Raw genomic sequence first — 66,377 nt, 5'->3', positions numbered from 1 at the left:
CGCTGTTGGGTAGGGACTGTCTCTAGATGTTGCCAACTTGTACTTCCCAAGCGCTTAGTACAGTGCTCTGCACACAGTAAGCGCTCAATAAATACGATTGATTGATTAAGCGCTTACTATGTGCAAAGCACTGTTCCGAGGAGCCCCTACTCAATCCAGCAAGGAAGCAGGCTAGATTTCTAGACTGTGAGCCCACTGTTGGGTAGGGACCGTCTCTAGGTGTTGCCAACTTAGACTTCCCAAGCGCTTAGTACGGTGCTCTGCACACAGTAAGCGCTCAGTAAATACGATTGAATGAATGAATGAATGAATGAATAATTGAAAAGCAGGCGTAGGCAATCTGCTCCAGTTCCCAGGGGGGAGGTGGAAGCCGAGCCGTTGGTGGGGCTGGATCAATCAATCAATCATATTTATTGAGCGTTTACTGGGTGCAGAGCACTGCAGTAAGTGCTTGGGAAGTACAAGTAGACACAGGCCCTTCAATCAATCAATCAATTGTATTTATTGAGCGCTTACTGTGTGCAGAGCACTGTACCTTCCACCACAAGCTTATATAGTCTAGGGGAGTGAGAGGGATGCCAACTCTCCTTCTGATGCGGAAATCAATCAATCAATCGTATTTATTGAGCGCTTACTGTGTGCAGAGCCCTGGCCAGGGGCTGTCCCATTAGTGCCCACTGACGCGGCCCCCAAGACCCGGCACACGGGGTGAGCAGGGTGCCACCCTCCTGGCAGCCGTCCCGGGTGGCCAGAAGAGCGGAGTCCTCACAAACTGCACCTCGCTCCCACTGGAGGCGGCTCCTTCTGACAATCTGGAACTGACCCCAGGGGCTACTACAGAAGCAGCGTGGCTCCATGGAAAGAGCCCGGGCCCACATTGTCTTTGTCCAGAAACGCTCAGGGCATGTTACTCCCCTCCTCAAAAATCTCCAGTGGCTACCAATCAACCTGCGCATCAGGCAGAAACTCCTCACCCTGGGCTTCAAGGCTGTCCATCCCCTCGCCCCCTCCTACCTCACCTCCCTTCTCTCCTTCTCCAGCCCAGCCCGCACCCTCCGCTCCTCTGCCGCCGCTAATCTCCTCACCGTTAGGCCTCGTTCTCGCCTGTCCCGCCGTCGACCCCCGGCCCACGTCCTCCCCCGGGCCTGGAATGCCCCCAATCCCTCTGCCCATCCGCCAAGCTAGCTCTCTTCCTCCCTTCAAGGCCCTACTGAGAGCTCACCTCCTCCAGGAGGCCTTCCCACACTGAGCCCCTTCCTTCCTCTCCCCCTCGTCCCCCTCTCCATCCCCCCATCTTACCTCCCTCCCTTCCCCACAGCACCTGTATATATGTATGTACATATTTATTACTCTATTTTACTTGTACATATCTATTCTATTTATTTTATTTTGTTAGTATGTTTGGTTTTGTTCTCTGTCTCCCCCTTTTAGACTGTGAGCCCACTGTTGGGTAGGGACTGTCTCTACATGTTCCCAACTTGTACTTCCCAAGCGCTTAGTACAGTGCTCTGCACACAGTAAGCGCTCAATAAATACGATTGATTGATTGATTGATTAATCTCTCAGTTCCTCAGTTTCCTCATCTGTAAAATGGGGATAAGATATTTGTACTCCTTTTCTCTTAGAGTGTAGGATAATAATAATAATGTTGGCATTTGTTAAGCGCTTACTATGTGCAAAGCACTGTTCTAAGCGCTGGGGGGATACAAAGTGATCAGGTTGTCCCATGTGGGGTTCACAGTCTTAATCCCCATTTTACAGATGAGGTAACTGAGGCTCAGAGAAGTTAAGTGACCTTCCCAAGGTCACACAGCAGACATGGGGCGGAGTTGGGATTCAAACCCATGACCTCTGACTCCAAAGCCCATGCTCTTTCCACTGAGCCATGCTAGGATGGGGATTGTATTTCATCTGTTTATTTTGTATCTACCCTAGTGCTTAGCAACTAGTATGCACTTAATATTCATTCATTCAATCGAATTTATTGAGCGCTTACTGTGTGCAAAGCACTGTACTAAGCGCTTGGGAAGTACAAGTTGGCAACATATAGAGACGGTCCCTACCCAACAGTGGGCTCACAGTCTAGAAATACCAAACCTATCAATACCAATACCAAAACCTATCAATCAATACCTGTTCTCCCTCCTCCTTGGGCTCCGAGCCCTGTGTGGGACAGGAACTGTGTCCGGCCTGATTGACTTGTGTCTACCTTAATTGCTTAGAATAGTGCTTGACACATAGTAAGCACGGCCTCAGTTCCCTCATCTGTAAAATGGGGATGAAGACTGTGAACCCCCCGTGGGACAACCTGATCACCTTGTAACCTCCCCAGCGCTTAGAACAGTGCTTGGCACATAGTAAGCGCTTAATAAATGCCATCATTATCCAGCGCTTAGAACAGTGCTTTGCACATAGTAAGCGCTTAACAAATGCCATTATTATTATTATTATTATTAACCACACATACATTTCCCCTGAAAATGCTAGACATCTACCCTCTCGGTCTCTACACCTCATTTCTTTCTTCCAAAGTCCTCCTTCAGATGAACAGCTCTTCTTTCAGTTTGCCATTCAGGACAACATCAAACTCCTTGGGATGGAGGGATTTCCTTAAGTCATCTAGTACATCCCCCGTCTCCAGGGAGAAGTGCTCTAATTCCTGTCGAGGAAGAGATTTGTCTCTTTTGGGTTTTAAAAAACAGATGGGCAGGAGACTTTCTCCCCTGCCGCCCCGCCACACGCAGCTTCCCGAAAAACATGCTTCAGTGCCTCATTCGTTCATTCAATCAAATTTATTACGCACTTACTGTGTGCAGAGCACTGTGCTAAGCACTTGGGAAAGGACAATACAACCCTCCCAAGCCCTCTCCAAGACTGAGAACTCCCTGTGTGAGAAGGAGCTTGGAGATTCCCTCAGGACTGAGAGGAGCCACTTCCAACCCTCTTGACAGTGTGCTCCTTGAAGGCAGTGATTTTGTTTACCATGTCTATTGTTTTGTACTTTCCCCCAGTGCTTAGCGCTAAACCCTACACAAATCAAGCGCTCAGTCAATGATATATATCGACCACTTACTGTGTGCCGAGTATGTTTGGTTCTGTTCTCCGTTCCCCCCCCTTTTAGACTGTGAGCCCACTGTTGGGTAGGGACTGTCTCTATGTGATGCCAATTTGTACTTCCCAAGCGCTTAGTACAGTGCTCTGCACATAGTAAGCGCTCAATAAATACGATTGATTGATTGATTGATTGATTGCCGAGCACTCTACCAAGTGCTTGGGAGAGTACAATCTATCAGAGTTGACAGACATGCTCAATAAATACCACTGATTGACTGATGGTCAAGCAACTCCAGACCAGGCAAGGGACTCCCTGGAGAAACTTTGGGACCAGAGGGCATTCCCACTGGTTGAAAAGGCCATCCGGGGTCGAAACTCGGAGTCCTGATGGCATTCCTGAAACCTGGTCTGTCATCAGCTGGACACACAGAAAGCCTACCCTGGGATTGTGCTTCAGCCAAGATCAAGCGCAAGGGAGCCTCATTCAGTTATTTATTTTATTTGTACATATTTATTCTATTTATTTTGTTAATATGTTTTGTTCTCTGCCTCCCCCTTCTAGACTGTGAGCCCACTGTTGGGTAGGGACCGTCTCTATACGTTGCCAACTTGGACTTCCCAAGCGCTTAGTCCAGTGCTCTGCACACAGTAAGCGCTCAATAAATACGATTCAACGAATGAATTCAGTTCAACCGATCAATCAATGGTATCAATCAACCCTCTCAGAGAAGCAGCTTGGCTCAGTGGAAGGAGCGTGGGCTTGGGAGCCAGAAGTTGTGGGTTCAAATCCCGGCTCTGCCAATTGTCAGCTGTGTGACTGGGCCAGTCACTTAACTTCTCTGTGCTTCAGTTACCTCACCTGTAAAATGGGGATTGAGACTGTGAGCCCCACGTGGGACAACCTGATCACCTTGTATCCTCCCCAGTGCTTAGAACAGTGCTTGGCACATAGTAAGCACTTAACAAATGGCATCCTCATTATTATTATTTCCTGAGCACTAACTGTGTGCAGAGCACACAGCTAAGTGCTTCGTAAAGTACAGTTCAGATGGTAGACGTGATCCCTGCCCCAAGAAGCTTAAAGTCTAGAGGGGGAGACAAATTCCAGCCCCTTCACTCCACAGAAACCACCCTCTCAAAGTTCACCAATGATCTCCTCCTCGCCAAATCCAACCACCTCTACTCCATCCTAGTCTTCCGGACCTCTCAGCTGCCTTGGATACTGTCGACCATTCCCTTCTCCAGGAAACATTTTCCAACCTCGGCTTCACTGACACTCCTCTCCTGGTTCTCCTCCTATCTCTCTGGCCACTCATTTCAGTCTCTTTCACAGCCTCCTCCTCTGCCTCCCACTCCCCTAACTGTGGGGATCCCTCAAGATTCATTTCTGGATCACCTTTTCTCCATCTATACCCATTCCCTTGGAATACTTGTTCGCTTACACAGCATCAATCACCTCTTCCTCCCTTCAAGGCCCTGAGAGCTCACCTCCTCCAGGAGGCCTTCCCAGACTGAGCCCCTTCCTTCCTCTCCCCCTCGTCCCCCTCTCCATCCCCCCCATCTTACCTCCTTTCCTTCCCCACAGCACCTGTATATATGTATATACATATTTATTACTCTATTTTACTTGTACATAACTATTCTATTTTATTTTGTTAGTATGTTTGGTTTTGTTCTCTGTCTCCCCCTTTTAGACTGTGAGCCCACTGTTGGGTAGGGACTGTCTCTATATGTTGCCAACTTGTACTTCCCAAGCGCTTAGTACAGTGCTGTGCACACAGTAAGCACTCAATAAATATGATTGATTGATTGATTGATACCCAAATCTACATCTCCAGCCCCTCTTTCTCCCCTTCTCTGCAGTCTCGCATTTCCTCCTGCCTTCAAGATATCTCTACTTCGATGTCCTCCCTTCACCTCAAACTTGTTATGTATTTTCCCACCCAAACCCCGTCGTCCCACTCACTCTCCCCTCGCTGTTGACGGTACCACCATCCTTCCTGTCTCACGAGCCCCTAACTTTGGCATTGTCCTTGACTCCTCTCTCTCGTCCCACCCACATATTCAAGCCATCACTAAATCCTGTCAGTTCTACCTTCAAACATCCCCCAAATCCTCCCCTTCCTCTCCATCCAAACTGCTATCACATTACTGCACTTATCCTAACCCGCCTTCATTATTGTATCAGCCTCCTCGCTGACCTCCCTGCCTCCCGTCTCTCCCCACTCCAATCCATACTCGATTCTGCTGCCCGAATCATTTTCCTTCAAAAACGGTCAGACCATGTTTCCCCACTTCTCGAGAAACTCCAGTGGTTGACCGTCCAACTTCGCATCAGACAAAAACTCCTCACCATCGACTTTAAAGCACTTAAATTACCTCGCCCCCTCCAACCTCACCTTGCTCTTCTCCCACTACGACCCAGCCTGCAAACCCCATTCCTGATTGTATTAGATCTATCCCGCCATCTTGCACGGTGCTTAACGCACGGTAAATGCTTAATAAACACCATCATTAATCATTCCTGATTCCTGATTGTATTAGATCTATCCCGCCATCTTGCACGGTGCTTAACGCACGGTAAATGCTTAATAAACACCATCTCTAATCAATAGACGCAGTTACAGTCTATGCAATTTGAAACACTTTAAGAAAGGAATGGCTAAGTACTTACCAGAAGAAGGGGAGCGAAAATAGGTTTTGCTCTGCGTCGAGCTGGCGCTTTTTGAACGGTTTGAGATCCTGGATAATCTCGGTTCTCCCGGCTCCTGTAAGCTGCCCGGTGATCCCGTTTGGAGGCGGTGGGAGTACAGGCGGGGGACCCGTCCCCCCTAGAAACGAGCCCCCGTCCCCATCCTCCCTCTCTCCCCTCTTACCCAAGCAAAGTCCTGGATGATTTCTCCGCGACCCCGGCGCTCCCCAACTGGGGTTCACTCCCCTAAGATTGCCGCCCCCGCCAACCCTCCACGGCCCCAGAGACCAGGGAAGGCAGAGCCGGGCTATGGAGGAGGAAACGGTTTATTCACAGCGCTACCACTTTGTTCGGAGTTCACATTTGCCCGTACAAACATAAAAACCGAAAAAATAAAGCCACCTCTTGGGAGCGTGAAGTGTCTTTAATCGGGCAGGCGGAGCCGGGCCACCTGCCCCCTTGCTTTCCGAAGGAAACTGCCAAGGCACGGCGAGAGGGGAAGGACAGAGTCAGAGGGTGCCTGAGAAATGACTCCAGACGGGCAACGCGACACGCCAGACGCTGGGTGGGGGTCACCGGGGGACGGCGCTTGGGGTCCCGGGCCACGGGACGGGGCCGCCGACGGTGGGGAGACCACAAAAAACTCCACCAGGTGGTTTGTGATGTGACCTCGGGGGAGGGGGCGCGGCCAGCTGGGGCGGGACGCTGTCCCTGAAACAAGGAAGAGGCCGGAAACCGTGGGCCTAGTCACCCCCGCGAGCCGCTCGCTCACCTTGGCACTACCGCGCTGTGGTTTCCACCGGGAATAAAACACCTTCAAATGTTAAAACACAGCCTCGTCCCCGGCCCCCTCTCCCAAGGGGGAGGAAGGACCCCAGCAGCAAAGACGGGGTTTCCTCCACCCTACTCTCCAGGGAGTCGTCCCCAGGAGGGTGGCGGGAGGCACGTTTCCGCGGGAGGAGGGGGCCGGAGACGACGGCAGGGGCGAGTTGGGGCCGCGGCTGTCTGCAGGATGGGGTTGACGGGAGGGGACCCCGAGCCCACAGCTAGCTCGGGGACCCTCAACCGCCAACTCTCCGAACTCGGCCGCTCGCTCCCCTCGGCCGCTGGCTCCGGGAACCGTCTCCGCGAGAGAGAGCTAATGTTCTCTCGTTTGGGCCGGCGGCACGGCCCCCGGACCGGCCCGGCGCCCCTCGGAAACATAAAATCACGTCCCCTACCAACAGAGAACACGTATCGTACGTCGGCAGCCAGATACACAAGGACACGCTACACACGGGACGCCTTGAAGTGTCTCGGTGGGGGTGAGGGAGTGTCTAGAGGCTCCGTCCTTCCCTCCCCGTTCCAGGTTCCGCTGTAGCCGAACCGGGGCTCCCCTCTCGCCCGGTTAGGTGCCAGGCGATCACTCCCGTCCTGACTCGGCGGGTGCCGCCCGAATCGGGGGCGGGTGGGGGGAAGAGGAGGCTTCCGACTTCTGCCTCGGCCTGGACTCGGCAGCGAGTGGGCCTGCCTGGGCCTTTCCCTCCCCCGGCCGCTCCAGCTTCGGGGAAGGGTCTCGGAAGGGAGCGGGACGTCGGAATATACGGCCTTTCCACCCGCGACCAGATCGGGCTCGGGACCGCGGGGTGGCCAAGGCCGCATCGGGGTCTGGGAGTTGCCCTCTGGACCGTTTCCCTCTCGGCAGCGAATGACCCGGAACCCCTTCTCTCTGTCTCCTCTCCCGTCTCCACCCGGTCCGCGCTCCCAACCTCAAAGCGGCCTTCCCGCCCTTCCGGCCCAAGGGCCCGGCCGCGGACGGGGAGCGGTGGGCAGGAGGGCGGGCACCCCAAGGGGTTGTTGAGACGGAGGCTGATGGGAGCTTTTTTTTTTACAGCAGGTCGAGCTCCTGGCCCGGGGTGTCGGGACGATTGCCACAGTGATTGGATTGCCGTCGGCGATGCGGGGAGATGATGGGTCCCGGGCCGGGGACAACCCCTACCGGCGGTAATGGTTGGGGGCGTCCGCAAACATGTACTTCAGTCTGTACGCTTCCGCCAACAGGAGCCCGATCTCCTCGTTGCCCCAGTGTATCGTCGGGAGATTCTGCAACAGCATGAGGAGGCCCTGAAAAACATGGGTGAAGGGGCTTTCACGTGAAGGGCCAGGCCTTGGGGGGGGTGGTGAGGAGAGGTAGGGCTGGGGCGGGAGGAGCGGGGCAGCCCACGGACCCTTGGCTACAGCTTGGCCCCTTCCGAGCCTTTGCATGGGCCTTGTGCAAGAAGCCACCTCCTCCACCCTCCTCCCCACATTCATTCATTCAACTGCATTTGTTGAGCACTTACTGTGTGCAGAGCGCTGTACTAAGTGCTTGGGAGAGTACACTATAATAAATAGACACATCCCCTGCCCACGATGAGCTGAAACTGGCCCATTCCCTCCCTAATGCCCAGAATTACGGTGAGGCCCATGGGCCAGGCTGGAGAGGATCCTATCCTGTGGCTCTAAGCCACGTGACTCTCTGGTGGCCTGGAGGGGGGCCGGAGGGGCCGCGGCCCCTGAAAAGGAAGGAGCCGAGCCCGCTGAATCTCGAAACTGGCACCACTCGGGGGAAAGCGGGTTCTGGGCACCCGAGACGGGGATCCAACAGGCCCAAGCATGAGAGGAAACCAGAGGTCCCACTCCAGACTGCGGTTCCTAGCTCCCAGCTGCACATCATCATCATCAATCGTATTTATTGAGCGCTTACTATGTGCAGAGCACTGTACTAAGCGCTTGGGAAGTACAAATTGGCAACATATAGAGACAGTCCCTACCCAACAGTGGGCTCACAGTCTAAAAGAACCCACAGCTCGAAGACGTGCACCCTTCACGACCGGCATCGGGGTCTGTCCCGACGAAGCGGCCCCCTCACTGCACCCACCGGCCCGCTTCCCTCTTGGAAGTGGGGGGAAGGACAGGTGAGCTGGGAGAACGGCAGATGGGCTGAGATGTGAACGTGGGGACCGATTCCACTCTCCCTCCCCCAGGTCCCCAGCTCTCCCCACTCAATCAATCGTATTTATTGAGCGCTTACTGTGTGCAGAGCACTGGACTAAGCCCTTGGGAATCCAAGTTGGCAACATATAGAGACGGTCCCTACCCAACAGTGGGCTCACAGTCTAGAACTCCTCTCTTCAGCCCTGTCATTTTGCATTGCCCCCCAAGGGGGACGTGCGAGGGACAAAGGGAGGATCCTCAAATGTGCCATTTTGCTGCTGGCCCCCGGCTCTAGTCAAAGGCCGGTTGGAAAAAAGTCCAAACCGCTGACTAAAATAGGGATTCGGGATTACCTGTGGATTTTGATTATCTGTGTCAGCCCAACGCCCTCATGCCCCGGGCCCCTTGGAATTAGCCGAATATAACATGACACGTAAATCTGTGAAGCGTTCGATATTTTTCTGAGCCCCCTCCTTCCTCTCCCCCTCCTCATCCCCCCGGCCTTACCTCCTTCCCCTCCCCACAGCACCTGTATATATGTATATATGTTTGTACGGATTTATTACTGTATTTATTTTATTTGTACATATTTATTCTATTTATTTTATTTTGTTAATACGTTTTCTTTTGTTCTCTGTCTCCCCCTTCTAGACTGTGAGCCCGCTGTTGGGTAGGGACCGTCTCTATATGTTGCCAAGTTGTAATAATGATGATGGCATTTATTAAGCGTTTACTATGTGCAAAGCACTGTTCTAAGCACTGGGGAGGTTACAAGGTGATCTGGTTGTCTCACGGGGGGCTCAGTCTTAATCCCTATTTTACAGATGAGGGAACTGGGGCCCAGAGAAGTGAAGTGACTTGCCCAAAGTCACACAGCTGACAATTGGTGGAGCCGGGATTTGAATGCATGGCCTCTGACTCCAAAGCCGGGCTCTTTCCACTGAGCCACGCTGCTTCTCCTTGTACTTCCCAAGCGCTTAGTACAGGGCTCTGTCACACAGTAAGCGCTCAATAAATATGACTGAATGAATGAATGAATGAATGAATGAATGATATTGCCTTTCCGCCCGCCTCCTGGCCCTCAGGCCCTGGTGGCGCAGCGGGGTGGGTGTGCCAGGACCTCCGCGGTTGGCACCGAGTCGCGCCATCAGGGCCACGGCCGCCCGGGGCCAGCAGGCCCCTGCCTCTCACCTGAAAGTCCTCCTCGTCCAAGATCTCCTTCCGCCACTTGATTAAGAAGGCCGCACACACGTAGAGGTGGAAGTGGGAGAATCCTTCTGGCTCAGACTGCAAGAGATCAACCCCTCCTGAGCAAAGCCTGGGCTGGGCAGACGGGGTCCCCTGGCTACCTGACTTCAGACACTTCTGGAAGGGACAGGGAAGGGTCCAGCAGGAGATCCCCTTCCTTCCTCTCCCCCTCGTCCCCTTCTCCATCCCCCTCATCTTACCTCCTTCCCTTCCCCACAGCACCTGTATATACGTATATATGTTTGTACACATTTATTACTCTATTATTTATTTTACTTGTACATATCTATTCAATTTATTTTATTTTGTTAGCATGTTTGGTTTTGTTCTCTGTCTCCCCCTTTTAGACTGTGAGCCCACTGCTGGGTAGGGACTGTCTCTATATGTTGCCAACTTGTACTTCCCAAGCGCTTAGTACAGTGCTCTGCACACAGTAAGCGCTCAATATGATTGATTGATTGAGATTAATAATAATAATAATAATGATGGCATTTTTTAAGCGCTTACTATGTGCAAAGCACTGTTCTAAGCACTGGGGGAGATACAAGGTGATTAGGTTGTCCCACTTGGGGCTCACAGTCTTAATCCCCATTTTACAGGTGACATAAGTGAGCCTCAGAGAAGTTAAGCGACTTGCCCAAGGTCACACAGCAGACGTGGCGGAGCAGGGATTAATAATAATAATGATGGCATTTATTAAGTGTTTACTATGTGCAAGGCACTGTTCTAAGCGCTGGGGAGGTTACAAGGTGATCAGGTTGTCCCACGGGGGGCTCACAGTCTTAATCCCCATTTTACAGATGAGGGAACTGAGGCCCAGAGAAGTGAAGTGACTTGCCCAAAATCACATAGCTGACAAGTGGCGGAGCCAGGATTTGAACCCATGACCTCTGGCTCCAACGCCCGGGTTCTTTCCACTGAGCCACACGCAGAAGCAAGCTATAGGGGGAAGACCCTGGGACTGGGAGTCAAGAAACCTGACTTCTCCAGCAGTAGGTATGGCGTAGAGGACAGAGCACAATCCTGGGAGTCATCAGGACCTGGGTTCTAATCCCGGCTCCGCCACTTGTCTGCTGTGTGACCTTGGGCAGGTCACTTCATTTCTCTGTGCCTCGGTTACCTCACCTGTAAAATGGGGATTGAAACTGTGAGCCCCACATGGGAAAGGGACTGTGTCCAACCCCATTTGCCTGTCTCCACCCCAGTGCTTAGTGCAGTGCCTGGCACATAGTAAGCGCTTAACAAATTCCACAATCATTATTATTATTATTATTACCAGCCTGCTGGGTGACCGCAGGACAAGCCACCTAGCCTCTCTGGGATTCAGTCTTAAATTCCATAATCATTATTATTATTATTAGCCTGCTGGGTGACCGCAGGACAAGCCACCTAGCCTCTCTGGGATTCAGTCTCCACATCTGTAAAATGGGGATAAGATCTCCCGAGATCTCCCGAGAAGCAGCGTGGCTCAGTGGGAAAGAGCACGGGCTTTGGAGTCAGAGGTCAGGGGTTCAAATCCCGGCTCCGCCACTTGTCAGCTGTGTGACTTTGGGCTAGTCACTTAACTTCTCTGTGCCTCAGTTCCCTCATCTGTAAAATGGGGATGAAGACTGTGAGCCCCTCGTGGGACAACCTCATCAACTTGTATCCCCCCAGCGCTTAGAACAGTGCTTTGCACATAGTAGGCGCTTAATAAATGCCATTATTATTATTATTATTATTATTATCTCCCACCCCCTACCACTTCAAGGACTGGTGCTCCATGTGGGAACTGGGACTGCGTCCGATCTGATGATACTGGGCCTACCCCAGCGCCTAGCAGAGTGCTCGGCACCTAGCGAGCTCTTGCCAAAGACACCATCGCTAAAGTGACGCAGGGAATTTCCCCAAGCGTCTCAGGGGCGGGGGAGGAGGGAGGCTGGAGTGTTGTGCTCAGGAGAGGCCCAGGGCGCGTCTCCGTACCTGGTAGGTGTCCCACAGCCGGATGGTGCAGCGGAGGGGCAGTTCCCTCATGAGCAGATTGTTCATCCAGCGAAAGGCAAACTGCAGGTATTCCACCTCGTACCTCCTGAAGTGATTGTGTACCTGCTCTGGAACGGGAAAGGCCATGGGCCCGGCCGGACCGCCCGCGAGCGTCTCTCTCCGCCCGGGGAGAAAGCTCCCACGCCCCACTCGCGTCCCAGCCCTCGAACCTCTCCCTGATTTCCCTCCCACCAGCCGTCCTCTACAGCCAAATAAACGTCCAGAGCGCTCGCGGGGGAGGAGCTCGGCTGGCATCGGGTGGCAGGAAGGTTGGATTCCTGGTGCCCAAGCTGACTCGCCCCGTCGGCCACGGTCACCCCACCGCCTGAGGACCCCGTAGCCCCTGTCACCGCTCGGCGTGGATCCCACCTACCGTCAATCCGGCTGACGAGCTCTTCCAGCGCTTTGACTTTCTTCTGGATCCCGGGCTGCGCAAAGGTGTAGTTGTCCTGCAGGGGAGAGCCGGCTTGGGATCAAAGGGGACTGGAGGATGGTGACGCTACCAATCAATCAATCGTATTTATTGAGCACTTACTATGTGCAGAGCACTGTACTAAGCGCTTGGGAAGTACAAATTGGCAACATATAGAGACAGTCCCTACCCAACAGTGGGCTCACAGTCTAAAAGGGGCGGGGGGGGGGGGGGGGCAGCATCCACCCGAGCAGCATCCAGATGAGCATCTGGAGTGCGGCGCTCAGTACAGCACTCCGCACCTGGAAAAATGCTCAGTGAATACTACTGACTGATGGATTGGGCAGAGCCTTGAGAGGCGACATGGCCTGGTGAGAAGCGGTGTGGACTAGTGAGAAGCAGTCTGGCCTATTAGAAAGAACGTTGGCCTGAGAGTCAGACGACCTGGGTTCTAATCATCATCATCAATTGTATTTATTGAGCGCTTACTATGTGCAGAGCACTGTACTAAGCGCTTGGGAAGTCCAAGTTGGCAACATACAGAGACAGTCCCTACCCAACAGTGGGCTCACAGCCTAAAAGGGGGAGACAGAGAACAAAACCAAACATACTAACAAAGTAAAATAAATTCTAATCCTGATCCCCCACTTGTCTGCTTGTAGGACCTTTGGGAAACCACTTCACTTCTCTTTGCCTTGGTTACCTCATCTGTAAAGTGAGGATTCAATACCTGTTCTCCCTCCATTTTAGATTATGAGAGGCGCATGGGACGGGGTCCGTTTCCAACCTGATTATCTTGAATCTACCCCAGTACTTAGTACAGTGTCTGGCTTACAGGAAGCCCTTAACCAATAACATTTAAAAAAAAACAACAACTAGGCACTTAGGGACCAGATGGGAGAACGATTCCTGCCCTCTAGGAGCATATGACCTTGTGGGGAAGGGAAGCAGCTATCCAGGACAAGAATACACCTGTGAAAAGAGCAGGAGGGAGGGTACGCAGAATACAGGTGGACAAATAAACTGAAGTAGCACAGCCTAGTGGATCGAGCACGGGCCAGGAGTCAGAAGGACCTGGGTTCTAATCCCGATTCTGCCACTTGTTTGCTGGGTGACCCTGGGCAAGTCACTTCACTTCTCTGTGCCTCAGTTACCTCACCTGTAAAACGGGGATTAAGACTGTGAGCCCTGTATGGGACAGGGAATGTGTCCAACCTGCTCAACTTCTATCTAGCCCAGTGCTTAGAAGAGTGCTTGACACATAGTAAGCGCTTAACAAATACCATTATTATTATTATTATTATTATTATTATTATTATTATAAGATGAGCCAACTGTGAGGAAGAGGATGACGGAGTCTCCAGTCCTAAACAACAGACAAGGATCGGTCCAGTCCCGGAGACCTGGGGAACTAGAGCCCACGCCAAGGAACAGACTTTAGTGGGAGCACCTTACACTCTCATCCCCTTCAGTTGGGTACCCTCTGGGGCGGCAAGCGAACACCCAATCAGTCAGTCAAACATATTTATTAAGCACTGTACTAAGCGCTTGGGAGAGTACCACAGTCACACCCGCTGTCCACAACGAGCTTACAGTCTAGAGGGGAAAATCAGGAATCAGACAGGTTATATTGTTGGGTTGTACTCTCCCAGGCGCTTAGTACTTCACTTCTCTGTGCCTCAGTTACCTCAACTGTAAAATGGGGATTAAGAACTGAGCCCCAAGTGGAACAGGGACTGTGTCCAACCTGATTCACTTGTAAGAATAATAATAATGATAATTGTGGTATATGTTAAGCGCTATGTGCCAGGCACTGTACTACTCTGTGGGGTGGATATGAGCAAATTGGTACCTAGCATATAAAAAGTGATTAACAAATATCAGCTGGCATATAGAAAGTGCTTAACAGATATCATTTGGAAAAAAAAAAGCTCAGTGACGTAGGGAAAAGTGTGGCAGCCATCTCCCCTGCCCAGGGCCTGTTTCTGTTATTCTTGGGCCACCCTCACCCCATGATTGGAAGCGGGCAGCAATCACATGGCCACTTTACATCTGGGGAACCAGGTCCAAAGAGATTCATTCCCAAAAGTCGCCCAAGTAGCCTATGTTGGAGGCAGGACTTTGAGGCCAAGCCCCCCCGCCCCGACAAGCTACCCTCTTTCGTCTGCGTCAGAGCTGGGTTAAGGACTACCTAGGGGCCAGATTTCTAGGCTCTAAAAAGGGTTCATTCATTCATTCAATCATATTTATTGAGCACTGACTGTGTGCAGAGCACTGTACTGCGCTTGGGAATTACAAGTTGGCAACATATAGAGCCGGTCCCTACCCAACAGTGGGCTCACAGTCTAGAAAATGGCTAGGGATGGGAGGTAGGGTGGGCTACCTCTTTTTCCCCAGCAGCCAGTTCAAGTGAAGAGGTAAGAGGGAGCGAGGGAGAGCAGGCTGGGCAAAGGGAGAATAGCAGGGGCAGCAGCAAGGAAGGTGGAAGACAGAGGGGGACCACCAGGACCGCGCTGGCCCGGGCCACGGGCTCACCTGGATCCCGTCCAGCAGCTTGCTCATGCACCAGAAGCTGTCCGCTTCGATGCTCCGCAGCACGTCCTGAGACAAGTTGGTCACGTCGAAGTTCTCCACTTCCTCTTCTGAAACACAAAAGGCCAAGACGGTCTGGGAGACTTTGCCCAGGAAGGTGAGAGAATCAGGCACCTCCCATGGAATCCCCTGGGAGTCAGGCTGCTGCTCCTGAGACGAGCCATCCCCCATTTTTCCGGCTGGGTCGCTCGGTTTCCCGGCTGCAGCGGAGTCTGGGGAAGCCTGAACAGACCAAGCAGGTGATCCGCACCATCTCGCTCTTCTCTGGGAGACGAACATTTGATTTCCACTTGCGGCTACTCTATTTTGGAAGAGGCCACTCCCAGCCCTGTGCTAATGGAGCACAAGGCAGCCTGGGAGTCTGGCTAACAACCCCCCTGTGTCCCTAGTTCCTGTCCAAGTCTGAAGAGGAGAGGCTTCCAAATCAGTGGATCCCCAAGGTGGATCTGCCAAAGTAACAATGACGCTTTTTGTTCTGCATGGGCTAAGCATTATGTTAAGTGCTGGGGTAGAGACAAGATAATCAGTTCGGACTAAGTCCCTGTCCCGCATGAGGTTCAGCATCTAAGAGGGAACATGTAATGCAACCCCATTTCACAGATGAGGAAACAGAGGCATGGAGAAGTGGAGTGACTTGCCCAAGGTCACACAGGAGGCAAGTGGCAGAGCCGGAAGTAGAACCTGCGTCTCTGGACTCCCAGCCCTGTTCTCTTTCCGCTAGGCAACAATGACAGGTTAAATTGCCTTGCTCTTCCCTATTTCCTGGCCCACCCTCTCCATTTCCTGATGAGCACTTGGGCTCAATCAAACCCAGAGAAGGCCACAGGCAACCCCGGATTGACTGACCAAGGCCCTGGCATCCTATAAACCTGCTTGACTGTGGGCCCACTGTTGGGTAGGGACCGTCTCTATATGTTGCCAACTTGTACTTCCCAAGCGCTTAGTACAGTGCTCTGCACACAGTAAGCGCTCAATAAATACGACTGATTGATTGATTGATTTCAGGTGTCAGAGTATTCTCCTGCATCTATCTGATCCCGGGATGCGGCAGTGAGAAAGAAGTGGCGGGTCGGAAAATTTGAACAGGGAAGCTCCTCCATCCAATTCCCCCTGTGGGAGTGACAGCCAGACATGATTCACGCTTCCCAAAACCCCCTGGGAGGGACCATCGCAATCACGTCAATCAGTCCATCGTATTCATAGAGCGCTTACTGTGTGCAGAACACTGTACTAAGTGCTTGGGAGGGTACAGTACGACAGATACATTCCCAGCTCACAACAAGCTTACAGTCTAGAGGGCAAGACAGACATTAATATTAATAAATTACAGATAGGTGTATAAGCGCTGTGGGACCCACTGTTGGGTAGGGACTGCCTCTATATGTTGCCAACTTGTACTTCCCAAGCGCTTTGTACAGTGCTCTGCACACAGTAAGCGCTCAATAAATACGACTGATTGATTGATTGATTGATTGGGAGGGAAGGTGAATAAAGGGAGCAAATGAGGGCCATGAAGAAGGGAGTGGGGGAAGAGGAAACGAGGGCTCAGAGGGAAGGCCTCTTGGAGATGTGCCTTCAAAATGGGTCACAGTCAACAGAAACTCCCTCTCTCCAGGGGCTTTTCCCTGCTCGGGAAGCTGAAGGGGCTCACTCACCTCTGAGACAGAAGCGGGAATGTCATTTTTGGGCCAAATGCCGATGCCCAGGAAGGATGCCCTCCAGGGATAGCATTTAACAGGGAGTCGAGAAGGTGAAGCTGGGACTTGTGCTAATTTCACCACAGATTCTCCTCAGAGACAGTAGGTTAAAGCCTCAGGTGATGGTCCTGTTGAGAGGATCACGCCAACTCCCCCCAAATGGAGAAGCAGCATGGCCTAGTGGATATAGCACGGCTTGGGAGCCAAAGGACCTGAGTTCTCATCCCAGATCCACCACTTGCCTGCTGTGTGACCTTGGGCAAGTCACCTCACTTCTCTGTGCCTCAGTTCCCTCAAATGCAAAATGGGGATTCAATACCTGTTCTCTTGACTACTAAGACCATGCGGGGCAGGGACTGTGTCCAACCTAATTAACTTGTATCCACCTTATTGCTTAGAACGGCGCTTGACATATAGTAAGCGCTTAACAAATACCATAAAAAAACAGACAGACATCTTGGATCACCCGGGACACTATAATGTGGATTCAGAGACACCCACCAAACGCACCCCACCAGGTTCAGAGAAAAGATCCTTCTGCACCTTGTCATGAATTCCACAGTAGGAGAGGCCATGAGGGAAGCAGCCAGCAAAACCTTCCCCTCAGTTTTCCCGACAAGGAAAAAGACAACGCCAGGAAGCCGATGCCCACTCAGGGTCACGACAACCGGGAGCATCCATGCAACAAGAAGTAGAGAAGCAGCGTGGCTCAGTGGAAAGAGCCTCAGCTTGGGAGCCAAAGGTCGTGGGTTCTAATCCCGGCTCCGCTACTTGTCTGCTGTGTGACTTTGAGCAAGTCACTTAACTTCTCTGTGTCTCAGTTCCCTCATCTGTAAAATGGGGATTAAGACTATGAGCCCCTCGTGGGACAACCTAATCACCCTGTATCCCCCCCAGCGCTTAGAACAGTGCTTTGCACACAGTAAGCTCTTTACAAATACCACCATTATTATTATTATTAAGTAGACTGCTCTCTGGATCATGCATCCGGTTCCTCATTGTCTCAGCCGGGCAACAAGCCCAATCAACCAATAGGATTTACTGAGCACTTACTGTGTGCAGAAGACTGTACTAAGAGCTTGGGAGAGAACAATACAACAGAGTTGGTAGACAAATTTCATCTTATGAAATCTCTCACCCCTTCCCTCCTCCCCTCCTTAACTTCCATCTTCAACTGCTCACTCTCCACCGGTTCCTTCCCCTCTGACTTCAAACACACCTACGTCTCCCCCAACCTAAAAAAATCCCTCTCTTGACCCCACCTCCCCTTCTAGTTATCGCCCTATCTCCCTCCTACCCTTCCTTTCCAAACTCCTAGAATGAGTTGTCTACACCCGCTGCCTCGAATTCCTCAACGCCAACTCTCTCCTTGATCCCCTCCAATCTGGCTTCCGTCCCATACACTCCACCAAAACTGCCCTCTCAAAGGTCACCAATGACCTCCTTCTTGCCAAATCCAACAGCTCCTACTCTATCCTAATCCTCCTCAACCTCTCAGCTGCCTTTGACACTGTGGACCACCCCCTTCTCTTCAACACGCTATGCAACTTTGGCTTCACAGACTCAGTCCTCTCCTGGTTCTCCTCTTACCTCTCCAACCGTTCATTCTCAGTCTCCTTTGCGGGCTCCTCCTCCCCCTCCCGTCCCCTTACTGTAGGGGTTCCTCAAGGGTCAGTTCTTAGTCCTCTTCTGTTCTCTATCTTCACTCACTCCCTTGGTGAACTCAATCGCTCCCACAGCTTCAGCTATCATCTCTATGACGATGACACCCAAATCCACATCTCTGCCCCTGCTCTCTCTCCCTCCCTTTAGGCTCGTATCTCCTCCGCCTTCAGGACATCTCCATCTGGATGTCCGTCTGCCACCTAAAACTCAACATGTCCAAGACTGAACTCCTTGCCTTCCCTCCCAAACCCTGCCCTCTCCCTGACTTTCCCATCACCGTAGACAGCACTACCATCCTTCCCATCTCACAAGCCCGCAACTTTGGTGTCATCCTCGACTCCACTCTCTCGTTCACCCCTCACATCCAATCCGTCACCAAAACCTGCCAGTCTCACCTCCATAACATCGCCAAGATCCGCCCTTTCCTCTCCATCCAAACCGCTACCCTGCTGGTTCAATCCCTCATCCTATCCTGACTGGATTACTGCATCAGCCTCCTCTCTGATCTCCCATCCTCCTGTCTCTCCCCACTTCAGTCTATACTTCACGCTGCTGCCTGGATCATCTTTGTTTAGAAAGGCTCTGGGCATGTTACTCCCCTCCTAAAAAAACTCCAGTGGCTGCCAGTCAACCTACTCATCAAGCAAAAACTCCTCACTCTCGGCTTCCAGGCTGTCCACCACCTCGCCCCCTCCTACCTCACCTCCCTTCTCTCCTTCTCCAGCCCAGCCCACACCCTCCGCTCCTCTGCCGCTAACCTCCTCACTGTACCTTGTTCTCGCCTGTCCCGCCGTCAACCCCCGGCCCACATCCTCCCCCTGGCCTGGAATGTCCTCCATCCACACATCCGCTAAGCTAGCTCTCTTCCTCCCTTCAAAGCCCTACTGAGAGCTCACCTCCTCCAAAAGGCCTTCCCAGACTGAGCCTCTTTTTCCCTCTCCTCCTCCCCATCCCCCCTGCCCTACCTCCTTCCCCTCCCCACAGCACCTGTATATATGTTTGTACAGATTTATTACTCTATTTATTTTACTTGTACATATTTACTATTCTGTTTATTTTGTTAATGATGTGCATCTAGCTTTAATTCTATTGGTTCTGACGACTTGACACCTGTCCACTTGTTTTGTTTTGTTGTCTGTCTCTCCCTTCTAGACTGTGAGCCCGTTGTTGGGTAGGGACCATCTCTATATGTTGCCAACTTGCGCTTTCCAAGCGTTTAGTACAGTGCTCTGCACACAATAAGCGCTTAATAAGTATGATTGAATGAATGAAGGGGCTTACATTCTAGAATGGCAGCCAAGAGTGGTCTGTGGTTGAAATAATGCTTCCGGAGGGGAGAGGGAGAGCTGTGCTGCCCAATGTCTGCTCTCTCCTTTCCCATCCTGAAAAGGACACAGGAGGGGGAGGAAAGAAGTCTTCCTTTTTCCTGGAATTCCCTCCCCTTTCACATCCACCAGATTCAAGTCTCCCCATCTCCAAGGTCCTTCCAAAATCCCACCTCCTCCAGGAGGTCTGCCCCATTTTTCTCCTCCCCAGGTCCCATCTGCTCAACAATCTTCTCAGCACATTTTTTAAAAAAATGGTATTTGTAAGCACTTACTTTGGGTTAAATACTATTCTGGACATTGTGGTAGATACAAATTGATTAGGCTGGACAGGGTCCCCGTCCCAAGTGGGGCTCACAATCTAAGTACGAGGGAGAACAGGAGAAGTGAGGCACAGAGGAGTTAAGTGATTTGCCCAAAGTCACAGGGCAAGCAATTACCAGAGCCGAAATTAGAACCCAGGTCCTCTGATTCCCAGGTCCATGGTCTTTCCACTAGACCATGCTGCTTCCACATTTTTGCAACCCTTTGGCCACCAACTGATTTACAATTTCTGCTACTGAGAAGCCTGGCTTAATGAGTAGAGCACAGGCCTGCGAGTCGGAAGGACCTGGGTTCTAATCCCGGCTCCCCCACTTGCCAGCTGTGTGACCTTGAGCAAGTCACTTCACTTTCAACTGCATTTACTGAGTGCATACTGTGTGCAAAACACTGGGCTAGGTGCTTGCTTAGCTTCACTTCTCTGTGCCTCAGTTACCTCATCTGTAAAATGGGGATTAAGACTGTGAGACCCACGAGGGTCAGAGACTGTGTCCAACCCAATCTGCTTGTATCCACTCCAGCGCTTAGTACAGCGTGGCTCAGTGGCAAGAGCCCGGGCTTTGGAGTCAGAGGTCATGGGTTCAAATCCCGGCTCCGCCACTTGTCGGCTGTGTGACTCTGGGCAAGTCACTTCACTTCTCTGGGCCTCAGTTCCCTCATCTGTGAAATGGGGATGAAGACTGTGAGCCCCCCGTGGGGCAACCTGATCACCTTGTAACCTCCACAGTGCTTAGATGATGATGATGATGATGATGGCATTTGTTAAGCACCTACTATATGCAAAGCACTGTTCTAAGCGCTGGGAGGTTACAAGGTGATCAGGTGGTCCCACGGGGGTCTCACAGTTTTAATCCCCATTTTACAGATGAGGTAACTGAGGCACAGAGAAGTTAAGTGACTTGCCCAAAGTCACACAGCTGACAGTTGGCGGAGCCAGGATTTGAACCCATGACCTTTGACTCCAAAGCCCGTGCTCTTTCCATTGAGCCATGCTGCTTAGAACAGTGCTTTGCACACAGTAAGCACTTAATAAATGCCATTATTATTATTACTATTATTACAGTGCCTGGCACATAATAAGCACTTAAATACCACAAGCATTACTGGGTAGGGACTGTCTCTATATGTTGCCAACTTGTACTTCCCAAGCGCTTAGTACAGTGCTCTGCACACAGTAAGCGCTCAATAAATACGATTGATGATGATGATGATTACTGTTATTATATTATTAAGCACTTCTTCCTCCTATCTATAAATGATGATGGGTCTGTCTCCTCTGTTAGATTGTAAACTCTCGAGGGCAGGGATTGTGTCTTCTACCTCTGTACTCTTCCGAGCGCTTCGTACAGTATTCTGCCCAGAGAAGGGACTCGATTAATTTGTATCTAACCCAGCGTTTAGTAGAGGGCTTGGCACTTAACAATACTTAACAAATACCACAATTATTATTATTAGTACTGATTGATGGAGGAGGTAGAGGGACTAGAAAACCAGAATGGAGGTTCTTCCTCTGGAAAGACTAGACAGGCAACTGATATCCCACCTCCCATTCCTCCGCACCCCAGCAAGGGTGCTCTGCCAGCCTTCGCCCACGCTCCCGTGAAGACAGTCTTAGCATTTTCCTGGCACCGTGCCCTGGGGCAAACAGGCACCGAAGGGAGGAGGAAAAAAGATCTGCAAAGCAAGAGTCAAAACAACGTGGGAAGCCCACGTCCTGCGAGAGGGACTAGAGGAAGAAGACAAACAGGGAGTGAAGACTGGGCGGGGAAGCGGTGTCTGCCGTGACACACAGCTGCAAGCCGGGCAAGCTCGCGGATGGGGGATGCTTCATCACAGGGCAATCTGTGTACGTGTGGGTGTATGCCTGCATCAGCCCTTGGAGTCATGGTACTCATGGCTAGGCAAGGCTAGGGCTCTCAGGATTCCTCTCAGGGCTGTGACAATTAGGGCAGTTGCCCCCATCTTTTCATACCGCACCTGTGAGTCACCTTAAAATATCTCCTTGCCCCTGTCTCTAGCGTGGCAGTAGGCATCCCCCTAGAGAAACCGCGAGAAGGAGATGGTGATGGGGAGGCACGACCAAGCATCTGTGCCCCTTCCAATGGGGACTTCTATGGGCTAACAAGAAGATGGGTACCTCCACGGGGCTCAGGGGACGTGGCCTCTAAGCAACTTCAGCCAGCCACGCCAGGCAAGGCTTCAAGGAAGCCGAATGGCCTCTGATGGCACCAGCCATCAGGCAGGGTGTTTCCGTTGTCCATGGTCCGGTGCCTACCACGAGTGGGTTGAGTAGCCCGGAACCTGTGCCCTAGCTGATTTACTCATTAATGAACCCCCACCTATCCCACAAAGAGCCTCAGCCCTCACTGGAGAACGGCTCTCTTTGGTTCAAACCACGCGTGCGCCAACTCCCCTACTTTACTCGGGGGAGGAGGGTCTGGAGGAGGGAAGGGAAAGGGAGCACCAGCCTTTCAAATATTTTCGTGCTGAGCAACATCGCCCTGAATTAGGGGTCCCCTGACTCCAAGCTCCTGAGGTAGCATGGTGTAGTGCGTGCCTGAGAGTCAGAAGGTCATGAGTTCTAATCTCGGCTCCGCCACGTGTCTGCTACGTGGCCTCGGGGCAAATTGCTTAACTTCTCTGTGCCTCAGTTCCCTCATCTTAAAATGGGGATAAAGACTGTTCTAATCTCGGCTCCGCCACTTGTCTGCTATGTGGCCTCGGGCAAGTCGCTTAACTTCTCTGTGCCTCAGTTCCCTCATCTTAAAATGGGGATAAAGACTGTGAGCCCCATGTGGGGCAGGGACTGTGTCCAACCTGATTTGCTTGCATCCACCCCAGCGCTTAGTACAATGCCTGGCACATAGTAAGCACTTAACAAATACCACAATTATTATTATTATTACTACTAAAGGGCTTGGTTCACCCTGTCTCTGGTTGGACTGGGGCACTGTGGTGCTGAATTGTGGGCACAGAGACACTACAAGCCCAACTTCCTGGGTCCTGGCCCATGCCAAGCTTAGGAACACAGGGTCAAGGTCTGAAATAACTTGCAGGGAGATGGCATTACGCATGCCCGAGGCATTGGAAGGGCCCAATGGGCACACCCCTCGCATGCACTGTGGCCACACTAAGGCACCACCAAAGTCAGTTAGTCAATCGTATTTATTGAGCACTTACCGTGTGCACAGCACTGTACTGAACACTTGGAAGAGTACAATATAAGAGACACATTCCCTGCCCAAAAAAAGAGTACAATCTAGAGGGGGAGACAGACATTAATATAAATAAATAAATGACAGATATGCACATAAGTGGTGTAGGGCTGGGACTGGGGGATGAATAAAGGGAGCAAGTCAGGATGATGCAGAAGGGAGTGGGAGAAGAGGAAAGGAGGGCTTAGTCAGGGAGGAGATGTGGCTTCAATAAGGCTTTGAAGCAGGGAGAGTAACTGCCCGTCAGATCATCAATCGTATTTATTGAGCGCTTACTATGTGCAGAGCACTGTACTAAGCGCTTGGGAAGTACAAATTGGCAACATATAGAGACAGTCCCTACCCAACAGTGGGCTCACAGTCTAAAAGTGGGAGACAGAGAACAAAACCAAACATACTAACAAAATAAAATAAATAGAATAGATATGTACAAATAAAATAAACAAATAAATAGAGTAATAAATATGTACAAACATATATACAGGTGCTGTGGGGAAGGGAAGGAGGTAAGATCGGGGGGATGGAGAGGGGTACGAGGGGAAGATATGAGGAGGGAGAGCGTTCACCAAAGTAGCTGTAGCGGTGAGGGCCATGGTTCCCCCGACAGCCCAGCCTGCCAACGGGAAGCCCACAGAGGGTGAAATAGGGGAAGAGGGGACACGGGCACCCCACTCACCATGGCCCGGTCTACTTTCCCCAGCCTGGCCCAGGCCCCAGATCTCCATTCATGCAGGGGTTCTATCGCCCAGGCCGGGAGCAGTCTTGCCCGTTTCTCCTGCAGCTTTCTCATTCCACATCTCCAAAATCAAAGCCCCGCACCCCAAGGCTTCCGGTCCCCTGATCACGTGGGCCTGGCCTGAAACACGCGATGGCCGGAGCTAACAACCGCACAGGTGGTGGTGTCTGGTACTTAGTAGAGATTTGCTACTTCTTGTCATTATTTCATTTATTTGTATTTATTGAGCGCTTACTGTGTGCAGAGCACTGTATTAAGCGCTTGGGAAGTCCAAGTTGGCAACATAGAGAGACGGTCCCTACCCAACAGCGGGCTCACAGGCTAGGAGGGGGAGACAGACAACGAAACAAAACATGTAAACCAAATAAAATAAATAGAATAAACATGTACAAGTAAAATAAATAGAGTAATAAATCCGTACAAACATATATACATCTATACAGGTGCTGTGGGGAGGGGAAGGAGGTAAGGCGGGGGGGATGGGGAGGGGGTGGAGGGGGAGAGGAAGGAGGGGGCTTAGTCAGTAGTTCATTCATTCATCCCTTTTAGACTGTGAGCCCACTATTGGGTAGGGACCGTCTCTATATGTTGCCAACTTGTACTTCCCAAGCGCTTAGTACAGTGCTCTGCACACAGTAAGCGCCCAATAAATACGATTGATGACTACGACGCATTACCAGAAGTCGCACTGGATCTACCTGGGGCTTGTATGTGGGGAGCACAGGTCCCCTACAAATGATCATATGTGAGTAGCCAGATATTATTTGAATGTTGGTGCTGAAACGGAAGCAGAGAGGGTTGAGTTGACACCCGAGGGGTCCTGCTTCTTTTTGGGTGGTTGCCTGGGCGGACACCTGCTCTGATTAACCCCTTGTGGCCAGGGTTTGGCCTCTGTCTCCCACCACAACTCCAGCAGGTCTTTAACCTTCCTGGGAGGCCTGCAGAAAGATGACCAGGGTGAGGCCTGGCTGGCCCGTTGGCTGGGTAACAAGATTCCCCCTATATGCTGTAAGCTCGCTGTGGGCAGGGAACTTGTCTACCAACTCTGTTATACTGCACTCTCCCAAGCGCTTATTACAGTGCTCTGCACATGATAAGCACTCAATAAATCAATCAATTGGCCTTGTGGTCAATCAATCAATCTGCTTACTTATTCTAAGTGCTTGGGAGAGTACAATACAAGAGAGCTAGCAGACACGTCCCCTTTCTGGATGCTAAGCCAGCTCTCCCCTCCAGCCAGTAGCCCCATGGCCACCACTGGCCCCCCAAACCCCAGACAGATCAGAGAGAAGGAAGGGCCCACGGCATTTAAGCTTCTTACCAACATATTCTGAGAGGAAGACGACGAAGAAGGGGGTGACCAGGTCATTGATTCCCTGGACGTAGCCACTGGCGGGGTGTCGGATGGCCCAGATGAAGAGGATTCTTTCAAAGATCTGAGGGAAGGGGAAAGGACAATGTATCATCACCATCAGTATTTACTGAGTGCCTACTGTGTGTGGAGTACTGTACTAAGCACTCGGGAGAGTGCAATGCAACACAGTTGGCAGACATATTCCCTGCCCACAGGATATAAGTCACAGAGAAATTTCGTTATCTCACAGGAAGAGGTAGGCTCGCTGCAAGAATGTTAAAGAAAGGTTTGGAGAGAGACCAGCTTAATTCACAAAGTTTCTAAAGTGTTGAGAATCAGTGTGGCCTAATGGATATAGTATGAGCCTGGAAGTCAAAATAATAATAATAATAATTGGCATTTGTTAAGCGCTTACTATGTGCAAAGCACTGTTCTAAGCGCTGGGGAGGATACAGGGTGATCAGGTTGCCCCACGTGGGGCTCACAGTCTTAATCCCCATTTTCCAGATGAGGTAACTGAGGCACAGAGAAGTGAAGTGACTTGCCCAAGATCACACAGCAGACATGTGGTGGAGTCTGGATTTGAACCCATGACCTCTGACTCCAAAGCCCGGGCTCTTTCCACTGAGCCACGCTGCTTCTCCATAGGACCTGGTTTCTCTCCTGGCTTCGCCACTAGTCTGCTGTGACACCATGGGCAAGTCACTTCACTTCCCCATGTCTCAGTTACCCCACCTGTAAAATGGGGATTAAGACCGTGAGCTCCATGTGGGACATGGACTGCGTCCAACCCGATTAGCTTGTATCTACCCCAGCATTTAGTACAGTGTCTAGCACATAGTAAGCACTTAAATACCACGAGAAAAAGTAATTAACCAGGAGCTGATTCTTAGTGGTTCTTAACTTCCCTTTCTCCCCGCGTGGCCTTCGGCTATTTCATCAGGGACCGCTTACTTCCGCTTACTTGAGAAGCGGCGTGGCTCAGTGGAAAGAGCACGAGCTTTGGAGCCAGAGGTCATGGGTTCGAATCCCGGCTCCACCACATGTCTTCTGTGTGACCTTGGGCAAGCCACTTAACTTCTCTGAGCCTCAGTTACCTCATCTGGAAAATGGGGATTAAAACTGTGAGCCCCACGTGGGACAACCTGATCACCTTGTATCCTCCCCAGCGCTTACAACAGTGCTTTGCACATAGTAAGCGCTTAACAAATGCCATTATTATAATAATAATAATAATAATTATTATTATTATTATTACTTCTCTGGAGCAAAAAGCGTTTCAGCCAGGGGTACTCAAAAGTTTGTCCAACTTGTTCATCAACTTTGCACCCTGTTGGATCAATTTTAACTGCGGGGGTTTCTGTTAAAGGGAGATCTGCCACACTCAGTGGTGTTTGGAAAATGCTTAAAATCTATAGAGTACTTTCGTATTTTTGCTTCCAACGTGCTTTCGCATCAATTCCCATTTTATCCTTCCGACAGCCCTGTGAGGCAGGCGCCTCAACCCATTTTTACAGATGGAGACACTGAGGTTTAGCGTGGTGAAGAGACTCACCCCCGGTCACCCACAAGCAGGACCAGTGGCAGGGCTGGGACTAGAATCTGGATTTCCTGTCTCTCAAATCCAGGCTGTTTTTCCACTAGAACCTGCTGCCACCCTGCTTTCTCCAATCCAGATCAATCCAATCAATCAATCAATCTGGAACTACTGAATGGGCTAAGGGAGTCCCAGAAATAGAAGTTGGGAAGTCCATTTCCAGGGAATGGAAATGGTCCAGGGAAAGAGATGAAGTTCCAGTCTTTTTTCTTTATAATTATTGTATTTATTAAGCACTTACTACGTGCCAAGCCCTGTATGGAGCACCGGCGTGGATAAAAGATTCCCAGATCGGAACACAGTCCCTGTCCCACGTGAGGCTCACAGTCTAGGATGGAGAGTGTTGGAAGCAGCATGGCCTAGTAGATAAAGCGTGGGCCTACGAGTCAAAACGATGTTTCTAGTGCCATTTCCTCCACAAGTCTGCTATGTGTCCTTGAGCAAGTCACTTGACTTCTCTGCGCCTCAGTTACCTCATCTGCAAAATGGGGATTAAGACTGTGAGCCCCATGTGGGTCAGGGACTGTGTCCGACCTGATTAACTTGTATCTTTCCCAGTGCATAGAACAGTGCTTGGCACAAAGTAAGCGCTTAACAAGTACCATGATTATTATAATTATTATTATTTAATCCCCATTTTACAGATAAGGAATCTGAGGTCCATAAAGTTAAGTGACTTGCCCAAGGTCACAGAGCAGGCAAGGGGCAGAGTCAAAATTAGAACCCAGGGCCTCTGACACCCAAGCCCACGCTCTTTCCACAAGGCCATGCTTCTTAAGTCCTTTATTCATTCATTCATTCATTCAATCGTATTTATTGACCGCTTACTATATGCAGGGCACTGTACTAAGCGCTTGGAAAGTACAGTTTACCAACAGTTAGAGACAATCCCTACCCAACAACGGGCTCACAGTCTAGAAGGGGGCGAGAGAGGTCTGAGAAACATCCCTTCACTGTGAGCCCGTTGTTGGGTAGGGACCATCTCTATATGAGAATAATTATATATAATATTATAATATGATATTATATTATATGAGAATAAATAGAGAAGCAGCGTGGCTCAGTGGAAAGAGCCCGGGCTTTGGAGTCTTTTAGACTGTGAGCCCACTGTTGGGTAGGGACTGTCTCTATGTGTTGCCAATTTGTACTTCCCAAGCGCTTAGTACAGTGCTCTGCACATAGTAAGCGCTCAATAAATACGATTGATTGATCGATTGATTGATTTGGAGTCAGAGGTCATGGGTTCAAATCCTGGCTCTGCCAATTGTTAGCTGTGTGACTTTGGGCAAGTCACTTAACTTCTCTGGGCCTCAGTTACCTCATCTGTAAAACAGGGATTAAGACTGTGAGCCCCCCATGGGATAGCCTGATCACCTTGTAACCTCCCCAGCGCTTAGAACAGTGCTTTGCACATAGTAGGCGCTTAATAAATGCCGTTATTATTATTATATGTTGCCAACTTGTACTTCCCAAGCGCTTAGTACAGTGCTCTGCACACAGTAAATGCTCAATACATACGATTGAATTGAATGAATGAATGAATGAAGGGGACTGTGTGTTAGAACGGCAAGTTATAGCTCTGCTAGGCAACTGTCCGGTTGGCAAACAGAATCCAGTTTTCCAGAGCCCTCCCCTCATACCCTGAGACAAAGAACCGGGCGCCTACAAGATCGTTTGGGCCAGGGAGCCAAGTTACACCACACAGAATGAGGGACTGGAGTTGGAGAGAGAGAGAGCCGCCTGCCTGAGTGGAGTTTAGCCAAGGGCATCTCTGCTCTGGAGGGAGATGTTAGGTAGTGGAGCAGGCCTCTGGGCACCTTGTCCACTTCAGGGCTTCAGATCATGTTCTCCTGCGGAAGGAAGGGCCCCATCCTTCCCTTGCATCCATGTGCGAGGTCGGATGGCCAAACATCCCTCCTCCAGGAGGCCTTCCCAGACTGAGCCCCTTCCTTCCTCTCCCCCTCGTCCCCCTCTCCATCCCCCCCATCTTACCTCCTTCCCTTCCCCACAGCACCTGGATATATGTATATATGGCTGTACATATTTATTACTCTATTTATTTATTTTACTTGTACATATCTATCCTATTTACTTTATTTTGTTGGTATGTTTGGTTTTGTTTTCTGTCTCCCCCTTTTAGATTGTGAGCCCACTGTTGGGTAGGGACTGTCTCTATGTGTTGCCAATTTGTACTTCCCAAGCGCTTAGTACAGTGCTCTGCACATAGTAAGCGCTCAATAAATACGATTGATGATGATGATGATGATCCCTGGACCAGTCAGGACTTGATAAATTGTAGCCTCATCCATGGGAATAATAAGCGCGGTATTCGTTAAATGCTTACTGTGTGCCATGCATTGTACTAAGTGCTGGGGTGGATACAAACAAATCGGGTTAGACACATCGGGCTCACAGTCTAAATCCCCATTTTCCCGTTGAGGCAACTGAGGCCCAAAGAAGTGACTTGCCCAGGGTCGCATAGCACACAAGTGGCGGAGCTGGGATTAAAACCCACAACCTCCTGATTTCCAGGCTGGGCTCTATCCACTATGCCAAGCTGCTTCCCCATTGCTCTATAACTATTCACTGCGGTATTTGTTAAGCGCTTCCTTTGTGCCAAGCACTGTACCAAGCGCTGGGGTAAATACAAGGTAATCAGGGCTCATGTGGGGTTCACCGTCTTAAGAGTAGGAGGGAGAACATTGACTCCCCATTTCGCAGATGAGGGAAATGAGGCATAAAGAAAGGTCACAGAGCAGACAAGTGGCAGAGCTGGGATTAGATCCCAGTTCCTCTGAGTCCTAGGCCCGTGCTCTGGTCACTAGGCCACACGGCTTCTCCAGACCCAGGCTCCGGTCTACTGCCTTCAGGCTCTGCCTGACCACCCCCACCCTCCTCCTTGGCCTCGGGGCATCCCCAAGCCCCTCATCCAGACTGGAAGAGGTGGTCTTTAGGGCGATCCAGGGCAACCAGGCAATCGGGCTATCGTGAGGCCACAGTGGAAAGGGACATTAAGTTAAGAGAGCCACCCTCACCTCCTGAACGAGCGGCTGCTGGAACAGCGGGATGAGAGGATTCGTCCTCGGAATGTCGATATGTATCTGGAAGAGAAGGGCCGGCCGACTCAGTTCTACTCGCCCCATTGCCATGGAGAGATGACTGAGGGCCGGGGTGGAATTTGGTGACGGAAGATAGGGAGTGGGGGAGGCAGAGAACTCAGGATCCACCGTCCAGCAGGGACAAAAACTCTATCCTATTCCCGTTCGCTGATTTCTCTCAGCTACGGGAACCAACAAGAACAGATGGGAAAGGAGGGGCAGGGATGCAGCTCCTACAGTCTGATGCCCATCCAGGGTCAGTTCCCAGGAGGGCCCCTCGGTTCCATGGGAAATAACGGAAGCACTGTTAAACTGGGCAGCAGGGGTGGAGGGTGCCCAACAGACCTGCCTGTAGGTATCTTGGTGATGCTCTTCATTTCTGGAATCGTAATACTGCTCAATGAAGCCAAAGTACTCCTCCCGCTTCCTCTGAAGTGTCATCTTCCTCCTTTCCGTGTTGGCTGGGAGGTATCCCTGTGAAAAAGACAGCAGGACATCTGGGCCCAAGCCTGAACTGGGCCTGGACTTCCTGCGAGCCCGGACTGTGGCTTAGGAATGGGAGGGAGGGAAGGAAGAAGGGGAGGGGAAGGGAGAGAGAAGAGGGAGAGAGAAGAGGGAGGGAGGGAGGAAGGAAGGAAGGAAGGAAGGAAGGAAGGCAGGCAGGCAGGCAGGCAGGAAGGGATTTCCAAGATGGCAACGTTTGTTCTCCTTTGGCGTTTGAGCATTCCCACCCTGCCTGTAATGGCCGTATTCCACTTGCATTCGAGGATTAGCTTCCCCAAGGAATGGATTTTTAAAAAAATGATATTTCTTAAGCTGTGTGTGCCAGGCACTATACTAAGCACTGGGGGAGAAACAAGCTAATCTGGTTGGACACAGTCCCTGTCCCACATGGGGCTCACAGTCTTAACCCCACTTAAAAGCTGAGGGGACTGAGGCATGCGGAAGTGAAGTGACTTGTTACAGAGCAGACAAGTGGCACAGCGGGGATTAGAACCCAGGTCCTTCTAACTTTCAGATCCGTGCTCTATCCACTAAGCCATGTTGCAGAGGTGGATTCCTTTAGGGCTTCTGGAAAGGGCTCTAGAACCTGTTTTCTACCAGCGAGAGCCACCTAGGTCATTGAGGGGATGGGGCTGGGCACGGACTGTCTCTATATGTTGCCAACTTGGACTTCCCAAGCGCTTAGTACAGTGCTCTGCACACAGTAAGAGCTCAATAAATACGAATGAATGAATGAATGAATCTATTCTGCTGAGGCTCATAAATATAAGTTCGGTGAGGTTTTTTTTTAATGTTATTTAAGTGCTTACTTTGCGCCAGGCACTGTATTAAGCACTGGCATAGATTCAGGATGTTGAGGTTGGACACAGTCCCTATCCCACAAGAGCCTCACAGTCTTAATCCCCATTTTACAGAAGAGGTACCTGAGGCACAGAAAAGCGAAGTGGCTTTCCCAAAGTCACACAGCAGACACGTGGCAGAGCACAGATTAGAACTCACGTCCTGACTCCCAAACCCGTGCTCTTGACACTAAGCCACGCTGCTTCCATTAAGAGCAGGTTCGTTTCCTCACCATGGGCTGAAGACGCAATAGGGAACGAGCACGGACTCTCAGCCCCGAATGCGTCTAGGCGGCAGAAAGGCTGGGCCGGCCCTAGTTTTCCGCAGCCGTCCCCGGGACTGGCGGTACTCACCGACAGAAGTCTCCACGTCACGGGACGGACCTCCCGGGGCACTCCCGGCCAGCTGCACTTCCTCAATTCATCTGCAAAACAGACCGTGGTCTCGCTGGGCAGCCCTCCCCACGAGCACCCCAGACACCCTGGAAATGGGGACCATCCAGAGCTTGGGAAAAGACACACACCCTGGGCTTCCTCCAAGCCTGGACGGCACAGAGCCGATCACTATCTGGTACCTTCCCTCCCCACCCAACTCCGGCTTCGAGGAGGCCAACTGTTCTGCTTCAAGGGACAAACCAGGCAGAGCCGACCGCGACGCACAGCTCTGGGGTGGGCTTAAGCCTCGTGACCCAGAATCTGCCTTCCTGTGGCTCCCCTAATCCTCACAATGTGGAGCCCGGATCGCGGGAACTGGTGACCCATCTCCCCAGCAGCATCCGGTCACCGCTGCCAGGTAGGTCCCGCAACACTTACTCAGGAGCATGCTGGAGAAATCATCATCATCATCATCATCATCATCAATCGTATTTATTGAGCGCTTACTATGTGCAGAGCACTGTACTAAGCGCTTAGGAAGTACAGATTGGCAACATATAGAGACAGTCCCTACCCAACAGTGGGCTCACAGTCTAAAAGAGTGGGCTCACAGTCTAAAAGACAGCTCAATGACACAGTCAAATGACAGGTCACTCTTTCAGACCACTCACGAGGGGATACCCTGGCCACGAAGCCTCCTTCCACGAGGCCCCAATCCCAGGCCCCTGGCTTCGCCTGCCCTAGCCCCGGAACTCACCCAGGTCCGTGTTGGGGCTGGAGAGGAGCTGCCGGAATTTCTCTAGCCGCGTCTTCTCCCGGACGGTCATGGGGGGTGCCCCGGAGGCATTCTGGTCCGAAATCCGGGCAACGAGGGGAATGATGGGCCGGAGCGGGAGTGACTGCTGTTTGTGGAGAGGATTCCTCAGGCAGGTATCCCCTGGAAGAGACGGAAACCACTCAACCCCCTGGGGAATCTCAGGTGATTCCAACTAAAAACCCCAGAGGAAGGAGACGGGAAGGAAGATCAGCTTCCCAACACAATCCTGACTCTGCCACTTGTCTGCTGGGTGACCCTGGGCAAGTTACTTCATTTCTCTGGGCCTAAGTTCCCTCATCTGTAAAATGGAGATTAAGACTGTGAGTCCTACGTGGGACAGGGACTATTTCCAACCCGATTACCTTGTATCACTGCCTGGTACATAGTAAGCACTTAACAAATACCACAATTATTATGATTATTATTACTGACACCGAGACCCTACAACAGGGCAAACCCTGGCATCTATTCCTGGAAAAACTCACCTCTCTAGTATTCCATCGCCTCTTAGAGGTTTTTGACCTGTGACCTTGGGGATTGCCCAATGTAGGGGGGGTCACCAATGCCAATCTGTTAAGGACCCTCTTTCCCACTGATCTGGACATTTCTGCCCCCCTGCATCATCATCCCCTTAAACTCCGGCCATCTCGCTGGGCTGAAATTGGAGTCGGGAAGGAAAAAGCTGCTGCCACAGTAAGCTGAACTCCCCCTAGCCCAGGGTAATCTCACCAGCCTTCTCTCAATAGGGCTTAGATTCGTCACCGTCCCTTCCTTTCCACGGCAAACCCTCGAGGGGAGGGAGGAGGGGGAACTGTAGTTCCCTTTCCTGGGTTATTCTGCCTGCCAAAGCACGCTGAGCATGGGTCGGAGTTAGGTCAGCTTGCCACTCTGCACCACAAGCAGGCAACCCACAAACCCAAGAGATAAACAGCAAATCCAGGAATCCCCAGCTGGCAGGGTTTGGTTAAGAGGCCTGGTGGACACCCTCGTGGTTAAGAGATTTTCTCCAAACCATTATAATGAATCTAGCCCTGGTAGTGGCTGGGGAGATGAGGTATCCTTCAGGTGCTTGTCGCTCTGAAGCTCTGAGCAACGTGGGAGGGGCTCACACTGGTCCTAGCTCTATCATGGGCAATGCCAGGACAACCGGGAAAGGCATCTTCTAGAAGAGGAGGCTCCCTTGCTCCGAAAGCCACCTTCCACACCGTGGACCACCCATTCACGACAGTCCGTGTCAGTAGCTACGAGGCTGGCTCCAATCCCGAGCCCCGGTCACTTCCAGGGAGGAATTCGGGACAATGTGTGGAATTTGGGACAGTGGGCTGGGACCCACCGTAAGCTCGGTAAGGGAACGTGCCTGCTAATTCCCCTGGATCATACTCTCCCAAGCATTTAGTAGCGAGCTCTGCACATAGAAAATGCTCAATAAATGCCACTGATTGACTGACCCGCACTCAACAACAGAAAGGTCCCTCTTGCAGATCGCCTTTCCTCGGTTTTCCCTGAGAGTTTCCAATGACCCTGGGATTAGCCAGAAGTTTTGGCCTAGAAGAATAAACTCCCTTCTTATTGTGTGAGCTGCTTCCCCGCTCTGATTTCCTTACTCCCCGTTTCCCTAGTTAGGCTTGCACTGGCTCAGCCTCAGAAACCCAACCAATCTCCCTTCCTTCAAGGTGCCTTCTTTGTAACTCTTTCCCCAGATCTCTTCCCCGGGGCCCTGCCTCTCCCCACAGCCCCACTGCCTCCTGTCATCATGACTCCATGAAGAGCAACACTGAACACAAGGCCAGAAGTGACCGGGACGTGAGGGGAAGTCTGACATTCCACAGCTCTGGGGTTTGTGTCAAAAAGGGATTGGGGTGGATTGGGGCAGGTCACCCCAGTCCCACAGTGCCCAGTCCCGTCCCCCTTCTGTCAATCAATCAATCGTATTTATTGAGCGCTTACTGTGTGCAGAGCACTGTACTAAGCGCTTGGGAAGTACAAGTTGGCAACATATATAGTCCCTACCCAACAGTGGGCTCACAGTCTAGACAGGCCTGTCCAGGTGCCACCAAGTCACTTCATTTCTCTGTGCCTCACCTCATCTGTAAAATGGGGATTGAGACTTTGAGCCCCATGGGGAACAGGGGCTGTGTTCAACCTGATTTGCTTGTATTCACCTCAGGGCTTAGAACAGTGCCTGGCACATAGTAAGCGCTTAACAAATACCACAGCTATCGTTATTATTAATAATGATGGTATTTGTTAAGCGCTTACTATGGGCAAAGCACTGTTCTAAGCACTGGGGAGATACAAGGTGATGAGGTTGTCCCACATGGGGCTCACAGTCTTCATCCCCATTTTACAGATGAGGGAACTGAGGCTCAGAGAAGTTAAGTGACTTGCCCAAGGTCACACAGCAGCCGTGGCAAAGCCAGGATTTGAACCCATGACCTCAGACTCCCAAGCCTGGGCTCTTTTCACTGAGCCACGCTGCTTCCACTGACACTGGGGCGTCTTTTCCATGGCCCTGGACACCACAGCCCCTGGCCTGACCCAGAAGCAACTGATTTCTCCAGCCAGAGGCTGGAGAGGCCAGACCTGCACGAATGGTGATCTCTGGAGAATAATAATAATGGCATTTGTTACACGCTTACTACATGCCAGGTACTATACTAACCCCTGGGGTGGGTATAAGCAAACCAAATTGGACACTCCCTGTCCCACTTGGGGCTCAGTCTCAATCCCCATTTTACAGATGAGTCAAAGTAAAGTGACTTGCCCAAGATCACACAGCAGACAGGTGGTGGAGTTGGGATTAGAACCCATGACCTCCTGATTCCCAGGCCCATGCTCTATCCACTATACCATCTCCAACCAGCCAAATAATAATAATAATAATGGCATTTATTAAGCGCTTACTATGTGCAAAGCACCGCTCTAAGCACTGGGGAGGTTACAAAGTGATCAGGTTGTTCCACGGGGGGCTCACAGTCTTAATCCCCATTTTACAGATGAGGTAACTGAGGCACAGAGAAGTTAAGTGACTTGCCCAAAGTCACACGGCTGACAATTGGCGGAGCCAGGATTTGAACCCATGACCTCTGACTCCAAAGCCCATGCTCTTTCCACTGAGCCACGCTGCTTCTCTGTAATAATAATAATAATAATAATAATAATAATAATAATAAAAAATAATAATGGCATTTATTAAGCATTTACTATGTGCAAAGCACTGTTCTAAGCACTGGGGAGGTTACAAGGTGATTAGGTTGTCCCACAGGGGGCTCACAGTCTTCATCCCCATTTTCCAGATGAGGTAACTGAGGCACAGAGAAGTGAAGTGACTTGCAGGTTGTCCCACGGGGGGCTCACAGTCTTCACCCCCATTTTCCAGATGAGGTAACTGAGGCACAGAGAAGTTAAGTGACTGGCCCAAGGTCACACGGCTGACAACTGGAGGAGCCGAGATTGGAACCCGCGACCTCTGACTCCAAAGCCCGGGCTCTTTCCACTGAGCCACGCTGCTTCTCATCGGTGAAATTCAGCCAAATCTCATCAGTGACATTCACAGCCAATGCCTGTGCGACTTGGATCAGGGGCGACTTGGGCAAAATAGGAAGCAAAGACAGGCCCTCCCTGCCAGGGTGAAGTCATTTGGGCCGAGTCACGCCCACAAGGGTGGTGCTGGTACTGGCACGGCTGCCCAAAATACTACCCGGAGAAGCCAGGCTGAAGAGTCAGAATGAAATGGTAGGTCAGTCATGCACTGAACGTGTCGATACGCCTGGTTCTGGGGATCCAATTAGCAGCCCTCTCCTCATTCATTCATGCATTCAATCGTATTTATTGAGCGCTTACTGTGTGCAGAGCCCTGGACTAAGTGCTTAGGAAGTACAAGTTGGCGACAGATAGAGACGGTCCCTACCCAACAGTGGGCTCACAGTCTAGAAGGTGGAGACAGAGAACAAAACATATTAACAAAATAAAATAGAATAAATATGTACAAATAAAATAAATAAACAGAGTAATAAATCTGTACAAACATATATACTTATATACAGGTGCTGTGGGGAGGGGAAGGAGAGAAGGGGGGGAGATGGGGAGGGGGAAGAGAAGGAGAGGAAGAAGGGGGCTCAGTCTGGGAAGGCCTCTTCAGAGTCTCCTATCCAAATAATCAGTCAATCAATCGTATTTATTGAGCGCTTACTGTGTGCAGAGCACTGTACTAAGCGCTTGGGAAGTACAAGTTGGCAACATATAGAGACAGTCCCTACCCAACAGTGGGCTCACAGTCTAAAAGGGGGAGACAGAGAACAAGACCAAACATACTAACAAAATAAAATAGACTAGATATGTACAAGTAAAATAAATAAATAAATAGAGTAAATAAGTACTCCTGGATTTAACGGGAGCTATTGAAGAAGGGGACTGGGCAGTGCCAGGGGCTCTTTTTCCCCCTCCCCAAGGGACAGGCTCTCCTCCCTTGACCAGCGGCAGCTACTGTCTATCTGCTCCGCAGGGCTGAATCCTTTGGTCAATCAATCAGTGGTATATGGTAAGTGCTTACTATGTGCAGAACACTGTATTAAGCACTTGGGCGAATACAAGGCAACAGAATTAGCAGACACATTCCTTGCACATAATTAGCTTACAGCCTAGAGGACGAGCTTACAGTCAGCGTTGCCTTGGCTTCTTCTAGACTGTGAGCCCACTGTTGGGTAGGGACCGTCTCTATATGTTGCCAACTTGTACTTCCCAAGTGCTTAGTACAGTGCTCTGCATTCATTCATTCATTCAATCGTATTTACTGAGCGCTTACTGTGTGCAGAGCACTGTACTAAGAGCTTGGGAAGTACAAATCGGCAACATATAAAGACGGTCCCTACCCCAACAATGGGCTAACAGTCTAGAAGGGGGGAGATAGACAATAGAACAAAACAAATAGACAGGTGCATGGTGCATTTAATTCATTATACCTATACACCATAATTTAATTATATCTTTTAGAATCTGCCCTTCCCCTCTCCATCAAACACTTGTCATAGCTCACCTCCATTCATTCGTTCATTCAATCATATTTATTGAGCGCTTACTGTGTGCAGAGCACTGTACTAAGTGCTTGGGAAGTACAAATCGGCAACATATAAAGACAGTCAATAAATACAATTGATTGATTTACCGGGCAGAGAGTTAGGGGCAGATTTATCTTGAAAGAAGGCAAAATAAAAGGAGGAGCAATTGGGTGGACTTGGGACTCGAAATAAAGGAAAGACGATCAATGTCACGGCTGGGCTTTATGTTCTTCCCTTTAATAATAATAATAATAATAATAATAATAATGGCATTTATTAAGCGCTTACTATATGCAAAGCACTGTTCTAAGTGCTGGGGAGGTTACAAGATCATCAGGTTGTCCCTCGGGGGGCTCACAGTCAATCCCCATTTTACAGATGAGGGAACTGAGGCACAAAGAAGTGAAGTGACTTGCCCAAAGTCACACAGCTGACAAGTGGCGGAGCTGAGATTTGAACCCATGACCTCTGACTCCAAAGCCTGGGCTCTTTACACTGAGCCACGCTGCTTCTCTGTTTTAGACTGATCTCTGTGGCTTAGAATCACCCTTTTTTTTACGGTGTTTGTGCCAGGTACTATACTAAGCGCTGGGTTAGATACAAGTTTATCATATGGGGCTCCCACTCTTACTTTCCATTTTTACAAATGAGGTAACTCAAGCACAGAGAAGTGAAGTGACTTGTCCAAGGTCACAAGGCAGACAAGTGGCCGAGGAGGGATCAGAACCCAGGTCCTCCTGACTCCCGGTCATTCATTCAATCGTATTTATTGAGCGCTTACTGTGTGCAGAGCACTGTACTAAGCGCTTGGGAAGTACAAGTCGGCAATATATAGAGACGGTCCCTACCCAACAACGGGCTCACAGTCTAGAAGGGGGGGAGACGGACAACAAAACAAAACATGTAGACAGGTGACAAGTCGTCAGAACAAACAGAATTAAAGCTCAACGCACATCATTAAGAAAATAAGTAGAATAGTAAATATGTACAAGTAAAATAGAGTAATAAATCTGTACAAACATATATCCAGGTGCAGTGGGGAGGAGAAGGAGGTAGGGCAGGGGGGATGGGAAGGAGGAGAGGAAAAAGGGGGCTCAGACTGGGAAGGCCTTTTGGAGGAGGTGAGAGCTCTCTTGATGATAATAATAATAATAATAATAATAATAATAATGACGGCATTCATTAAGTGCTCACTATGTGCAAAGCACTGTTCTAAGCGCCGGGGAGGTTACAAAGCGATCAAGGCTGTCCTCGAACGACTAGAAGAGTCATACTAATGGCAACGGCTCTAACTCTCGGCTTCCCCCATCACAGTCGGTCGATCCAGGAGGGCTGAGGTTACGGGAATTTTGGCAGCAGGACGGGTCACCTCACTCACCGGAGTTTCTGGACAGCTGGGCATCGCTGCTGGACTTAATCACCTTGCAGTTCCCCGGCACGTCAACCACCGTGGGCGGCGAGCGCTCTGGCTTCACCCGCAGTTTGCTGTGGTTCTCCAAGACCTGGGCAGCAGCTGCCAAAGCCACCTTAGAGTTCAGCGTCTGGAGCGAGGCCGAAGAAAAGTCCTCGTCCTCGTCGTCTCCGATGTCCCAGGCGTCACTGGTGTCCCGGGCAAACTCGTGGAAGCTGGAGGCTTTCTTATTCTTCAAGGGGACAGCGTTGACTTTGGACCGTTCCTTAATGAAGCTGCAAGGAAAGCAGGAAGGATTACAAGAACAAAGCCCCCCACCAAACCCACTTCCCTTCTTCCTCCAGGCACAAGGCAGGACTTCTCCACAGAGTCTTTCCCCTCTCTTCCTCCCCTGGAGAAGCCTCCAAAGGGTGGGTCAGTTTGGAGCAGCCGCCCTGACAGCGAACCAAATCCAAACCACTTCTACTCTCACGTACGGAAGGAAGACCAAACTCGGGCATCCTAACTGGTGCACCCGGTAGGCTAAGGGAGGGGCTCAAACCAAAGTTCAACAAAAAGATCCAAAAACGAATGAGTTCCTGCCCGTCGATTCCCTAACTAACGCTCTGAAAGGTCCCATCTACACCTATGGGCAGGTTGGACGAGGTCCGTGGATGGAAATTCTGCTCACCAGGAGCGCCAGGGACCATTCCTGATATCCTGATGTCTGGTTTCTGGTCTAGTTCACGCCATCTCCAACCCGTCAGCCCCGGTCGATTCCCTAACGCTCTGAACGGTCCCATCTACACCTATGGGCAGGTTGGACGAGGTCCATGGATGGAAATTCTGCTCACCAGGAGCCCCGGGGACCATTCCTGATATCCTGATGTCTGGTTTCTGGTCTAGTTCACGCCATCTCCAACCCGTCAGCCCCCGTCAGCCTTGGATGGCAACGGATGGCAAACAGTTAGGCCACCCAGAGTCGCTCCTGAGTGGTATCGCCAAGGGTGCCCGGCTCCCGAGGAGCCATCTTTCAGGCATGCAGTGCTCGCAGAAAATGAACCTTCTGTTAGTCGGTCAGTCGTATTTATTGAGTGCCCACTGTGTGCAGAGCACTGCACCAAGCACTCGGGAGAGCACAATAAAACAGAGACATTCCCTGCCCACAACAAGCTACCAGTCTTCTGGCTCGTCTGGCGCTCAGTGGCTGCCCTCCAAACCAAAATGGGTCACCATCGGAAACCGAGAGCCCATCTAAACTCTACCCGAGCCAAGCCGGGAGGGCTCTGAGTCAATCTGACCTGTCCGTGTTATGTTATGTTATGTTTTGTTTTGTTGTCTGCCTCCCCCTTCTAGACTGTGAGCCCGCTGTTGGTTAGAGACCGTCTCTAGATGTTGCCAACTTGGACTTCCCAAGCGCTTAGTACAGTGCTCTGCACACAGTAAGCGCTCAATAAATACGATTGAAGGGGTTCTGGGCTCTTAGGCTAAGCCTTATCCAGGGGCTCAGCCAGAGACTAATTCAGTTCAGCTCTCTTTGGGGGGGTGCTGTCAGTTAATAATAATAATGATAGTGGTATTTATACGCTTACTATGTGCCCAGCACTGTACTAAGTGCTGGGGTAGGTACAAGGTAATTGGATCGGACACAATCCCTGTTCCACATTGGGCTCCCACTCTTAATACCCATTTTCCAGATGAGGTAACTGAGGCCCAGAGGAATGAAGTGACTTGCCCAGGGGCACACAGCAGAAAAGGAGTGGGGCCGGGATTTGAACCCAGAGTCCGAAGGGCTCTATCCACTAGGCCACACTGCTTCCCTGGCTCCCAGGACACGATTCAACCACTCCAACAGGCCCTTCTGGACCGGTGGCCTTGAAAGCCAGATCCAGCTTCCCAAGGTAGCTGGACCATCTCAACAGCGTGGCTCAGTGGATAAAGCCCGGGCTTGGGAATCAGAGGTCACGGGTTCTAATCCCGGCTCCACCACTTGGCAGCTGTGGGACTTTGGGCAAGTCGCTACTTCTCTGTGCCTCAGTTACCTCATCTGGAAAATGGGGACTGAGACTGTAAGCCCCACATGAGACAATGTGATCACCTTGTATCCCCCCCCAGCGCTTAGAACAGTGTGTGTTCGCACATAGTAAGCACTTAACAAATACCATCATTATTTTTCTTATTATCTGAACTTCCTATTCAATATATGTATCCCTGAAGGTCAGAACACGGCACCTTTTCCGGGCTATGGAGTGGGAAAGGTGAGGGAAAAAGAAAAATCGAAGCTGATACAGCCCACTCATTCATTCACTCAATCATATTTATTAAGTGCATACTGTGTGCAGAGCACAGTACTAAGCACTTGGGAGAGAACACTATAACACTAAAAAGACACATTCCCTGCCCACAGCAAGCTTATGGTCTGACCAGGAGGGTGAGGGTGGGAGAAACACCCACAGAAAGGCTTACTTTTTGCTGAGACGAGGATCCAGAGGAGGGTGCTGGGCTCCATACACAGGCTGGATACTGAGTGGGGGAAGAAAAGAAAGCTCTAAGTCATCAAATAACTATTGAAAAGCCACTGCATTGTCCCAAGGCTGGCCAGGAGCCCTGCGGGTCAGGTCGCCTGGGGTAGGGTTGTGCACAAGCTACCCTGATCACTCAGCCTAAAAAACAACAACAAAAAACTCCCGAGGCAGGGCCACAACTTGTCTCGATGATAGGTTTCATCTTCTCTCTTCGGGAGCTCTTCCTTACGGCTTGCTCAAATCCTTCTTGCTGCAATCAATCTCCTCAGAGGAGACGGAGCCCAGCTGCTCACCCTCCTTCACACTCGCTCCCTTTCCCGACTTGAAGATTTAATGATCCCCGTTTTTCAGGGCATGTAAACCCGCTTTCTTCCGCTTTTCCTCCCGGGACCTGCTTCTCAGATCCCTAATCATTTCCGTTGCCCTCTTCTGGACTCAGAGGCTGGACGGGAAGAAGGGAGCCAGATCTGGGAAGCAGCGGGGCTCAGTGGAAAGAGCCCGGTCATGGGTTCAAATCCCAGCTCTGCCAATTGTCAGCTGGGTGACCATGGGCAAGGCACTTCGCTTCTCTGTGCCTCGGTGGCCTCATCTGTAAAATGGGGATTAAGACGGTGAGCCCCACACGGGACAATCTGATCACCTTGTATCCTCCCCAGAGCTTAGAACAGTGCTTTGCACATAGTAAGCGCTTAACAAATGCCATCATTATTATTATTATTATTATCTGAGCAGGATTCCATGTTGTAAACAGAGCAGCAGCATGGCCTATTGGATACAGCACAGGCCTAAGGGTCAGAAGGTCAGGGGTTCTAATCCAAGCTCTGCCACGTGCCTGCTATGTGGCCTCAGGCAAGTCACTTCACTTCTCTGGGCCTCAGTTACATCATCCGTAAAATGGGAATTAAGAGTGTGAGCCCTATGTGGGACAATGACTACCTTGTATCTACTTTGGGACTTCAAGACTGTGAGCCCACTGTTGGGTAGGAACTGTCTCTATATGTTGCCAACTTGTACTTCCCAAGCGCTTAGTACAGTGCTCTGCACACAGTAAGCGGTCAATAAATACGATTGATTGACTGATTAGAACAGTGCTTGGCACATAGTAAGTGCTTAACAAGTACCATACTTTGTATTATTAGGGCACAGGACTGGGTTCTAATCACAGCTCTGCCACTTGTCTGTTGTGTGACCTTGGACAAGTCACTTCAGCACTTAGAACAGTGCTTTGCACATAGTAAGCGCTTAATAAATGCCATCACTATTATTATTATTATTTATTCACTTCTCTGTGACCTCATCTGTAAAATGGGGATGAAGACTGTAAGCCCCAGGTGGGACAGGGATTGTGTCCAGCCTATCATGTATCTACCCCAGAGCTTAGTACTGTGCTTGGCATATAGTAAGCGCTAAACAAATACAATTACTATTATTATAAACACGGAAGCTTTGGAGCAAGGATCCAAGCTTTATTTTATTTGTACATATTTATTCTATTTATTTTATTTTGTTAATATGATTTGTTTTGTTGTCTGTCTCCCCCTTCTAGACTGTGAGCCCGCTGTTGGGTAGGGACTGTGTCTATGTGTTGCCAACTTGTACTTCCCAAGCGCTTAGTACAGTGCTCTGCACACAGTAAGCGCTCAATAAATATGATTGAATGAATGAATAATAATGATGGCATTTGTTAAGCGCTTACTGTGTGCACAGCACTGTTCTAAGCACTGGGGTGGATAAGAGGTGATCAGGTTGTCCCACATGGGGTTCACAGTCTTAATCCCCATTTTACAGATGAGGTAACTGAGGCCCAGAGAAGGTAAGTGACTTGCCCAAAGTCATACAGCTGATAAGTGGCGGAGTCGGGATTAGAACCCATGACCTCTGGCTCCCAAGCCTGGGCTCTTTCCACTGAGCCACGCTGCTTCTCTGTTGAAGTTTAACTTGGGGGGAGGGGAGGTCTATACTACTACTACTACTACTATCAATCAATCAATCGTATTTATTGAGCGCTTACTGTGTGCAGAGCACTGTACTAAGCGCTTGGGAAGTACAAGTTGGCAACATATAGAGACAGTCCCTACCCAACAGTGGGCTCACAGTCTAGTATTTGTTAGGCGCTTACTATATGCCAAACACTGTGGTGCTCAACCTCAGCGCCCACACAAACATCACTGATGCTGGGAGAAGGGATGGGGCTGAGAACAGTCACAGCAGCAACAACAGGAGTTACTATTCTATTTATTGTGTTAATGATGCGCATCCAGCTTTATTTCTATTTATTCTGATGACGACACCTGTTCACATGTTTTTGTCTTGTTGTCTGTCTCCCCCTTCTAGACTGTGAGCCCATTTTTGGGTAGGGACCATCTCTATATGTTGCCAACTTGTACTTCCCAAGCTCTTAGGAGAGTGTTCTGCACACAGTAAGTACTCAATAAATACGACTGAATGAATGAATGAATGAGTGTGAGTGGATTCAGGGAAGAGAATAGACAAAAGAAAATAGACGAGCCTTTGGAGATTGTAAGCTCGTTGTGGGCAGGGAATGTCACTGTTCAGTGTTCATTCAGTCATTCAATCGTATTGATTCATTCATTCAATCATATTTATTGAGCGCTTACTGTGTGCAGAGCACTGTACTAAGCACTTGGGAAGTACAAGTTGGCAACATCTAGAGACGGTCCCTACCCAACAGTGGGCTCACAGTCTAGAAGGGGGAGACAGGCAACAAAACAAAACATATTAACAAAATAAAATAAATAGAATAAATACGTACAAATAAAATAAATAAATAGAGGATTGCGCCTAACCTGATTACCGAGTATCTACCCCAGAGCTTAGAACAGTGGCTGGCACATAGTAAGCGTGTAACAAATACCGTTGAAAAAATAAAAATACAAAACTACCCACGGGCACTTGGAGTTTCTACTCTTGTAATAATAATAACTATGGTATTTATTAAGCACTTGCTATGTTCCAATCAATCAATCAATTGTATTTATTGAGCACTTACTGTGTGCAGAGCACTGTACTAAGCGCTTGGGAAGTACAAGTTGGCAACATATAGAGACAGTCCCTACCCAACAGTGGGCTCACAGTCTAAAAGGGGGAGACGGAGAACAAAACCAAACATACTAACAAAATAAAATAAATAGGATAGATAAGTACAAGTAAAATAGAGTAATCATCATCATCATCAATCGTATTTATTGAGCGCTTACTATGTGCAGAGCACTGTACTAAGCGCTTGGGAAGTACAAATTGGCAACATATAGAGACAGTCCCTACCCAACAGTGGGCTCACAGTCTAAAAGGGGGAGACGGAGAACAAAACCAAACATACTAACAAAATAAAATAAATAGGATAGATATGTACAAGTAAAATAAATAGAGTAATGAATATGTACAAACATATATACAGGTTCCAGGCACTGTTCTAAGCGCTGGGATATATACAAGATAATAGGGTTGGATATAGTCACTTTCCCAACAGCTGGCATCTCCCCGGAGTATCCTGGACATAGGTGGGGTCATCATCATCATCATCAATCGTATTTATTGAGCGCTTACTATGTGCAGAGCACTGTACTAAGCGCTTGGGAAGTACAAATTGGCAACATATAGAGACAGTCCCTACCCAACAGTGGGCTCACAGTCTCCTTCGCTGGCCTAGGCCAACCCTTAGCTATGCAGGGATAAGTTTCGGCTGGGAGTCGGTCCGTAGCAAAGCAGCTTTCCAATCATTCTCATCCCCAAATACGGTCGATAAAACGACCCTGCGATGGCTTGGCTCAAACTCACCCTTCCTCCTAACAGGTCTGAACTACATCCAAATCATATTTATTACTCTGTTTATTTATTTATTTTACTTGTACATATCTATCCTATTTATTTTATTTTGTTAGTATGTTTGGTCTTGTTCTCTGTCTCCCCCTTTTAGACTGTGAGCCCACTGTTGGGTAGGGACTGTCTCTAGATGTTGCCAATTTGTACTTCCCAAGCGCTTAGTACAGTGCTCTGCACATAGTAAGCGCTCAATAAATATGATTGATGATGATTGATGATCCAAATCGCAATTTTCCAGGGTGTAAAAACATGAAACAATGGCTTCAATCTCCTCTTCTACTTTCTAACAAGTAGCTAACGGGATGGGTTGGCGTTTGCCCCTCCTCCTCTTCCCTTTCCCGCTCCCTCTCTGACAAGGTTGCCACAATAATAATAATTGTGGTATTTTTAAGCACTTACTATTTCCTAAGTGCTGCGGTAGATACAAGATAACCAGGTCCCACATGGGGCTCACAATCTAAGAAGGAAGGAGAACAAGTATTAAATCTCCATTTCTCAGATGCGGTAACTGAGGCACAGAGAATAATAATAATAATAATAATGATGATGGCATTTGTTAAGCGCTTACTATGTGCAAAGCACTGTTCTAAGCGCTGGGGGGGATACAAGGGGATCAGGTTGTCCCATGTGGGGCTCGCAGTTTTAATCCCCATTTTACAGATGAGGTAACTGAGGGTCAGAGAAGTTAAGCGACTCGCCCAAAGTCACACAGCTGACAATTGGATTTGAACCCATGACCTCTGACACCCAGGGCCATGCTCTCTCTACTAGGCCACGCTGCAGGAGGTGGCAGAAAGGCAGGCAGCAGGAGGACAACAAGGGACCTGAATGATAATCAAGAGTTGACTACAGTGGCTAGAAACTGAAATTCCTGTCTTGGGAAGTAAGGGTGAGGGTTACAAGAATACATTTTCCATTTCCCCTCTATGTATTTGATTTGAATGCCTGGTCTTCCCCTCTAGACTATAAGCTTCTTTCTTTTTTTTTTAATAAAATGGTATCTGTTAGCGCTTACTATGTGTCAAGCACTGGTCTAAGTGCTGGGGTAGACACAAGTTAATCAGGTTGGATACAGTCCCTGTCCCACGTGGGGCTCACGGCCTAAGTAGGAGGCACAACAGGTATTGGCATCCTCATTTTACAGTTGATGAAACTCAGCCCCAATCAATCAATCAATCATATTTATTGAGCGCTTACTGTGTGCAGAACGCTGTACTAAGCCCTTGGGAAGTACAAATTGGCAACATATAGAGACGGTCCCTACCCAACAGTGCTAGAAGGGGGAGACAGAGAACAAAACAAAACATATTAACAAAATAAAATAAATAGAATAGATATGTACAAGTAAAATAGAGTAATAAATACGTACAAACATATATACATATATACAGGTGCTGTGGGGAAGGGAGCTCACAGTCTAGAAGGGGGAGACAGAGAACAAAACCAAATATATTAACAAAATAAAATAAATAGAATAGATATGTACAAGTAAAATAGAGTAATAAATACGTACAAACATATATACATATATACAGGTGCTGTGGGGAAGGGAAGGAGGTAAGGCCGGGGGGGGGGTGGGTGGAGAGGGGGAGGAGGGGGAAGCCCCAGAGAAGATGACTTGCCCAAGGTCACACAACAGGCAAGTGGCAGAGTTAGGATTAGAACCCAGGACATCTGACTTCAGGCCCAGGCTTTTTCCAGTAGGCCAGCCGCTTCCTGACTCTGGGCAGGGAGCATATCTACCAACCCTTTTGTGTTGAACTCTCAAGAGTTTAGTACAGTGTGTTTAGCACACAGTAAGTGTACAATAAACACCAGCCTTGATAGAATCTAGCAGTTGGAGGTTTTGGGTTTGAAAGAGTCCCAATCAATCAATCAATCATATTTATTGAGCGCTTACTGTGTGCAGAGCACTGTACTAAGCACTTGGGAAGTACAAGTTGGCAACATATGGAGTTTAAGGGAGGAGGCAGCCAGGTCCTGCTAATAAATAGTTGTGTGGTCTAGTGGATAAAGCACGGGCCTTGGGAGTCAGAAGGACCTGAGTTCTAATCCCAGCTCCGCCACTTAATAATAATAATAATAATAATAATAATGATCATCATCATCATCAATCATCAATCATATTTATTGAGCGCTTACTATGTGCAGAGCACTGTACTAAGCGCTTGGGAAGTACAAATTGGCAACATATAGAGACAGTCCCTACCCAACAGTGGGAATGATGGCATTTAAGCGCTTACCATGTGCAAAGCACTGTCCTAAGCGCTGGGCACTGTTCTAAGCCCTTGTCTGCTGTTTGACCTTTGGGAAGTAGAGAAGCAGCGTGGCTTAGTGGGAAGAGCCCGGGCTTGGGAGTCAGAGGTCCTGGGTTCTAATTCCGGCTCTGCCATTTGTCAGCTGTGTGACTTTGGGCAGGTCACTTCACTTCTCTGGGCCTCAGTTCCCTCATCTGTAAAATGGGGATTAAGACTGTGAGCCCCACGTGGGACAACCTTATCACCTTGCACCCCCCCCGCAGTGCTTAGAACAGTGCTTGGCACACAGTGCTTAACAAATACCATCATTATTATTATTATTTAACTTCTCTGGGCCTCATCTCTAAAATGGGGATTAAGACTGTGAGTCCCTTGTAAGACAGGAACTGTGTCCAACCTTTTATCTCCCCCAGCACTTAGAACAGTGCCAGGAACATAGTAAGCGCTCAACAAATACGACAATAAATAAGTAAATGAATGAATAAATAAAGAAACCTCCGCTTAACCCCCAGAGGCGGCTTGCCTGGCTCCATCTTTTCCCCTGCAGGTTCTTGGTGGTTTTCCACAGAAGCCAAAGCTCTTATCTCAAAAGGGAATCAGATGTTTCCAGCTGGAGTGGGAAAAAGACTTCCAGGAATCCACCCAAGGCCCTGAATCAGAGGCTCCTAAAGGGGCCCAATCAATCAATCAATCAATCGTATTTATTGAGCGCTTACTGTGTGGTACTAAGAGCTTGGGAAGTCCAAGTTGGCAACATATAGAGACAGTCCCTACCCAACAGTGGGCTCACAGTCTAACAGTAGGGCCCAGCCCCCTTGCCCTACGAAGCCCTGTCAGAGAAAGGCTTTAAATTCAAGGGAAAATTAGGATTAGCGGCTGCAGTTTCTCAGCCCTGGCTCCCTCTCTCCGACATGACCCAGCACGTTCCCACGTTTATACAACTCCAATCGACCAGGAATAATTCACACACAGATGACGGGAAGTCGCAGAGTGAGATGGGTATTAACCTCGCAACTGCTCTCCCCCGAAAGACGGTCGGAGCCAGCTTATCGCTGCTTTCCCACTTCTCGCTCATTCATTCATTCAATCGGATTTATTGAGCGCTTACTGTGTGCAGAGCACTGTACTAAGCGCTTGGGAAGTGCAAGTCGGGAACATTTAGAGACGGTCCCTATCCAACAACGGGCTCACAGTCTAGAAGGGGGAGACAGACAAGACAAGACATGTGGGCGGGTGTCAAGTCATCAAAATACAAATAAAGACATGTGGCCAGGTGTCAAGTCATCAAAATAAATACTAATAAAGCTAGATGCACATCATGAACAAAATAAATAGAACAGTAAATATGTACAAGTAAAATAGAGTAATATGTACAAACATATATACATATATAATAATAATGATGATGATGGCATTTATTAAGCACTTACTATGTGCAAAGCACTGTTCTAAGCACTGGGGGGATACAAGGTGATCAGGTTGTTCCACGGGGGCTCACAGTCTTAATCCCCATTTTACAGATAAGGAAACTGAGGCCCAGAGAAGTGACTTGCCCAAAGTCACCCCCTCAAAGGAAGCTACCTCTTCCCAACCCCGCCAACCCCATCCGTCTCTAATCCTGCTCAGCAGACACAGATCACCTTGGCACCTGGAGTCCAAGAGAGGCTAGAGACTGCAAGCTCCTTTAGGGCAGGGAATCATGTCTCCCCACTCTGTTGTACTGTACTCTCTTGAGTGCTTAAGTACAGTGCTTTGTACACAGTCAGCGCTCCATAAAATCCATCGATTGACTACCCCTCTCAAGCTCCAGGAGATGAAGTTCAGACATCAAAGTCAATCAACATGGAGAAGCAGTGTTGCCTAGTGGATAGAGCACGGGCCTTGGGAGTCAGAAGGACTTGGGAGTCAGAAGGATCTGGGGTCTAGTTCCAGCTCTGCCGCTTGTCTGTTTTGAGACCTGAGGCAAGTCACCGAACTTCTCGTGCCTCAGTTCCTTCATCTGTAAAATGGGAATTAAGACTGTGACCCCCCCCAGGTGGGATATGAACTGTGTCCAACTGTATCCGTTCCATGGCTCAGTGGCAAGAGCCCGGGCTTTGGAGTCAGAGGTCATGGGTTCGAATCCCGGCTCCGCCCCCTGTCCGCTGGGTGACTTTGGGCAAGTCACTTCACTTCTCTGGGCCTCAGTTCCCTCAGCTGGAAAATGGGGATAAAGTCTGTGTAAGCCCCACGTGGGACAACTTGATTACTCTGTATCTACCCCAGCAGCGCTTAGAACAGTGCTTTGCACACAGTAAGCGCTTAATAAATGCCATCATTATTATTCCCCCTTTTAGACTGTGAGCCCACTGTTGGGTAGGGACTGTCTCTATATGTTGCCAATTTGTACTTCCCAAGCGCTTAGTACAGTGCTCTGTACATAGTAAGCGCTCAATAAATACGATTGATGATGATGATGATGATGACCTTGTACCTAGCCCAGTGCTTAGAACAGAGCCTGGCACATCTAAGTGCTTAACGAATACCATTAAAAGAAAAACAAACAAAATGCAAAAAGCCAAAGCAAGAGGCTAGTGGAGGGGCCCCCACTCCCTGTTGACGCTTAATAAATACTTGCTGATGCTGACAGTTTCCCTTCCTGTAACCAGGAGAAAGCCGATCATCTGAACCCTTAGTATCCTAGCTCTTTGGGTCGTTCTAGAAAAAGCTCGGAAAACGGCTCAAGCCCAAACTTTTAATTACCTAAATGATCATTCCCACTTAGTTTGGACGATCCACTGCCTCAGGAAGGGCGCAGTTCTACTCAGGGAACTTCCTTGTGAACCTGAGGGATAGAACTGACGTTTTAAGGGATGCTTTGTTTAGAACTTGAAGTGTTTAAAGTAGAGCCCGTTAAATGAAATTCCAGGCCCGGGTAATTGAGATCACTTCGATCACAACCAAGCGGCCCAAGAGTAATCTGTCATCACATCTGCCTTCATTTGCTTTGGATCCTCTTGGCTGAGAGTACTACTAAATTAGTTTCACTTCCTGGTTGTCTTGCCCTGCCACAGAGCCGTTTCTGCGGTTCCCTGTGAGGCAGGAGAAAGTTTTCCTTCTTCAGAATCAAAAGAGACAAAATACCACAGGCACAGACTTGGGGATGCACAGCATTTACATACATATCTTTATATTTTATAAATTATTTATTCATTCATATTAATATCTGTCTCCCCCTCTAGACTGTAAGCTCATTATGGGCAGGGAACGTGACTGCTAATTCCGTTGTATCCTCTCAAGCGCTTAGTAATAATAATAATGATGGCATTTATTAAGCGCTTACTATGTGCAAAGCACTGTTCTAAGTGGGAGCTCCGTGCATTGTAAGCGCTCAATAAATCACCACTGATTGACACCCTCCCCAGCTTTCCTAGACCTTCAACAAATTTGCGGCCTCCGACCTTGAGTTTCTCCCCTGAGCCCCCTACTCTGGAAAAACCTGCCTGAAAGGTGGGCAGAGTCGACAGGAGGGTGGAGGAGCAAACGAAGAGCATGAATAGCAGAAGAGGAGATGCTTCTGAACTGCTTCAGGGGATAACCACGAGGCAGTGATGAAAAACCCAGATATGGGACTCTAAATATCTTCACACAGTCACTTAAAATTGCCTCTGGACCTGAAATTACTCTTCCCCCATTCCAAGCCCTGTTGAAGGCACATCTCCTCCAAGAGGTCTTCCCTAAGCCCCTCTTTCCTCTTCTCCCAATCCCTTCTGTGTCACCCTGACCTGCTCCCATTATTCATCCCCCCTCCCAGCCCCATAGCACTTATGGATATATCTATTATTTATTTATATTAATGTCTGTCTCCCCCCCGAGACTTTAAGTTGGTTGTGGGCAGGGAATGTGTCTGTTTATTGTTGCACTGTACTCTCCCAAGCACTTAGTAGAGTGCTCTGAACATAGTAATTGCTTGATAAGTATGACTGAATGAAAGAAATTAGAGTATAATTAAAAGATCCGGGGGTTGAATGGAGATGCACCTCTAGAAGGAAGGTTGGAAAACTCTCTCTCCCACAGCCCCAAAGGTGAACGGGGGAGAAAAATGAGAAGGAAAAGAGCCTCAAGGGACCAACAGGAGCCACTGGAGGGATGTAATGGCTGGCTGAAATTCTGGGGCTTTCTGACCCAGCCCAAGGAGCGCTCGGTCTCCCCGAAAAAACAGCAAAACTTAAGTGGAAAGAGCTCGGGCCTGGGAATCAGAGGACCTGGGTTCAAATCCCGGCTCCACTTCTTGCCCGCTGTGTGACCGAGGGTAAATCACTTCACTTCTCTGGGCCTTAGTCTCCTCAGCTGAAAGATTCAGATTTATTAGATATTTACTGGGCATTTACTATGTGCAGAACACTGTTCTAAGCACTTGGGATGGCACAATACAATACCATAATTATTATTATTACAATACAAGAGAACTAGCAAATACATTTCCTGCCCATAATGAGTTTACAGTCTAGAGGGGGGGACAGAGATGAATATGAATAAATAATTTAAAGCTATATACATAAGTGCTGTGGGATTAGGGTCATTATCAGATGATCCCTCTTAAGGCTGTGAGGCGCCTGTGGGATGGGGAATGATTATCTTGTATTTATCCCAACACTTAGTACAGTGCTTGGCACAGAGTAAGTACTTAACAAATACCACCATTATTATGAATCAGCCCCAGCCCCGGCCAAGCTTGACAACTTCCAGGGGGAGTCTGAGGTTACGTGGTGACTGAAGGGAAACCCGAAAGGCCAACGGCTAACTGTAGGGGAGACCCCAGTGGACTATACAGTTAGAAAATTGCTTCCAAAAAACTCCCTCAGAGTCCAGTAAGAGTTTTACAGTGAACCGCCCTTTTCACGGACTTTACAATTACTTGAATTAGCTTAGTGACTAGAGATCCCAGAGGCTGATTCTTCATAGCGCTTTCTCTCCACAGAGCTTCTTGATTCTCTGACAGAATTACATTGTCCTAATTTGAAAAATAACACAGCAGTACAGCTTCCCCTGACCTTTGTCACTGCTTTGGTGGAAAAATGTATGCTCACCTCCTCCCAGGTCAAACACAGGCCCAAGTTCCCAGGCCTGGGCCAAAGAGAAAGGAGAACGCTTATGAGAGAGAGAGAGAGAGAGGCCCTAAGCAGCCTGGAAGATTTATGTTCCTGCTGAACTCTTTGGAGTTTTGTGCATTTGCTCTCTGGAGGGGATTACAATGGCCAAAAAGGAGTTGGGCCAATCCTTGCAATCAGTCTAAGCAACAGACCTCTCTCTGAGTCACCCTCTAATATCTAGGCTTGGGGAAAGGAGGCTAGAAGAGGCAGGGACGACTTTTTAATTCTTCTTCTGCTGCTTTTTCCAGCAAACAGGCGAGGCTCAGCCCAACAGGAGTCCATACTGAGCATCTAGGGTGGACAGAGCACTGTACTAAGTGATTGGGAGAGTTGAATGGATGGAGAAGTGGAAAGGCTGTCCAAGGTGAGAAACAGGGAAATCATATATGGGAGGGGGAGAGGGGTGCAACTACAAAATCTCATGCCCTTCGTTCTCCCCCTCAGTCCCTCCTGGCATGTCCCCATTTCCCACTATATTCAATTTTACTAAAATACACTAAAAAAAAAAGTTTTAGGGAATTAAGGGAATGTTCTTCCAACAACGCGCATCTATCTGGATAGAACAAGATGCGATGTCGGAAAAAATGGCTGGGGAAAAGTACGTAGCTTCGAACAGGGTACAGGTACGAATACAGATTCTCTTTGATGTGGGGCTTCATCATGAACACAATGCCACTCTATAGGAGAACTGACTGTTTTACATCTCAGCCTGCAGTTACCCAAGTGTCACTCCCCATAATTCCAACCTAGAAGCCTTCTCTTCTCCCCCCGTCCCATCATGCCAGTTCCCCTCTCCCCATCCCAGCCTGACAGCTCCCCTCTCTCTCATCAATCAATCCATCAATTATATTTACTGAGCACTTATTGAGCGCAGAGCACTGTACTAAGTATTAGGGAGAGTAAAATATAACATATTCAGTCGACAGGTTCCCTGCCGGCAACATCCTCCCCTTCCCATCCTGGCAGCTCCCCACTTCCCATCCCCACTCTAGTCCATACTCCATTCTGCTTCATGAATCATATTTTATTATTAATAATAATAATAATAATAATGATATTTGTTAAGGGCTTATTATGTGCCAAGCACTGGGGTGGATACAAGCAGATCGGGTTGGACACAGTCCCTGTCCCACATAGGGCTCACAATCCCAATCCCCATTTTACAGATGAGGCAATTGGGGCCCTGAGAAGTGCAGTGACTTGCCCAAGGTCACACAGCAGACAAGTGGCAGAGCCGGGGTTAGAACCCTTGACCTTCTGACTCTCAGGCCTGTGCTCTATCGATTACACCATGCTGCTGTCCTTCAAAAACATTCGGACCACATTTCCCCACTCTAGAAACTCCAGTGGTGGCCCATCCACCTCCACATCAAACAAAAATTCCTCATTATTGGCTTTAGAGCATTTAATCACTTTGCTCTTTCCTACCTCACCTCGCTACTCTCCTAATAACAAGCCAGCCCACACACTTCATTCCTCTAATGCTATCTCACTGTACCTCACTGCATCTCCACCTCGTCTGTCTCACCACTGACCTCTCGCCCACATCCTACCTCTGGCCTGGAACGCCCTCCCTCCTCACATCACACAGATGATTGCTCCCCCCAACTTTAAAATCTTATTGAAGGCCCATCCCCTCCAAGAAGCCTTCCCTGACTAAGCCCTCCTCCCCTCTTCTCCCACTCCCTTCTGTACCGCTCTGACTTGCTCCTTCATTCATCCTCCCTCCCATCCCCACAGCACATGTTTATATCTGGATACAGCTGTAATTTACTTATTTATCTATGTATTTATATTAATGTCTGTCTCCCCCTCTAGACTGTGAGTTTGTTGTGAGCAGGAGTGTGTCAGTTGTTATACTGTATTCTCCCAAGCGCTTAGTACAGTGCTTTGCTCACAGTAAAAGCTCAATATAAATATGAATGAATGAATGAATCCCCCCATCCCAGCCTGGCAGTTCCCCTCTCCCCATTGCTCCCATCCCAACCTGGCTGTTCCCCTCTCCTCGGCCTTCCCATCTCAGCCTGGCAGCTCTTCTCTGCCAACACCCCCATCTCAACCTGGCAGTTCCCCTCTCCCCATCCCAGCCTGGCAGCTTCCCTGTCCCCATTCCCCACATCCCAACTTGGCAATTCCCCTCTCCCCATCCCCTCCATCCCATCCTGGCAGTTCCCTTCTCCCCATCCCCCACATCCCAACTTGGCAATTCCTCTCTCCCCAACCCCCCATCCCGGCCTGGCAGCTCTTCCCTCCCAATTCCAAGCCTGGCAGTTCCTTTCTCCCCATCCCCCCTACCTCAGCCTGGCAGCTCCCCTCACCCCAACCCCCATTCATTCATTCAATCGTATTTATTGAGCACTTACTGTGTGCAGAGCACTGTACTAAGCGCTTGGGAAGTACAAGTTGGCAACATATAGAGACGGTCCCTACCCAACAACGGGCTCACAGTCTAGAAGGGGGATCCCAGCCTGGCACTCATTCATTCATTCAATCGTATTTATTGAGCGCCTTCTGTGTCACAGCACTATACTAAGCGCTGGGAAAGTACAATTCAGCAATAGAGACAATCCCTGCCCAAACTGGGCTTACAGTCTAGAAGGGGGAGGCAGACATCAAAACAAGTAAACAGGCCTCAACATAAGTAAATAGAATTATAGAAATATACATATATACTTAAGGGCCATGGGGCGGTGGGCCGGGGGTGGGGGTGGGGGGGAGTGAGTCGAAGTGACGCAGAAGGGAGGGGGAGCTGAGGAAAAGGGGGCATCTCCTGGCATCTCCCCTCTCCTTACTGCCGCCCATCCCGACCTGGCAGCTCCCTTCTGCCCAGCCCAGCCTGGCAGGTCCCCTCTCCCTTCCAGGCAGCTCCTCTCTCTCCATCCCAGATTGGCAGGTTCCTCTCTCCCTACTGATCACCATCCCAGCCTGGCAGCCCCCCTCCCCTCTATCATCTCCCTCATCCCAGCCTGGCAGCCCCCCTCCCCTCTATCATCTCCCCCATCCCAGCCTGGCAGTCCCCCTCCCCTCTATCATCTCCCCCATCCCAGCCTGGCAGCCCCCCTCCCCTCTATCATCTCCCCCATCCCAGCCTGGCAGCCCCCCTCCCCTCTATCATCTCCCTCATCCCAGCCTGGCAGCCCCCCTCCCCTCTATCATCTCCCTCATCCCAGCCTGGCAGGCTTCCCCCCCTCTATCTCCCCCATCCCAGCTTGGCAGCCCCCCTCCCCTCTATCTCCCTCATCCCAGCCTGACAGCTTCCCTTCCCTCTATCATCTCCCCCATTCCAGTCTGGCAGCTCCCCTCTCCCTCTATCCGGGAATCCCATCCCAGCCTGGCAGCCCCCCACCCCCAGCCTCACAACTCCCCTCTCCCCATCCCAGCCTCACCCCGTCCCCATTCCCCCAACCCAGCCTGGCTACTCATCATCATCATCATCAATCGTATTTATTGAGCGCTTACTGTGTGCAGAGCACTGTACTAAGCGCTTGGGAAGTACAAATTGGCAACATATAGAGACAGTCCCTACCCAACAGTGGGCTCACAGTCTAAAAGAATAATACTAATAAGTCTAAAATAATACTAATAATAAGTCTAAAAGTACTCCTGCCCCCACACCCCAATTCCCCGGCCTGCCTGCTTCTCCTTCCCACCCAGTCCCAGCCTGGCTACCTCTTCCTCCTCCAAACCCCCTCCTCGTTGCCCTCACGCACCAAATCCGGCCTAGAAGGGGGAAGCAGCGTGGCTTAGTGGCAAAAACCCGGGCTTGGGAGTCAGAGGACGTGGGTTCTAATCCCAGCTCCGCCACTTGTCTGCTGTGTGACCCTGGGCAAGCCACTTTGCTACTCTGGGCCTCAGTTCCCTCATCTGTAATATGGGGATTAGGACTGTGAGCCCCATGCTGGACAACCTGATTACCCTGTATGTACCCCAGCACTTAGAACAGTGCTTGGCAAATAGTAAGCGCTTAAATACAATTATTATTATTCTCTAGGCCTCAGTTCCCTCATCTGTAAAATGGGGATGAAGACTGTGAGCCCCCTGTGGGACAACCTGATCACCTTGTAACCTCCCCAGTAGTTAGAACAGTGCTTTGCACATAGTAAGTGCTTAACAAATACAATTATTATTATTCTCTGGGCCTCAGTTCTCTCATCTGTAAAATGGGGATGAAGACTGTGAGCCCCCTGTGGAACAACCTGATCACCTTGTAACCTCCCCAGCACTTAGAACAGTGCTTTGCACATAGTAAGCGCTTAACAAATACAATTATTATTATTCTCTGGGCCTCAGTTCTCTCATCTGTAAAATGGGGATGAAGACTGTGAGCCCCAGGTGGGACAACCTGATCACGCTGTATGTACCCCAGTGCTTGGCACATAGTAAGCCCTTAACAAATACAATTATTCGCTGGGCCTCAGTTCCCTCATCTGTAAAATGGGGATGAAGACTGTGAGCCCCAGGTGGGACAACCTGATCACGTTCTATGTACCCCAGTGCTCGGCACATAGTAAGCCCTTAACAAATACAATTATTTGCTGGACCTCAGTTCCCTCATCTGTAAAATGGGGATGAAGACTGTGAGCCCCAGGTGGGACAACCTGATCACGCTGTATGTACCCCAGTGCTTGGCACATAGTAAGCCCTTAACAAATACAATTATTCGCTGGGCCTCAGTTCCCTCATCTGTAAAACGGGGATGAAGACTGTGAGCCCCAGGTGGGACAACCTGATCACGCTGAATGTATCCCAGGGCTTTTCGCTGGGCCTCAGTTCCCTCATCTGTAAAATGGGGGTGAAGACTGTGAGAGCCAGGTGGGACAACCTGATCACGCTGAATGCACCCCAGTGCTTGGCACATAGGAAGCACTTAAATACAATTATTCGCTGGGCCTCAGTTCCCTCATCTGTAAAACGGGGGTGAAGACTGTGAGCCCCAGGTGGGACAACCTGATCAGGCTGAATGTATCCCAGGGCTTTTCGCTGGGCCTCAGTTCCCTCATCTGTAAAACGGGGGTGAAGACTGTGAGCCCCAGGTGGGCCAACCTGATCAAGCTGAATGCACCCCAGTGCTTGGCACATAGTAAGCACTTAAATACAATTATCCGCTGGGCCTCAGTTCCCTCATCTGTAAAATGGGGATGAAGACTGTGAGCCCCAGGTGGGACAACCTGATCAGGCTGAATGTATCCCAGGGCTTTTCACTGGGCCTCAGTTCCCTCATCTGTAAAACGGGGATGAAGACTGTGAGCCCCAGGTGGGACAACCTGATCACGCTGAATGCACCCCAGTGCTTGGCACATAGTAAGCACTTAAATACAATTATCCTCTGGGCCTCAGTTCCCTCATCTGTAAAACGGGGATGAAGACTGTGAGCCCCAGGTGGGACAACCTGATCACGCTGAATGTACCCCAGTGCTTGGCACATAGTAAGCACTTAAATACAATTATTTGCTGGGCCTCAGTTCCCTCATCTGTAACATGGGGGTGAAGACTGTGAGCCCCAGGTGGGACAACCTGATCACGCTGAATGCACCCCAGTGCTTGGCACATAGTAAGCACTTAAATACAATTATCCTCTGGGCCTCAGTTCCCTCATCTGTAAAACGGGGATGAAGACTGTAAGCCCCAGTTGGGACAACCTGATCACGCTGAATGCACCCCAGTGCTTGGCACATAGTAAGCACTTAAATACAATTATCCTCTGGGCCTCAGTTCCCTCATCTGTAAAACGGGGATGAAGACTGTGAGCCCCAGGTGGGACAACCTGATCATGCTGAATGTACCCCAGTGCTTGGCACATAGTAAGCACTTAAATACAATTATTCGCTGGGCCTCAGTTCCCTCATCTGTAACATGGGGGTGAAGACTGTGAGCCCCAGGTGGGACAACCTGATCACGCTGAATGCACCCCAGTGCTTGGCACATAGTAAGCACTTAAATACAATTATCCTCTGGGCCTCAGTTCCCTCATCTGTAAAACGGGGATGAAGACTGTAAGCCCCAGTTGGGACAACCTGATCACGCTGAATGCACCCCAGTGCTTGGCACATAGTAAGCACTTAAATACAATTATCCTCTGGGCCTCAGTTCCCTCATCTGTAAAACGGGGATGAAGACTGTGAGCCCCAGGTGGGACAACCTGATCATGCTGAATGTACCCCAGTGCTTGGCACATAGTAAGCACTTAAATACAATTATTCGCTGGGCCTCAGTTCCCTCATCTGTAACATGGGGGTGAAGACTGTGAGCCCCAGGTGGGACAACCTGATCACGCTGAATGTACCCCAGTGCTTGGCACATAATAAGCACTTAACAAATACAATTATCCTCTGGGCCTCAGTTTCCTCATCTGTAAAATGGGGGTGAAGACTGTGAGCCCCAGGTGGGACAACCTGATCACGCTGTATGTACCCCAGTGCTTGGCACATAATAAGCACTTAACAAATACAATTATCCTCTGGGCCTCAGTTCCCTCATCTGTAAAACGGGGATGAAGACTGTGAGCCCCAGGTGGGACAACCTGATCACGCTGAATGTATCCCAGTGCTTGGCACATAGTAAGCACTTAAATACAATTATCCTCTGGGCCTCACTTCCAGCATTTGTAACATGGGGATGAAGACTGTGAGCCCCAGGTGGGACAACCTGATCACGCTGAATGTACCCCAGTGCTTGGCACATAATAAGCACTTAACAAATACAATTATCCTCTGGGCCTCAGTTTCCTCATCTGTAAAATGGGGGTGAAGACTGTGAGCCCCAGGTGGGACAACCTGATCAAGCTGAATGCACCCCAGTGCTTGGCACATAGTAAGCACTTAAATACAATTATCCTCTGGGCCTCAGTTCCCTCATCTGTAAAACGGGGATGAAGACTGTAAGCCCCAGTTGGGACAACCTGATCACGCTGAATGCACCCCAGTGCTTGGCACATAGTAAGCACTTAAATACAATTATCCTCTGGGCCTCAGTTCCCTCATCTGTAAAACGGGGATGAAGACTGTGAGCCCCAGGTGGGACAACCTGATCATGCTGAATGTACCCCAGTGCTTGGCACATAGTAAGCACTTAAATACAATTATTCGCTGGGCCTCAGTTCCCTCATCTGTAACATGGGGGTGAAGACTGTGAGCCCCAGGTGGGACAACCTGATCACGCTGAATGTACCCCAGTGCTTGGCACATAATAAGCACTTAACAAATACAATTATCCTCTGGGCCTCAGTTTCCTCATCTGTAAAATGGGGGTGAGGACTGTGAGCCCCAGGTGGGACAACCTGATCACGCTGTATGTACCCCAGTGCTTGGCACATAATAAGCACTTAACAAATACAATTATCCTCTGGGCCTCAGTTCCCTCATCTGTAAAACGGGGATGAAGACTGTGAGCCCCAGGTGGGACAACCTGATCACGCTGAATGCACCCCAGTGCTTGGCACATAGTAAGCACTTAAATACAATTATCCTCTGGGCCTCAGTTCCCTCATCTGTAAAACGGGGATGAAGACTGTGAGCCCCAGTTGGGACAACCTGATCACGCTGAATGTACCCCAGTGCTTAGCACATAGTAAGCGCTTAACAAATACCATTATTAGTGGTAGTAGTGGTTCGTTAACAAATACAATTATTATTATTATTAGTAGTAGTAGTAGTGGTTCGCGGCCCCCTCCCCTCATGTCAAGCTACCCTTCCCGTCGTGCCCTGCCGGCCGGCCGTCTGCCGGTCCTGCCGGATTTCCTGAGGGGGCCCGCCATGGCTCACCTCCCGGGCAGTTTGGCGCTCCTCTTCCAGAACTGCTTGTGGTTGTCGGAGGCCATGGCTCGGGCCCCGACGAGCCGCCCCGCCGGGACCCTGCAGCCTGAGGGGCCAAGGCCGCGTCCCTCCGGTCACCCGCCTGCGGCCGCCGGCGGCGCCATCTTGGCTGTGGGCAGCCCGCCGGCCTGCCATTGGTCGGCGGCGCGGGCGGCGGGGGCGGGGACCAATCAGAGGCCGGCGTCCCTCAGGCCGCTGAAGCCGCCCAGGGCGTCAGGAACCGGGCAGGCAGGTGGGCAGGGGAGGGGCCGCCCGGCGGGACAGGTGACCACCGCAGGGGCGGAGCCCCAATCAATCAATCAATCAATCAATCAATCAATCAATCATCAATCAATCCATCGTATTCATCGAGCGCTTACTGTGTGCAGTATTTATTCTATTTATTTATTCTATTCTAATTATTTTATTTTATTTTATTTTGTTAGTATGTTTGGTTTTGTTCTCTGTCTCCCGCTTTTAGACCGTGAGCCCACTGTTGGGTAGGGACCGTCTCTTGAACTTCCCAAACGCTTAGTACAGTGCTCGGCACACAGTAAGCGCTCAATAAATACGATTGATTGATTGATTGATTACTTGCCCAGCACTGTACTAAGTGCTGGGATAGATAAGCAGATCCCACAAGGGGCTTACAGTCCAAGTATAAGGGAGACAGGTGTTGAATCCCCATTTTACAGACGAGAGAACAGAGGCACAGAGAAGTTAGGTGACTTGTCCAAGGTCACATAGCAGATAAATGGCAGAGCCAGTATAAAAGGCTAGATACAGGCCATCCTTTAGTTACCAATGGCCTGCAAGCAATTTGTTTTTTGCTTATTTTAACCAATAAGAACCACTTCCCCATTTATGAAACCAATTTTCACTCTAATGAAATGTCATTCAAATAGGAGACAAACAAAATTGAATTTTAGGCCCCGAGGAGAGGCTGTGTGGTGATGTTTCCAGCTGTTAATGTAGAAAGATCTTCTGAAGCGAGCTACTTCTCACCTTCTCAGCACACAGAGCCACTCTTGGTGCGGGGGTGGTGGTGTCTCGAGTGAGCACTGAAACCACACTCTTGTCACCCCCTTCCCCGTGAAACCTAATCGTCTCTGACTTTTCTGCTGCTTTCAACTGATTGCCCACTATCTCCTCCTGGAAACTCTGTAAGACTTTGGCTTTACTGATCCAGTGATCTGGTTTTCATCTTACCTCCCAGACTGCTCCCTTCTCAGTTTCCACTGTTGGCTCCTCTTCCTCCCGTCACCCTTTACGAGGGGGTGTTCTCTTGGGGCCCAGTTCTGGGATCTCTGCACTTCTCACTTTACACCCGCTGTCCAGGGAGTTCAACCACCTTCGTGGTTTCAGTTCCCACTTCGGTGCACATGACTCCCAAATCTACATCTACAGCTCTGACCTCTCCCTGGCTCTTCATTCATTCATTCAATCGTATTTATTGAGCGCTTACTGTGTGCAGAGCACTGTACTAAGCGCTTGGGAAGTACAATTTGGCAACATATAGAGACGGTCCCTATATTATTATTATACTTCCTCCTGCCTTTGAGAGTCTCCATCTGGACTACCCACGAGCTCCTTAAACCTACTAGAACCTAAACGGAATTCCTTATATTCCCTCCTGAACCTGCTCTTGTTCCTAACTTTCCCTATCTTCCCTAATAATAAATAATAATAATAATGGCATTTATTAAGCACTTACTATGTGCAAAGCACTGTTCTAAGCGCTGGGGACGTTACAAGGTGATCAGGTTGTCCCACGGGGGGCTCACAGTCTTTATCCCATTTTACAGATGAAGTAACTGAGGCACAGAGAAGTGAAGTGACTTGCCCAAAGTCACACAGCTGACAAGTGGCGGAGCAGGATTTGAACCCATGACCTCTGACTCCAAAGCCCGTGCTCTTTCCACTGAGCCATGCTGCTTCCCTATCCCATAAACTCACGTCGCCCTCCGAGCCTTCTTTGACTCCCCTCTGAGAAGCAGCGTGGCCCAGAGGATCTGGGTTCTAATCCCGGCTCTGTCACTTGTCTGCTGCGTGACCTTGGACAGGCCACTTACCTTCTCGGTGCCTCAGTTCCTGCATCTATAAAATGGAGATTAAGACTGTGAGCCCACTGTTGGGTAGAGACTGTCTCTATATATTTCCAACTTGTACTTCCCAAGCACTTAGTACAGTGCTCTGCACACAGTAAGCGCTCAATAAATACAATTGATTGATTGATTATACTTCCCAAGCGCTTAGTACAGTGCTCTGCACACAGTAAGCGCTCAATAAATACGACTGAATGAGTCCCATATGGGACATGGACTGTGTCCAGCCTGATTAACTTGTATCTACCCAAGCGCTTAGTACAGTCTCTGGCACATAGTAAGCACTTAACAAATAGTAGACTGTGAGCCCACTGTTGGGTAGGGACCGTCTCTATGTGTTGCTAACTTGTACCTCCCAAGCGCTTAGTCCAGTGCTCTGCACACAGTAAGCACTCAATAAATACGATTGAATGAATGAACTATTAAAAAAAATTAGCTCACACGTTCAATCTAATTGTTCCCTTATAGTATTTCATTAATCCTCCCTTTCCTCTCCACCTGTACTCTCCTCGCCCTGGTACAAATCCTCAAGTCCCAACTAGGTTACCATAACATCACCCTTACTGTTCTCCCTGCTTCTGCCCTTTCAGTCAACTCTCCATACCAGCAGCGTGTATCATCTTTCAAAAATGTTCATCAGAACTTACAACTCCCCTCCTCAAAAATCCCCATTGTTCCCCCCTTGCTACTAATACAAAATAAAGGCTTCTGACCATCAGCGTCAAGGCTCTCTACCAGCTAATTCATCACCAGTAATATTTATTGAGTCCTTAAGCTGGGCAGAGCATTGTAATGAGTGTTTGGGAGGGTCCAGTAGAGTTAATAGATGGGATCCCTGCCCTCAAGGAGCATTGTATATATGTATATATGTTTGTACATATTTATTACTCTATTTATTTATTTATCTATTTTACTTGTACATATCTATTCTATTTATTTTATTTTGTTAGTATGTTTGGTTTTGTTCTCTGTCTCCCCCTTTTAGACTGTGAGCCCACTGTTGGGTAGGGACTGTCTCTATATGTTGCCAATTTGTACTTCCCAAGCGCTTAGTACAGTGCTCTGCACACAGTAAGCGCTCAATAAATATGACTGATGATGATGATGATGATTGTACTTTCTTCTCAGGCCACATACCCACCTGTGCTCTTTGCCCTTATGAGCAGGCCAAACCGCACTTGCTCTCTAGCCTTCCTCCTTTATTTATTTATTTATTTATTGATTGATTGATTGATTGATTGATTTCTTTTTTAATGACATTTGTTAAGCACTTACAATGTGCCAGACACTGTATTAAAAGCTGGGGTGGATCAGTTCGATCATATTTACCGAGTGCTTATTGGGTGCAGAGCCCTCTACTAATCGCTTGGGAGAGTACTACTACTACTACTACTACTAATAATAATGGCTTTTGTTAAGTACTTACTATGTGCAAAGCACTGTTCTAAGTGCTGGGGAGGATACAAGGTGATCAGGTTGTCCCACATGGGGCTCACAGTCTTAATCCCCATTTTACAGATGAGGTAACTGCGGCACAGAGAAGTTAAGTGACCTGCCCAAAGTCACACAGCTGACAAGTAAGCAGTGCCGGGATTTGAACTCATGACCTCTGACTCCCAAGCCCGTGCTCTTTCCACTGAGCCACGCTGCTTCTCTACAATATACAATGCAATATAATACAATGCAATATAATACAATGCAATATACCTTGTTTGGAGACTTTCTCCAAACAATGAAATTCTCCAATGCCCTGCTACGGGACAAGGAAGATTCAGATGCTGGTGGTATCAAGTATTTCTTTCTGCATCAGATATTTAAGAGATATCAATCTATAAGACTGTGTTGAAAATACAACTGAGACTTTTTCCTCTTGGCTGGGTCATCACAACACTATGTTAGGAAATATTTGGACAGTGTTAACAGCCACTGGAAACCGTTTAGTACATATTTACTATTCTTTTTATTTTGTTAATGATGTGCGTATAGCTTTAATTCTATTTGTTCTGATGATTTTGACACCTGTCTACGTGTTTTCTTTTGTTGTCTGTCGCCCCCCTTCTAGACTGTGAGCCCGTTGTTGGGTAGGAACCGTCTCTATCTGTTGCCAACTTGCACTTCCCAAGTGCTTAGTCCAGTGCTCTGCACACAGTAAGCGCTCAATAAATACGATTGAATGAATGAATTAATTAATTAACCAATCAATCGTATTTATTGAGCGCTTACTGTGTGCAGAGCACTGGACTAAGCGCTTGGGAAGTACAAGTTGGCAACATATAGAGACAGTCCCTACCCATGAATGAATGAATATAACAGTAAAGTTGCCGACTTGTACTTCCCAAGCGCTTAGTACAATGCTCTGCACACAGTAAGCTCTCAATAAATACTATTGATTGATTGATTGATAAACTATACAGTAGAATATAACAGAATTGGTAGACACATTCCCTGCCCAAAAAGAGCCTACATGGGTGTAAACAAAACATGTGCATTCAAAGAAATTTAACTTGCTAATCAGGTTGTACAGATTCCCTGTCCCACATAGGGCCCAGAGTCTGAATCCCCATTTTACAGATGAGTTAATCAAGGCCAAGAGCAGTTAGGTGACTTGTCTGAGGTCACACAGCACACAAATGGTGGAACTGGGATTAGAACCCAGGTCCTTTGACTCCTAAGCCGGCGCTCTTTCCACTAGGCCACACTGCTTCTCCTCTCCTTTATTTACGCAAGCCTGGGAGCGAACTCCAAGCCAAAAGTGGGTGGGAGGGGAGGCGGGAGAAAGAACAGAAGCCCAAGAACTTCCAGTGGGTGGGAAAGTGGAATGTAAGAATCCATGAACCCAGGGAAAAGAGGAAGCCATGGGTGGCAGGAAGGATAGTGATCAAAAACTTACAAAACTTCCTTATGGTCTAAATAGGACCTTGTTCAGCTCCAGAACTCAGTGGTCAGAGCTGGTCAGGATAGATTGTACTTCAAAATAAAGGAGGCAAAGGGAGTCTAAAGGAGATTTAGAAGAGATGAGGCGAGTGAAGGAAACGTTTAAGAACTTGGAGATTGGTGAGTAGCCTGCTAAAGAGAATATCTGAGGAGAACTGAATCACTGTCCTTGTAATAATAGTAACGGTCAGGGGAATTTGGTAAGCTCTTACTATGTGCCAAGCAGGGGAAGCAGTGTGGCTCAGTGGAAAGAGTGAGGGTTTGGGAGTCAGAAGTCATGGGTTCGAATCCTGGCTCCACCACTTGTCAGCTGTGTGACCTTGGGCAAGCCACTTAACTTCTCTGTGCCTCAGTTACCTCATCTGTACAGTGCTCTGCACACAGTAAGCGCTCGATAAATACGGTTGATTGATTGATTCAAATGGGGATTAAGACTGTGAGCCCCAAGTGGGACAACCTGATCACCTTGTAGCCCCACCCCAGCACTTAGAACAGTGCTTTGCACTTGTACATATCTATTCTATTTATTTTATTTTGTTAGTATGTTTGGTTTTGTTCTCTGTCTTCCCCTTTTAGACTGTGAGCCCACTGTTGGGTAGGGACTGTCTCTATATGTTGCCAACTTGTACTTCCCAAGCGCTTAGTACAGTGCTCTGTACATAGTAAGCGCTCAATAAATATGATTGATGATGATGATGATAAGCGCTTAACAAATACCACCATTATTATTATTATTCTAAATGCGGGGGTAGATATTCTTCATTCTTCAAATGCCATCTGATTCCAACCCATAGAGACTCCACGGACACCCCCTCTTCAGAACGT

At 49.3% G+C, this 66,377-nt stretch overlaps 1 protein-coding gene across 1 annotated transcript; it reads right to left on the bottom strand.

Annotated features, from left to right (window-relative positions):
- Positions 1 to 7,712: 7,712 nt before the first annotated feature.
- On the bottom strand, positions 7,713 to 60,612 carry TBC1D22B (TBC1 domain family member 22B). Its single transcript, XM_038748990.1, has 13 exons — positions 60,484 to 60,612; positions 41,432 to 41,488; positions 38,954 to 39,261; positions 32,459 to 32,638; positions 31,681 to 31,751; positions 30,329 to 30,457; positions 29,921 to 29,986; positions 25,256 to 25,370; positions 14,919 to 15,025; positions 12,345 to 12,420; positions 11,912 to 12,039; positions 9,893 to 9,988; positions 7,713 to 7,849 (listed from the first exon to the last, which is right to left on the bottom strand). Exons 1-13 carry the CDS (start codon positions 60,537 to 60,539, stop codon positions 7,721 to 7,723), a joined length of 1,518 nt encoding a protein of 505 aa, XP_038604918.1. The 5' UTR covers positions 60,540 to 60,612; the 3' UTR covers positions 7,713 to 7,720.
- Positions 60,613 to 66,377: the final 5,765 nt, after the last annotated feature.

Source organism: Tachyglossus aculeatus, chromosome 7, assembly GCF_015852505.1.
Source record: "Tachyglossus aculeatus isolate mTacAcu1 chromosome 7, mTacAcu1.pri, whole genome shotgun sequence".
Lineage (NCBI taxonomy): Eukaryota > Metazoa > Chordata > Mammalia > Monotremata > Tachyglossidae > Tachyglossus > Tachyglossus aculeatus.
Note: the sequence above shows the minus strand (reverse complement) of the source record. Positions and strands in the feature narration are given on the sequence as shown.

Bases quoted from the DNA above. Each gene is read 5' to 3' on its own strand.
- TBC1D22B (XM_038748990.1), bottom strand. From the start codon at position 60,539: ATGGCCTCCGACAACCACAAGCAGTTCTGGAAGAGGAGCGCCAAACTG. The intron at 31,752-32,458 runs GTGAGTTCCGGG...TCTGTTTTGCAG, and splicing joins CAGCCCCAACACGGACCTGG to ATGAATTGAGGAAGTGCAGC. The intron at 15,026-25,255 runs GTAAGAAGCTTA...TTTGTGTTTCAG, and splicing joins CTTCCTCTCAGAATATGTTG to AAGAGGAAGTGGAGAACTTC.